This window comes from Petaurus breviceps, unplaced genomic scaffold, assembly GCF_028583685.1.
Source record: "Petaurus breviceps papuanus isolate PSGF00001 unplaced genomic scaffold, PetGlider_PUasm1.0 183, whole genome shotgun sequence".
Taxonomy (NCBI): Eukaryota; Metazoa; Chordata; class Mammalia; order Diprotodontia; family Petauridae; genus Petaurus; species Petaurus breviceps.
The window spans coordinates 19,323,618-19,375,993 of NW_027185791.1; the positions used below are offsets into that span (position 1 = coordinate 19,323,618).

Below are 52,376 nucleotides of genomic sequence, written 5' to 3' on the forward strand. Positions count from 1 at the left end.
CATATTATGTAACATATTCATTTTCAGTCTTCTGATCTTGTGATATATTATTGTGTTGATCAGAATTCTAAAATCTTTTCACATTTTCCTCTATAATATTGTTGTCATATATATTAGTTCAGCTCACTTCATTCTGAATCAGTTCATAGGGGTCTTATTATTTTCGGGAACTGTTTATTTCATCATTTCTTATCAAACAATAATATTCCATTATATCCGTACTCCATAATTTGTTGATTCCTTTTCCTATTGGAAAGCCCTCCTTTTATTTCTATTTTTGGGCTACTATGGAAAGAGCTACTCTACATATTTTTGTACATATTGGTCCTTTCCCTGTTTCTTTGATCATTTTGGGTTACAAGTCTGGTCATGGCATAGCTAGGTCAAAGGGTATACAAGTTTAGTAACTTTGGGAACGTGGTTCCAAATAGCTTTCCAGGAAGTAGAAATCAATTCATAGCTCCACCAATAGTGCACTGGTGTGCCTTTTGACTGAGGGATATAACCTATTCAACATTGGAGAGAAGCCTGGATCAGAAGTAGTCAAGTAGAAGATTAGACAGCAAAGACTACATTCCTTCAAGCAACAGCAAAACCCCAAGATACAACTGATACCTGCTTTGACCATTGTGTAGGACAAGGGACTCCACCTCAAGGACTCGTAGCCATTATTCAAGGATTGTTGAATCTTATTCAGAGATTGATAAATCAACGTTATGCAAAACACTTGAACAAATTCAACTACAAAGTTTTATCTAAGGAAATAAAGAACAATTTGTATAACTGGAGTACTCATGGCTGTCCCATGCCCATATAATAAAAATGATAATATTATCCAAGTTAATTTACATTATTAATACTGTAGCAAACAAATTATCAAAGTCATATTTTGTAAGACTCTATGAAATTATAACAAATTTCATTCAGAAAAATTTAAAAAATCTAGGATATCAAGGGAAATAATGAAAAGAAGTAGGGATGAAAGAAACTCTATAATGAAGCACCAATCTTGAAAACCACCTGGTATCAGTTTAAAATATATCAATCAGTGGAACAGAAAAGCAGAAACAATGGAACTCATTAACTCAGTGTTTGATAAACTGGAAAACATAAATTACTGTGGAAAGAAGTCTCTATCTGATAAAAACTAGAAAGAATTTGGCAAAAATTAGGTTTGCACCTTATACCATATTCTACAATACATTCTAAATGGATATGTGACTTTAGTATTAAAGATCAAACCAGGGGCAGCTAGGTGGTGCAGTGAATAGATCACAGACCCTGGAGTCAGGAGGACCTGAGTTCAAATCCAACCTCAACAACACCTGACACTTACTTGCTGTGTGGCTTTGGGCAAGTCACTTAATCCCACTTTCCTTGCCTTCTCCCTGAAAAAAAAACAATCAAACCATTAAAAAATTAGTAAATAAATCCAAATTGGTATTGCTGATCTAGTCCCCACTGATTGAATTCATAGTCCCTGTAATTCTTTTTGGTAAATTGCCTATACTGAATCCTAGCCAATCAATCAGTAGACATATATTAACTTACTATATTAATTTAATATGTTCCAGACACTATGTTAAGTTGTGGGGATACATATGTATGGAGAGGTCCCTGAAAACCGCAGCACTTACTAGAATTATTGTATTTTGTTTGTCTTCAAAGGCAAAGAAATATCACATGGTTTTGAAACTCTAGTGGGACTTGGAGAGCCCTTGGGGGAAAAAAAGAAAAGAATAAAAACTGAGAAGGAGCTGGAGAGATGACTCTCTTACCAACACATTAAAATTAGGAGAAGCAGCTAAAAATTGTAAGCACATGTGCTCTTGCTTTCTCTCTCTCCCTCTCTTCCCTCCCTACCTCTCTCCCCCTTTCTCTTTTGTTCCTCTCTTCCTCTGTCTCTGTCTCTCTATCTCTCTCTCTGTCTCTCTCCCTTCCCCCCTCCCCCTCTCTATCTCTCTCTCCACCCTCTTCTCTCCTCTCTCTCCTTATTCCCCTTGGTTTTTCCAATTCTTTTTCAAGGGCACTCCAAGTCCCACTCACATCCCTAAAATCTTGATAGTCCCTTCCCTCAGGAGATGAGCAAAAACTCAAAGTTCCAACAATCTGACTTTATTATACTGTGGAGAAGGTGTTATTTATTGAAAGGGAAAGACACAAAAACAGTCCCTCCCCTCAAAGTAAGGGACATACTCCATTATGTAAGCTCCATTCCTCCCTTCCCCTGTGAGAGATAGCAAAGGGTTAAGTTTCCATAGAACTGCTAAAATTACTGAAGTAAAAACTACTGATAAGAAATTGTGAGAAACAGTAGGGAGGTTTAAGTTTCCATAGAATTGCCAGACATTACTAAAGTAAGATAAAAGGAGTCAGCAGGCAGCAGGTGGACCTGATGAATCAGAAGGCAGAGAAAGGCCTTGAAGGACCTTCAGACTTGGATAAGAACTGATCTGGTTCGAGCTGGTAGAGGTCAATGACCCTATATTCCAAAATTACTACTGTACTTGCTTAATAAATCTCATGTATATTATCTGATACATCCCACACAAAATTAGAGCCTCATTAGCAGAACATGGGATGCATGACAACGGAAGGGGGTCATGCTTGTACCTATCTAGAAGAAATATGCAAAGGGTGTATGAGAAAATTGAAACCCTGAAAAGAATGAACCAATCCATTCTCTGAAGGGAGTGTCTGCACCTGACTAATGGTATAAAGCTTTCCTGGCTTTTGCATCCCCGCTCCCCCTTCCTAAAGAAAGGTAGAGTCCACTGGGCCAGGGGTGTTTAATTCCTCTGAACTTCTCCTCAATAAGTTTCTTTTGATATCCAAATTTTGGCATCACTTGTCTTTGTGTTTCTAACACCCCCATGCAACTCTACCCTTTACCCTTGTCCCAACTTCTGAATTCCATTCATATTGTTCTCAAGCTACCTTTCATTTTACATCTATTCTCTCCTCTTGGATATTTCTCTTTATCTCTTTTGTGTTTAATCTTGTGAACCTGAGCTCTGTAATGATTAAACTATATGTTAGCACTTCCCTTCTTCACAGGGAAGGGCAATGGAGTCACACAACAACCAGCCAATTAGAAGGATTTCTGAGGCTCAACGTTGCTTGACATACCAGAGATCCTTTGGGAAGTGAACTTTAGATGAACTTGGAGATGGCCACAGAGGTTGGACCAGCTTTGAAAGACTCAGGGTGGCCTTGACTTCCAAACACCTTGCTCCTTGGCTTATTTATCTAGCTACAGATGTCTTTTCCCTTAAGTCCCCTCCTCCAGAAAACTTCTAGAAATTATCTGCCCCATCCCCCTTTGAGCAGATGAAGAACTCTCTCTACCTCTCTGCCCCCTTATAAGATCTCTTCTCTCCTCCAAACCTTTCTCTCAGACAATAAATGCATTTAATTGGTATATCAGACTCTGTTTCATTTCAGGCCCCCTTTATGGGACTGGGAGTCATTTTTTAACAATCGTCTATTTACAAACTGTTCCTTCCAATAGAAAGTAAATTTCGTGGGAGCAGGGACTGTTTTGTTTTTTGTTTTGTATTCCCAGTAACAGTAACGATGCTTACAATGAAGCAGGTACATAATAAAAGTTTGCTGTCAAATTGAATCAGGCAATTGCTTTCTTGTGTGGTAAGCTCTCTCTTACCCTTAGTACTCTTGTGCATGCAGTCAGCCTAGTGTAATGGGAATGTAAATTTTAAAGATCTTCCCTGCCCCTAGGCTAAAGTGTACCTGGAGCCTGGGGTGGGAGGCTTGTTTTTCAGTAGATACTTCTTGATTGGCCAGTGGGTCCAGAAGGTTATTACATTCTCTGAGCCAAGAGAAGGCTATATAAGCCCTGATGTGTAGCTTTGTTTTGGGGCTCACTTTGAGAAGTGTTCTGTGATTTGATATGGATTTTGGGAAGCCGTTGTCCAGAGCCCCCCGGCTTTGAAAAACCCAGATGTTGAAACCCAGATGTTGATTTGGTATAGATGTAATGGTTGGACAGTTTGGAAAGCTGTCTACTTGATCTGTTTCAGTCTTGATGCTTCTGTCTGTATACTTTGAAGTTCGGGGTGCTGACCTTTTTCCCCTGAATGAGGTAAACGATATATGTTTGACTCATTAAAGTAAGTTTGTTAACCCATTTTGAGTTGCTTTCCTTTAACAAAGCAGATCCAAGAACCTGTACGGGCAGCCACCCTGAGGACACTTGGGGTGCTTGCTGCTACACCTAGAAAAGTCATTTGCCCTTTATTTTCTAAGCCCATTATGTTCTGGTTCAGCAGCTAATCAAAGAAACATGCAGTAAGAAAATTAACAGTCATAAAGTTCACACCCATGCTCTCAGTGGGGGGGTGGGGGTGTCACTGGCTTGGTTCAAACTCTTCAAGACTTGATTGTTAAAGTTTCTGTAGAAGCATTTACACCTCAGAAATCAGTAAAGATTACGAATCAAGGCTCAACTTATTTGTCTCTTGATTATCTAGGCTTTGAAGAGTGATAGAAACAACGTAAACTATGCAAATTAAAAATGGGTCTTGTGTGCATTTGTTCCCCAGAGACAGTTGTTAAACATCATCAGCCTATGCAAACCCTTTTATTCTGTATCATGGGCACTTCCAGAAGGAGGCTTACCAAATGTACATGACCCCAGAGCCACTGACCTGGCCCACGTTACAGAAAATTCTTAGATTTACAATCAGAAGGGATATTAGAGGCCATCTATTACAGTTCAGGAAGGAAGGAAGGAAGAGAGGGAAGAAGGAAGGAGACAAGTCTTTATTAAGTACCTATTATGTGCTGGGGTCCACACTAAGTATTTTACCTGTATTATCTCATTTGATCCTCACTACAAACCTGTGAGGTAGATGCTATTAACCCAATTTTACAGTCGGAACAACTGAGTTTAAATGATCTGTGCAGAGGCACAAAGCTAGTATGTGAAACCAGTTTTAAAGTCAAGTCTTTCTGACTCCAGCTTCAGTTCTCTATCCCCTGTGCTGCTTAATTGCCTCTAGAAGAAGCTAAATGATTAGGCCAAAGTCACATAGGTTGTAACTGGTACAATCAGGATTTGGACTCGGGCCCTCTGACTCCAGACAGAACTCACTGTTTCCTGAAAAGTCGCTTATTCTTTCATCTTACCCTTGCTTCTTACTGGTGGAGGATAGCAGGACTCCAGGAGATAGCGTGAATGCATATCCAGGGGGGTGGCAATGCACTGAGTAGAATGATTTTCTGATTAGGAATCTGTGGACTTGTGCCATGACCCAGAGATGCACCCTCCTCCACAAACATAATTTTGTGTACAGACACCATCAGAAGAGGGTGGCAACCACATCATCGTGTGTTAGGACACAAGGATGAGTTGATTTGTTTGTGTTCTTATTTGATTCAGTCTGCTTGCTTCAACCCTTTATTACTTCAATTGCTACCTGGTGATGGAGCCAAGTTTTTCTTAAGCCTGACTGGAAGGAAGTAGCAGTATCTATTGCAGGAGTGAGCACCACCCAAAGACTCAGGGTTTCCACAGGGTTTAGGATGGTTCCAAAAAACCATTTCAGTACTGAATGGAAGTTGGGACTGCACCCACTGGCATGCCCACTGCCGGGCCCACTGCCGTGTCCACTGACATGCCCACTGCCATGCCCACATAGGTCTACGGCACAAAATTCGATGTTTATTTATATGACATCATTTCACTATTCCGTCCAAGCTGCAGGGACCATCCTTCAACATCCTCTTCACCACCAACTGACATTAACAGAGCACCCACACACGTGGCTGACTCTGTGCTTGGCCTTTTACAAATACAAAACAAAGAAGACACAGAGAATAGCCTCCTGGATTCATATTTTATGTTTGATTATGATAATGATAATGATGACAGGAAGTGTGATATAGTGTGTAAAGGAAGACAAGGCAACGAGCCTTTGTTAAGTGCTTCATGCTTTCAAACACTGTGCTAATCATTGGGAAGACAAATAGCAGCAAAAAGAAAGAATCCTTGCCCTAAGGGAGCTTAAAACTCACAAAAGGGAGCTGGAAGAGGGAGGGGAAAGTATTCAGGGGCGAAGTATAGAAGTCCAGAAAGGCACAAGGCACAGAGTCCTGGGCTTGGAGTCAGGGAGACTCATCTTCAGGAGTTCAAATCCAGCCACAGACATTTACTCTGTTCAACCCTGGGCAAGACACTTAACCTTGTCTGCCTCAGTTTCCTCATCTGTAAAAATGAGCTGGAGAAGGAAATGGCAAACTACTCCAGTACCAAGTACTACTTTGTCAAGAAAACCCCAAATGGGGTCATGAGGAGTTGGACAAGACTAAAAATAACAAAACAACAACAAAAATCAAAGCCCAGGAAGTCAGAAGCACAGAGAGAAAGTTAGTTAGGAGCTTGAAAGATTCACCTCTGCTACATGATGGTTGCCTGAATCTGAACAAATTGTTTAATGTCTCAGTGCTCCAGGCATCAATCACGTAGGCCACAGGCAGCTGGAAACAAATTAAAATGGAACTGGGAAATATTTAATAAATTTATAAATAAAAGTATAAAAATAAATAAGTTTAATAAATAAAAATATAATAGAACATAGGTAATGTTAATATGTAGTTTTCAAAGTCAATATGCATCCCCCTGGGTTTTTATGTACAGTTTAGTGGTTACCCATATCCATTGGAGTTTGATACTTCTGCTCTAGACAGACTATTGCGGGAGTGAGCACCACCCAAAGACTCAGGGTTCCACAGAGTTTAGGATGGTTCCAAAAACCATTTCAGTACTGAACGGAAGTTGGGAGTTCGCCCACTGCTATGCCCTCATAGGTCTATGGGACAAAATTAAACGTTTGTTTATGTGATTGCTTTATTAATTGGGGTGAGGGAAGAACCCTACCCATATGTACTGATAATCATTAAATGTCATATTTTTTACCAAAGTCTGAATTAATTAAACAGACTGCTTTGCCTTGCTCCTGCGTCAGCAACTCCAGAGACCAGGTAAAGTTGAAAGTGGGATTTCCCCTTATCTTGGGACATACTCCTTATAGGAGGAGAACAGAGACATCCTGAGATCATAGATTCCAAATGGACCCAACAGCTTCTTTGTTCTCTGAGTAAACTCAGAGAATATCTCTTCCCCCAGACAGGGCTAACTTAAGAGCATTCTTACTTCTGCCAAGGATAAGACTTTGAACCTAAGACACTATCTTGAATAAGAAGACCTTTTCCTATCTAAATATTTTGTGGGGCATGTATTATGTTTTGACATGTTAATGATAAAAAAAAAAAACACAGACATTCTAGGTAGTAAATCGACACTTTGTCAACTCACTTATCTTACTTAGTAAGAAAATTCCTTGTCATCATCAATTTGACCATGAATTGGGCTGGCTCTAAAATGTATTTAAGCTTTCTCATTCCTTTGTTCAGGTAGTTAGACTTGGCTTCTAACTCCTTGTATGAGTTCTTTAGTTTTAAGGGAATAAATACTATAACTGTATTACCACTTAGTCTGTTGTCTCCCTTAACCAAACTTTTTAAAGGTTAACAGTCTATATGTTTTGTATTTAAGTACTTTTATGTATAGATGCCCCCCCCCCCCATGGGATTCAAGATCTTTGAGGTCAGAGACTACTTCTTTTTCCTTGTTTCCTCAGTGCCTAGGACACGTAGTGTCTAACATAGTAAGCACTTACTACGTAAGTGGCTGAAAGAATAAATCATAGAAAAATTACCATGTGAAAGAGAATGATAAAATGATGAGACAAAACTTTTGTCATGCAGCAAAAGCAGTGTCAGAGGGAAAACTATATTTGTGAAAGATATGTTAAGAAGCTAGTGAGAGGATTAATGCAATTTAAAATACCAAAAAAGGGAAAATAAAACAAAAGAGGAAAGTCTTGAACATTACAGAAGAATAAAATTGTTTAAAAAGAAAAAGGAAACTTCAATTCTGATAAAAAGTTCAATTTTATGACCATTATTTACCTTTCTAAAAGAAATTAAACAACCAAAAAAAATCATGGAGAAGAGACTAACAAAGATCTATTTAAACTATAAGTCAATAGCTTAAAAGTGTGGTCTGTGAACCCCTGAGAGTCCCTTTCATTCAGGATGAGGTCAAAACTTTTTATAATTATAGGAAATTTACACCTATTAAACTGCTCCTCGTTTTTCCAACTATGTTTCTCTGAAGCAGATTTTTTTCAACTAGAATAACATATCACAACAGTGTGAATGCAGAAACAGATAGGAGAAATGAACAGTCTTCTATTAAGCCAGGCTTTAAAAAGATTCGAAAAGAATTATCTTAAAACTTATCGGTCTTAATTTATACCATAGTAAATATTGATAAATACAATCCACAGAAACAACAGTTCCTTGGGGTCCTCAATGTTTTTAATAGTATAAGATATCTGAGTATAACTATATTCTTTATAAAAAGTATAAAGGTCCTGAGACCAAATCAATTATGTCCAGACAAGTAAAATACAGGATGAACTAGAGATAATCAAGAGAAAGAAGGCACTAGATTTAAGGGGCATCTGGAAGGATTTCCTGTAGAAAGTAGGATTTTTAATTGGGACTTCGAGGAAACCAGGGAGCGTAATAAGAGGAGTGAGCTCTAGAAATGGGGGGCTGTAAGTAAAAAGCCTGGGAGTCAGCATATGGTGTGTCATTTGTGAGGAAAAGCAAGAAGACCAGTGTCCCTGGCTCCAAGAGTAATCAGTGGTAAAGATAGTAGGGTGTAAGGTGTAAGAAGACTAGAAAGATTGGGGGAGATGGGTAAAGGAGGGAGGACAGGATATGAAAATCAATAATGCCCTTAACGTTCCAATATGTGCCCAGGTGGGGCAGGGAGTAGGGACAGGGGTAGGGGGTAAAGGGAATGCTACTTTTCCTCTGTCCCCATTTGCTGTTAAGTCATTTCACTTGTGTTTGACTTCATGCTCCCATTTGGGGTTTTCTTGGCAAAGATGATGTAGTGGTTTGCCATTCCCTTCTCCAGTTCATTTTACAGATAAGGAAAGTGGGGCAGAGTTTAGTGACTTGCCCAGGACCACACAGCTCTGTGAGGCTGGATTTGAACTGAGCTCTGTCCTGACTCCAGGCCCATGCTATAGACACTGTGCCACCACAGCTCTCCCTATCCCCCTGCCTTGCCTCATGATGTTCATTGACCCTAGAGGCATCATGGCCCCACCCCACCCTTGCAGACCAGGATCTCATTTCAAGGTGAACTCTATCCCACGCCAATCCCAGAGTCTAGCCTCATTGTATCAATGGTCAAATTGTCCTCTGACCCCCACCCACTGACCCTCTGCCTTCACTGTTTTAGCTCCACAAAAAACATTCCTAGTTATGGCCCTGCTTTCTTTCCTCTCTCTTTGTGCCCCTGCCCTGTGTAATTTTGGCCCCATAGATGTGATTAGTGTAGCAGTCATAGGTTTTATTTAGGATTTTGAAAGAAGCAATAGCCACGTGATCACATTTGGCTATCTGTAGTATGCATACTGGATTAGCACCTCCTACAGATTAAAAGGTCAATACAAACCCTTATCAAAACTCGTCAAGCGATAGCCAAGCCTGTGGCTTGTGCAGAAGTTGTGTAATTCAGATACTGATGTGGTCCAGGTTTTTACAGGCTTATCTTCTGTGTATGACAATGACTATAACAATGCAAAAGAAAACAGCATCGGGTGGAAGGTGGCGAAATTTCTGATTAATTACCATGACCAATCTCTGCCCACCAGCAAGATTGATGGGGTAACACACCTCCCACCTCTCAGTGGAGATGAGGAATATAGTGTATACTGTCAGACATACTTAACTGCTTTAATTTTTGATACAAGGGAAGGGAGTTAAGAAGGGAAAGTGGGTGCTTCCTGAGAGCAAACAACCTCAATAAAACTTTAAAAAATGATTTAAATTCAATTTTATTTTATTTTGAGATCCAAATTCTCTCCCTCCCTCCTCCTGGACCCCACCCAAGAGAAGGCAAGAAATACAATACCTATTATACTTATGAAGTTATGCAAAAGATATTTCCACATCAGCCATGTTCCAGGAGAAAAAAAAATATTTGAGTCCATCAGTCCTCTCTCTGGAGATGGATAGCATTTTCATCATGAGTCCTTTTGGAATTGAGTGGATCATTGGATTGAGCAGAGTTACAAAGTCTTTCACAGCTGATTATCTTTTCAATAAAACTTTTAAAATAAAATTTCTATTTATGTTTCCAAGATAACATTTATATTCCTCCAATTTCATAATGAACATTTCAATTTTCCAAGGGAATCATGAAACCTATAATCATGTTCACCTGATGATGTAAATACAGAATTTACACTAGGGACAAGGAAGAATAATAGTGGGGTACAATGGGGGCGGAGAAGTGTGAAAGCTATGAATAGCCCAATGTAGTGGCGGTGATCAGGGGACCCTTAATCAATTTGATGAGTCTCCCCATCAGTTGGATGAGATGGTTAGTCCTGAAAATTTTCTTGAAGGGCACCTCCCACAGATGGAAAAGGAGTGATGCCAGTTACTGCTTTGGTTTGAATTGTTTTTAACCAGCTCTCCTGTGTGACCTCCTTATTTTCTCTCTGACTGAGCAGAAAGAATGGAAGTCTTGATTGGTCAGAATTTTTTGAGGATCAGCTTTCAACGTTTATATCTGTCTTGTCCATGCCAGTTCATTTAATTAAACGTTAAAAATTCATTTGTCTCCTTTCTTGTCCAACCCAAAAGAACAGCAGAATTAGAAAGAATATGTCATGTAATATATATAATATAATATAATATATGTACATATATATTTATCTTCTACAATCCACTCACCACTTATTTGATAAAATTACTCTGCTGTTTTTAAAATTTCTTTCTAAAAAATGAATGCACATTTTTCTGCACTTTCCTCCTTCCCTTCCTTAATTGGGAAACTAAGAACCATAAACAAAACATCTGTGTTTATTGGGGGACGACTCTCGTTCTTGCGCTTGAATTACTTTCTTATATATCCTGGAAATGACGCTCCTTTGTCTGCAGAGATTCGTTTTCCACTTGACTGTTTCTCTTCTTATTTCCATTCCCATCTTCTCCAACAGATCACCCTCCCCCCCATCACCTCCACTCTATCATTTAGGTTCAGTCTCTACCTCTCTGCTTACTCTCTTCCCACTTCCTGAAGATGTGTTCATGTCTCCACCAACCTCCAAAAACCCTTCCTTGAGCATTCTGTCCCCACTGCTGTCTTATAGCTCTTCTGCCCTTTGTAGCTAAACTCCTTGAAAAGGCAGTCTATGAGAGGGGCCTTTCAGATATCTCAAATTGTTCAATAGACATCTTAAGCTGAACATAACCAAAACCAAATTATTATCTTTCTCCCAACTTCCAGAACTATTACTGTCCAGGATGACACCATCCTCCCAGTCCCTTCAGCTCACAATCTAAGCGTTATCCTTGACTCCTCACTGCCTCTCAACAAACCCCCTACACTGCCCCCCCCAATCTGTTACCAAAACCTGCAGATCTCATCTTTGCAACATCTCTCCCATATGTCCTCTTCCCTCCTCTGACCGTGCCACCACTCTGATTCAGGCCCTCATCATCTCACACCTGGATTATTGCACCCCCCCTATCCAATAATCTCCAGTGGTTCTCAATTGTCTCCAGGATCAAATAGAAAATCCTCTCTGGGCTACAGGCATTTTCTCTGACTTTCCCCTATGCCTGGAATGCTCTCCCTCTTCTTATCCACTTAATGGCTTCCCAACCTTCCTTTCCATCTCAGCTGAAGTCCCATCTTCCACAGGAAGACTTTCCCAAAGCCCCTTAATTCTAGTATCTTCCCTCTATTATTTCTTATTGTTATATAGTTTGTCTTTGTAGTCTCCCCCCTTCAACTAGGAGCTCCCTGAGGGTAAGGACTGTCTTTAGCCTCTTTTTTCATCCCCACCCCTGAGACAAAGCTTAGCATAAAGTAGGTGCTTAATAAATGTTTATTGACTGACTAATATTAACCACATTGGTTTTGTTTATCCCACTGTTACTTTTCTTGGCAGGGCAATTGGGGTTAAGTGACTTGCCCAAAGTCACAGGGCTAATAAGTGTTAAGTGTCTGAGGTTGGATTAGAACTCAGGACCTCCTGACTCCAGGGCTGGTGCTCTATTCACTGAGCCACCACTACCACCACTGTTCCTTTTCAAGGGAAAACTTTTAAAAATAGTTTTCAAGTAGAGTGAATTGCAGAAAGTTAAGAAGATAGTGACAGTAAATGAAAGCACCAAGTAAGTTTGACCTAGAGGTAGAGGAGACACACAGGAAGATAGTTTGAGGGGATGATGCGGTCCCCCGAGAGGAGGCTTTTGTTTAGTTGTTTCAGTCCCAAACTGGTCACAGGACTGAGGAGTGGGGGAGACTTAGCAAAGACACTAGAGTAGTTCATCATTTCCTTCTCCAGCTCATTTTGCAGATGAGAAAACTGAGGTAAAGGGGCTCAAGTGACTTGGACTTAAGGGTCTGAGGTCAAATTCGAACTCAGGAAGGTGAGTTTTTCTGACTCCAGAACCAGCACTCTATCTACTGTACCACCTAGCTGCCCTAAGGGAGCAAGTGAGACCTAAGTATGCATTAAGCAAAAGGGCAGAATCAATAGACTGGGAGAGGCTAAAGATTAAAAAGAACTGAGGATGATTGTGGAGAAAATCTGCTGCAGACAGGAAGAAATGGGATTCCAGGGTACACACAGTAGAGTTGGCTTGGGAAAGGAGAGGGACCTTCTCTTTATCAAAAGGAGAAGATAGTCAGGGATGATGTCATGGGGTGAGAGAGGAGAAGAGAAGAGAAGAGGGTACTCCTAGCAATGGTATCGATTTTCTCCATAAAGTATGAGGTGAGGCCTTCATCCTGGAGGGTAAGGACAGAGGGTGTTGTCTTTTTTTTCTTTCTTTACAACACATACTTTTCCATTTAATTGCATTATTTTCATTTTCTCTGTCACTTCCCTAAGTCTGGACAATCAACAAAACAACAGATCAAGTCCTGACTTGTACCATTTGTTGTTTTCTCTTTTTTGGTCTTTTTTGGTCATTTTAAAAATAATTTTATTTGTTTTTAGTTTTCAATATTCACTTCCATAAGATTTCGAGTTCCAGATTTTCTCCCACTGCCTCCACTAACCCCACCACAAGACAGCATACAATTTGATATAGGCTCTACATATACATTCAAACTGTGTGGGGTATGGGAACCCCAAAAATCACCTACCTCCAAGAACAGGAAGTTTTAGTCAGTTCTCCCGAGAAGAGGGCATCCCTTCCACTAGCACAAACCAGTGGAATGAAGCCAGAGCAAGGATTTATATCTTAACTCAATCAAGACATCTCCCACCGCTGTCCTTTCTTCCATTGGCTGGGAGGTGGGATTACAATCTGAACGTGAAATCTCCTCCAATGATGAGGAACAAAGAAGCCCGCCACTATAGCTCAGTGGTTGGGAGGCAAGCTTACAGTCTGGGCTCAAAAAAGAACAAAGAACAAGGAAATAGGGCATAGCCAATGCAATTGTTCCTATCCTCATTTGGCAAATGCCAAAGTGGAGGAATGATCAGTGGGAAAGAGGAAACAAAACAAAAAAAGAAAAACAGAGCAAGTAGTTTCCTTCAATCTGCATTCAGACTCTGCAGCTCTTTCTCTGAATGTGGATATCTCTTTCCATCATAAGTCTTTTGGAGTTGTCTTAAACCTTACATTGCTGAGAGGAGCCCCGTCTATCAAAGTCAGTCATCACACCTACGTCGTGTCTGTAATTGTGTACAGATTTCTCCTGGTTCTGGTCTTTTCACTCAGCATCAGTTTATATAAGTCTCTCCAGTTTATTATGAAGTCTGTCTACTCATTTCTAATATATATAGCACAATAGTATTCCATTACATTCATATACCACAACTTGTTCAGCCATTCCCCAATTGATGGGCATCCCCTTGATTTCCAATTCTTTGCCACCACAGAAAGAGCTGCTATAAATATTTTTGTATATACAGGTCCTCCTCCCACTTCTCCGATCTCTTTGGGATACAGCCCTAAAAGTGGTATTGCTGGATCAAAGGATAATTTATTTATAGCCCTTTGGGTATAGTTCCAGATTGCTCTCCAGAATGGTTGGATCAGGTCACAACTCCACCAATAGTGCATTAGTGTTCCAATTTTTCCGCATGCTCTCTAGCATTTCCTCTTTTGTCATCTTAGCCAATCTGGCCAGTGAGATGTGGTATCTCAGAGTTCTTTTGATTTGCATTTCTCTATTCAATAGTAATTTAGAGCATTTTTATATGCTTATAGATATCTTTAATTTCATCTTCTGAGAACTGCCTGTTCATATCCTTTGACCATTTATCAATTGGGGAGTGGCTCGTATTCTTGTAGATTTGACTCAATTCTTTGTATATTTTAGAAATGAGGCCTTTATCAGAGACACTGATTGTAAAAATTCTTTCCCAATTTTCCACTTCCCTCTTAATCTTGGTTACATTGGCTTTATTTGTACAGAAACTTTCCAATTTAATGTAGTCAAAATTATCCATTTTGCATTTTATAATGCTCTCTAACTCTTGTTTCATCATAAAATCTTCCCCTCTCCATAGATCTGACAGAAACTATCCCTTGCTCTCCCAGATTGCTTACAGTATCAGCCTTTATACCTAGATCATGCACCCATTTAGACTTAATTTTGGTATACAATGTTAGGTATTGGTCTATGCACAATTTCTGCAATACAATGTTCCAATTTTCCCAGCAGTTTTTGTCAAATAGTGCATTCTTATCCCAAAATTTTGGTTCTTTGAGTTTATCAAACAGTACATTGCTATAGTCTGCTATACTATAGTCTGCTGAGTCTCATGTGCCCAATCTAGTCCATTGATCCACTACTCTATTCCTTAGCCAGTACCAAGTAGTTTTGATGACCGCTGCTTTATAGTACAGATTAAAATCTGGTATGACTAGGCTACCTTCCCTGCCATTTCTTTTCATTAGTTCCCTTGATATTCTGGACTTTTTCTTCCAAATGAATTTTGCTACTATTTTTTCTAGTTCTGTGAAGTAATTTTTTCATAAATTGATTGGTAAGGCACTAAATATGTAATTTAGTTTAGGTAAAATTGTCATTTTTATTATATTAGCTCGACTCAGCCATGAGCAACTGATGTTTTTCCACTTAGTTTTTATTTGTGTGACTTTATTTGTGTGAAAAGTATTTTCTAATTGTGTTCATATAGGTCCTGGGTTTGTTTTGGCAGGTAGGTTCCCAAATATTTTATGATGTCTAGAGTAACTTTAAATTGAATTTCTCTTTCTATCTCTTGCTGTTGGATTGCATTAGAGATATACAGGAATGCCAAGGACTTATGTGGGTTTATTTAAATCCTGCAATTTTGCCAAATTTATTTATTATCTCAAGTAGATTTTTATTGATTCTGTAGGATTTTCTAAGTATATCATCATATCATCTGCAAAGAGTGATAGCTTAGTCTCTTCTTTGCCTAATTTGATTCCTTCAGTTTCTTTTTCTTCTCTTATTGCTACTGCTAACATTTCTAGTACCAGATTGAATAAGAGTGGTGATAGTGGACATACTTGTTTCACCCTGATCTTATTGGAAATGCTTCTGCTTATCCCCATTACATATAATACTTGCTGATGGTTTTAGATAGATATTACTTATTATTTAAGGAAGACTCCATTTATTCCTAAACTTTCTACTGTTTTTTAATAGAAATGGGTGTTGTATTTTGTCAAAAGCCTTTTCTGAATCTATTGAGATATGATTTCTGTTGGTTTTGTTGTTGATGTGAACAATTATACTGGTAGTTTTCCTAATATTGAACCACACATGCCTTACTGGAATAAATCGTACCTGATCAAAGTGTACTTTTCTCATGATAAGTTACTGTAGTCTTTTTGCTAATATTTTGTTTAGAAATTTTTTATCTATACTCATGAGGGAAATTGATCTATAATTTCTCTCTTTGTTTTGTTTCTTCCTGATTTAGGTATCAGTGCCATATTTGTGTCATAAAAAGGAATTTCTTAGAACTCCTTCTTCTCCAATTTTCCCAAATTGTTTGTAAAGTATTGGAATCAATGGTTCTTTAAATGTTTAGCAGAATTTACTAGTAAATTTGTCTGGCCCTGCAAATTTTTTCCTAGGGATTTCATTGATGGCTTGCCCAATTTCTTTTTCTGAGATGGGGTTATTTAAGTAGTTTACTTCCTCTTCAATTAATCTGGGCAATTTATGTTTTTTGTAAATATTCATCCATTTCACTAAGATTGCCAAATTTATGGGCATACAATTGGGCAAAATAATTCCTAATTATTGTTTCAACTTCCTCTTCATTGGAGGTAGATTCATTCTTTTCATTTTTGATACTCATAATTTGGTTTTTCTCTTTTTTTTATCATATTGACTAAAAGTCTATGCATTTTATTGTTTTTTTTTCATAAAACCAACTCAGTTTTATTTATTAATTCAATAGTTTTCTTAAATTCAATTTTATTAATATCTCCTTTGATTTTCATTATTTATAATTTAGTATTTAATTGGGGATTTTCAATTTGTTCTTTTACTTGCTTTTTCAGTTGCATGCCCAATTTATTGACCTCCATTTTCTCTATTTTATTTATGAATGCATTCAGGGATATAAAACTTCCCCTGAGAACTGGTTTTGCTGCATCCCACAAGTTTTGGTATGTTTTCTCATTGTTGTCATTCTCTTGAATGAAGTTACTGATTGTTTCTAAAATTTCTTGTTTGACCCACTCATTCTTTAGAATTAAGTTATTTAGTTTCCAATTAGTTTTTAGTATATCCTTCCATGGCCCTTTATTACATATGACTTTTATTGCATCATGATCTGAGAAGGATGTATTTAATATTTCTGCTTTTCTACACTGAATTATGAGGTTTTTCTGCCCTAGTACATGGTCAATTTTTGTGTATGTGCTATATACCACTGAGAAGAAGGTATATTCCTTTTTATCCCCATTCAATTTTCTCCAGAGGTCTACCATATCTATCTTCTCTAAGATTCTATTTACTTCCTTAATTTCTTTCTTGTTTATTTTGAGTTTAGATTTATCAAGTTCAGAGAGGGGGAGATTGAGGTCCCCCACTAGTATAATTTTGCTGTCTATTTCTTCCTCTAACTCCCTTAACTTCTCTAGGAATTTGGATGCTGTACCACTTGGTGCATAAATGTTTAGTAATGATATTGCTTCATTTTCAATTGTGCCTTTTAGCAGGATATAGTTTCCTTTGTTATCTCATTTAATTAGATCTATTTTTGTTTTTGCTTTGTCTAAGATAAGGATTGCTGCCCCTGCTTTTTTTCACTTTAGCTGAGGCAAAATATATTTTGCTCTAGCCTTTTACCTTTACCCTGTGTGTATCCTCCTGTTTCAAATGTGTTTCTGGTAAGCAGTATATCATAGGATTATGGTTTTAATCCATTCTGCTATCCACCTCTGTTTTATGGGAGAGTTCATCCAATTCACACTCACAGTTATTATTACTATCTATGTCTTTCCCTCCACCCTATTCCCTCCCCTGTTTGTGCTTTTATTGTTCCCCTTCTCCCTTCCCCTCCTTAAGAGTTTTCCTTTTCACTGCTGCCTCCCTCCTTATTCCTTCCTTATCAGCCCCATTCCCTTTTCCTGCCATTCCCTCTTACTACTTCTTCCCTCCCTTCTAACCACTCCCTCCTTTTTTAAGTCCTTTCCTCCTCTTACTGGTATGATAGATTTTAATACTTACATTATTTCTTCCTTGAACTAAGATTGATGAGAATAGATTTCATGCAATGCTCCTCTCTCTCCCCTCTTTCCCTCTATTATGATAGGTTTTATGTCTCTTCTCAATAGTCCTATACTTAACTGATTATATTATTCCCTCCTTACACCAGAACCAATAAGAGCAAAGCTCATATAAAGTTCATCTCCCTCCCTTCTTTCCCTCTACTATAATATGTAGTCATGCCCCTTTGTGTGGCATAATTTATCCTTTTCTGCTTTGTTCTCTCCTCTTCTTCCATTGTGGTCCCTTTGCACCCCTTAATAAGATTTTTTATCATCATTTTGTTTAATTTATACCTACACCCTCTATTTATCTATAACTCTTTTAAATGTCGCTATATAATTCTCAATATTAACAGGTATCAGCTTCTCATATAGGTATATAAACAGTTTGCTCTTATTAACCAACAAGTTATGTGTGTGTGTTTGTGTGTGTGTGTGTGTGTGTGTGTGCATTTTCCCCCTATTTACCTTTCTATGTCTATCTTGGGTCTTGTAATTGGAGATTGAATTTTCCATTGAGCTCTGGCTTTGTCATCAGGAAGGTCTGGAAAGCCCTCACATCCTTGAATGACCCTCTCTTTGCCTGAAAGATTATGTTGTTTTGCTGGATAGTTGATCCTTGGTTGTAACCCATGCTCTTTTGACTTTTGAAATATCACATTCCAGTCCCTCTGATCTTTCAGTGTAGAAGCTGCCAGATCTTGTGTGATCCTGAATGTAGTTCCATGATATCTGAATTGATTCTTTCTGGCTGATTATAGTATTTTCTCCTTTACCTGATGGTTCTGGAATTTGGCTGCAACCTTTTGCAGAGTTTTTAATTTGGGATCTCTTTCAGAAGCTGCCTGGTGGATTGTTTTAATATCTATTTTACCCTCTGATTCTAGGATCTCAAGGCAGTTTTCCTTGATGAGCTCTTGGAAGATGTTGTCAAGGCTAATTTTTTCATCATGATTTTCCAGTAGACCAATAATTCTCAGATCATCTCTCCTGAATCTGTTTTGCAGGTCAGTTATTTTTCCATTGAGATATTTTGCCTCTTTTTCTAATTTTTCATTCTTGATGTTTTGTTTGACTGATTCTTGGTGCCTCATAGTATCATTAGCTTCAATTTGGTTGATTCTGATTTTTAGTGATTACTTTCCTCAGTTTTTGAAGCTCCTTTTTAATATGTTCAGATTTCATTATTAGGGATTTATTTTCTCCAGTTAGATTTTGATCCTCTTTTCCCATTTCATACATTTTTCTTTTTAAGAAGCTGCTTTCTTCATTGAAATGTTTTTTTCTATTTTCATAATTTTGATTTTAAAAGAATTAGTCAATTTAACTTCTACCTCTTTTTTAAGTCCTTCTTGAGCCCTTCTAAGAACACTTTTTGGGCTTGAGACCAGTTCATATTCACTCTTGAGGCTTCATCTGTGGGTGTGGAGTCAGTGCTGTCTGCTTCAGAATTTGGTTCCTCCAGTGTGCAATAATAGGATACTAGAGTCTTTGCCTTTGCAGTCTGTCTTTTACTCATTTTGAGGCAGGACCTTAGCCACACCCTTCCTCTAGGACTCCCAAGCCTTCACTATTTTAAAATTTTGCTCTGGAGCAATAATTTCTGTATTTTCAGAGTTGGAGAGGGAGATTGGAGCAGCCAGGGTTCACTCTGTCATCCTGATCCCTGGAAGTTCATGTATATTCTTTGTAAATTTCCAGGCTGTGAGTTGATAGTCCTGTGAGTAGCTGCTGACACTGCCTTGGGTCCTGCATTTGTCTCTTACCCAGCTCCAACAGATCCCAGGCCTGTCGTGACAGGCCTGGGAATCTCCCTTACGATCAATGGATCAACTTGCCACCATGCTATCCAAATCCACATCTGCCTCCCCAAACAGTTTTTCAAAATTGTTTTTTCTTCTCTTCTTTCCTTATGTTTCCACTGCCCCCTTATTTTTATTCAGTGCCCCCAATTGTACCCAAAGCTGTTACCACCACCCCGTCATTCCCCCAGGGGGCTATGTATTGACCACTTTGGGAAACTATGGACTCTAGAATATATGATTAGATCAGAGAGATTACTTTGGCATCTGTACAAAGGATAGATTGGTCAAGAGAGACACTGGAAATGGGGAGGAAAATTGGGAACTTAAATAGGATTGGCAATGTGGTAGCAGCAAGAGTGATTAAGATATTAAGGTAGATATTGTTTGACTAATATGGAAATATGTTTATATGATTGTAAACATATAACCCATATCAAACTGTTTATCATTTTAGGGAGGAGAGAAAGGAGAAAAGGAAAAAAATTTAAATAAAAAAGGAATGTTAAAAATGGTCTTTATGTGTTATTGGAAAAAAATAACATTATTTAAAGGACAAAAAGTAAAATAAAAGTGCTGAGTCACACATTACCAGAAGCAATAACAAAAATAGCAAAAAATAAGTAGATGTGTAAAGGTAGATTCAATAAGACTTGGCAAATAAATGGATGAGAAAGATCAAGAAGAGAAAAGAGCCTTTAAAGGTGCCTTTAAGGCTCTAGGTCTGGGTAGGTGGAAAGATAGTGGTGTTATCAACAAGGATAAAGGTTAAGTTTTTAAAAAGACAAATACACAAGAACATTGTATTCAGAACTGGAAGGGGAGGAGCATTAATTAAGCACCAACTATGTGCTTTACACTGCTTCTCATCATAGCACCTATGCCAGAAAACACTTATCTGGCTCTGACCAACTTCAGGTAAGCTGGCCTTCATTTGTCAGCCTTATTTCACTTAGGGCCTCTATTTGGATGTGATACCTGATGAGTTCTCTTGCAACAATAGCTGTTTGTCTTTCAGGTCTACTGGATTTTGTGTTGTCCATGAGCCATGCACACGTTCAATGTACTAATGGTAAATGGAATCATCTTCACAAAAAATTTCATGTATTTTTCTGTGTTTTGACCACAAGGTGGGATCCCTTCCTACTGAGGTAAGCAGGTTGGGGTTGAGTGGAGCAGAGAATTTTTAGGGAATCTTTTCCAGCCCCTTCCTCACACCAGGAGGTGAGAAGTGTGGTCCTTTAAAAAAAGCTGCATAGATTTTGCAATTAGATCTAATCTAGTCAGTGAGCTCATATGCCTCCCAAAAAGAGTGAATGACAGACTCCTAGCAATGCGACTGCCACTTTCAGGGAAATAGCAAGCCAACACCATCAGTGCATAGGCTCCTACAATAGTGGACCTTGATGAAGTCAAAGAAACATTAATTTTTTAAAATTTTTTGAAATTTATTTATTTATTTTTAGTTTTCAACATTCACTTCCATAAGATTTTGAATTTCAAATTTTCTCCCCATCTCCACTAACCCCTCCCTAAGACAGCATGCAATCAGATATAGTTTCTACATATACATTCACATTAAACATATTTTCACATTAGTCATGTTGTAAAGAAGAATTAGAGCCAATGAGAGGAACTACTAGAAAGAAGAAATGAGAGATAAAAAGAGAGAGAGAGAGAGAGAGATAGTAAATACTATGCTTCAATCTGCATCCAGAAACCATAGCTCTGGTTGCAGACAGCATTTTCCATCATGAATCTTTTAGAGTTGTCTTAGATCCTGGCATTGCTAAGAAGATGTAATTCTGTCAGATTTAGTAAGCACACAATGTTGCCGTCACTGTATATAATATTCTCCTGGTTCTAGTCACTTCACTCAGCATCTGTTCATCTAAGTCTTCCCAGGTTTTTCTGAAGTCTGCCTGCTTATCATTAAAGAAAATTTCTATGAAGGTCTGGAAAACCTCATCATCAATGTGCCAGAAGAGGCAACCTATCAACTGTGAGACATGAAAGATGATGGCCAAGGACCACCCACCTTGGTGTACCCACATCAAAGAAGACACTGTGGTCCATGAGCAAAGCAGAGTCACAGTAGCACAAAGGAAATATGAGATGCACAACTCTAGAGACATTTCCATCTCAAATATGCAAACAGAATATTTAAACCCAATCCATGGGAAAGCCTATTGGACTGATCAGCCACAGCGGAACACACTGTACTTTGACCCCAACATCGTTATGTCATTGGTCCTCTTCAAGTACAGAGGATGAACAGTAACTGTGCTGGACACTGTGTTAACTACTTCATAAATATTAACACATTTGATCCTCACATCAAACTTGTGAGATAGCTGCTAGGATTATACCTATTTTACAGTTGAGGAAACTGAGGCAGGCAACATGTCCAAGGTCACACGGTTTCAAGAATTAAAAGAAAAAGAATTGGAAACTTGGGAGTGAGGGTGGGGTAGTCCCATACTGGTAACCAATTTGGGAATGATTAAACAAGTTATGATGTATGTATGTGATAAAATACTATTGTGCTAGAAGATACAATGAAGGCAATCATTTCAGAGAGTACAATGGCAGAATAAGGACCAAATTTATTAAACAACAGTAACAAAATTGTAATGGCAAACAACTTAGAGAGTCTTAGTAACTCTGATTAACACTGTCATCAAGCCCAGTTCCTGAACCCTCATGATGAAATATACTATGTTTGTCCAGATAGAGAAGTGATCAACTGTGAGTGCAGACTGAAACAATTTTTGTGGACATGGCTAATACAGTAACATGTTTTAACATGTTTTACTTGATGTAAAGCCAATCATGACCAGCTTTCCAGAGGACTTCTCTGTGAACAGCTTTCAAAATTCTGATTGCATAGTATAGTGAACCCTCTATTTCTTCAATAACAAATCAGGGCAAAACATTCACAGAAAATCAGTGTTACAATTTATCACAGAAAATCAAAATACAATATTCACCATATCACAACTCAACAATTTATCACTAAAATGGCCACATAGTTTTCAGCAAAGTGGTCACATAGTTTTGAACAAAATACAATCATTTAGTAACTCAATCATTTAATCATTCAATCATCCTTAATTCAATCAGTCTTAAGGAGAAGAGCCTCATTAATCCTTAACTCACTCATCCTGCCTCCTTAAGGGATGCAAAATATGTCAAATTCTCTACCCATGGGGTACAAATAAATTACAATATCAGTCACTACTCAGTACTCTCTTAAGAGGTAGTGGAAAATACACAGGCCTAGGTCATAAGTAACTTACGATTTTATCAGGCACTACTCAGTACCCACAGAGAGGTCTTTTCATCTTGACTTGGTGCAGGCTTTCAGCAACTCTTCCAGGGTCCCAGCTCCCACCCAAACCTGACCAACTGCCACCTGAGTTCAAAGGCAGACAGCTCCCAGCTCCTTGTCCAGCTCTTCATGCAGTTCCCACTCCATATTGAAGCTCACAGTGTCCAATCCACTTCAAGTCCTTCACAGTTTCTGTTTCTGGGAAAACAAAGCTTAACAAAACCACAGACAGACAAAGTACTAACACCACAGTCATGCTTCGTCTGGCAGCTCCAACTGGTCCTTGGAAATCCACCACAGCCTCAGCAGCTCAGGCTGGCCCTCAGAAATCCTCAGCACCATAAGCTCCGTTCTCGAAATCAAAATCACTTTCTCCACGGAAGTTCCAGTCCAGCAGCAGCAGCTCAGCCTCAGAGGCTTGCTGAGAGAAATTCTCTCTCTCTCTCTCTCTCTCTCTCTCTCTCTCTCTCTCTCTCTCTGTCTCTCTCTCTCTCTCTCTCTCTCTGTCTCTCTCTGTCTCTGTCTCTCTCTCTCCCTCCCTCTCTCTTTGTCTCTCCGTCTCTGTCTCTCTCTCTGTCTCTCCCCCCCAGCAGCTGCTCTGCCTCCATGAAGCTTATCCCAAGAAGTTCTGACTGTCCAGCTTGTGCTCTTCCTTATATAAGGCATTAGCCCCTCCCTGTTCAGCCCCTTCCTGCTATGTCAGCAACAGGGGTTCATGCCTTCTTTTTCTTTAACAGAAGCTTAATTTGAAACTAGGTGCTAAGTACCTCTCAGCTTAGCAATACAAAGGGGTCTTCAGATTCCATTACTATCACAGTTGACTCTTCATATTTGCTATGAATTGTGTTTTTCTTGTTTTCTCAGTGGATAAGAGAGTAGGAAGTGGAAGAGAGAAGAGCAGAAAAGAAAAGAAAGTTGAATTTTTAAAAAGGAAATTGTTCATACAAAATTGATATATAATATATGTTTTTGTAGAGAGGAATAATCATAACTCACATTTATCTAGCACTTAAACCTTTACAAAGTGCTTTGTAAATATTATTTAATTCTATCCTCACAACAACCCTGCCAGGTAGATGTTATTATTATTCCCATTTTACAGATGAGGAAATTGAGGTATAAAGGAACTAAATAACTTCAGGGTCACACAACTGTAAGTGTCTGAGGCAGGATTTGAATCCAGGTCTTCCTGGCTCCTGGTCCAGAACTCTATCCACTGTAGCATATAAGACCTCAAGCCTTAGCTCCATGTATATTCCATGAAAGTCATAGAGGGGAAAAAAATCTACCATCAGTCCCATAGTATTGAATACTCCCATGTTCCACCATTGTCCTCTCTCCTTTTCATCTCACAGGCCATAAACACATACCCATTACAACAATGACTCCATCCATTTTCATAGCCCTAAATAAGCCTTTGGCTCCTCCAGCACCCCAGCTGCTTCTTGGTGCTTCCAAATGCTTCCCAAAGCATTGTTGTCCCTCCTTCCCCCTTTGCATCACCCTTACAATGGAAGGATATGGGGAAGAAACTTTCTATGGAAGACACAAATAAACATTTGTGTCTATCCTCACTGCTCAGGTCTACAGTTTCCCTTCTCCTGAGGCTAATTTTCTCCTGGTGATGTCCTTTTACATGGCTGCAAATCATGGGACACCACAAAAGCAAAATAATCATAGGTGCAGGTCACCCAAAAAAGCAATGGTCTGTATGACATACAGCATTTTAGCAATACGATTTTCATGTAAAAATCAGAATAAGGGACATCATTGAGTCAATAAGTTAAAAATCAAGCATTTATTAAGCACCTCCTATGTTCCAGGAACAGAAAATCAAAAGACAACAAAAAAATAGTCATAGCAACTTCCATCCTACTGAAGAAAACAACATGTACCTGTTAAGTAGAATACAAAATTTAAATTTCCCACCCATGTGACTTTAGGCAGCCCTGAAAAGAACAGCTGTGATACTGCAGACATATAGGGAAAGGGAAATCTTGATTGCTTGAGATATTTCTAGGAAGAATCAGAGAAAGGACTTAATTTCACTTCTGAATAAGAATGTCCCTAAATTCTTACATGTCTTAGCATCTAAACCGGGAGTAGAGAACCTGTGGCCTCGAGGCAGCATGTGACCCACTAGGTCCTCAAGTGCAGCCCTTTAACTGAATCAGGTTCCCCATCCCTGATCTAAACTAATTTTACCCTTTTACTGCTTGTTTATCTGTAGTGTTTTCTTGCATTCTGCAGTTATCTTTTCTGTAATAAGTATTTTGTGGGAAGAAAGTCAAGGTGGCGGAGATGAAATCTGCCACCTTCCAGGTCTGAAACAGGCCTGTTACCCCAGCCCCCTGGAAGGACCAAGAATCTGCAAATATGGTCAGTGAAGTTGGATCATAGAGTACATGGAGGGAGTCGAGGAAGAAGGATCCATTTTATGAGGAGTATTAAATGTAATGACCCTGGAGGTGACGGGAAGCCACTGAAGCTCAGAGTAGGAGGATAGTAATGGTCAGTCCTATGCTTTAGAAAAAAAAACAAAAACCCACCTCAGCAGCTGAAAGGAGAATGGATTGAAATGCAGAGAAGTGAGGCAGTTGAAGGTTACTGCAGGGCAGCTACTGGTGCAGTGGATAGAGAACCCTCCCTCCAGTCAGGAGAACTGAGTTCAAACTCGTCCTCAGACACTTGACACTTACTAGTTGTGTGACCTTGGGCAAGTCACTTAACTCTGATTGCCATTCAAAAAGAAAAAAATTGTCATTGCAATAGACCAGAGAAGAGGACATGAGGGCCTGAAGCAGGTTTGTGACTATATTGATGGGAAGAAGTGTTGTGATGGTAGAAACACGATTAGGGTCAGTGTTAGAGAATAGGAAGCATTTTAAGAATATCTAATGGGAATGTGAAGACTGTGCAGTTAACTCTACCACAGACTATCCATTTGTCTTTTTCAGACAATAGTCAACAAGCACTGGAAAGACAAAGAAAGGCAAAAGACAGTCCCTGATCTCAAGAAGTTCAGCACCTAATGGGGGCCAGGGAGAGATAACATGCAAATCACTATGTACAAAGAAGATGCAGTAGGATAAAGTGGAGATATCAGCAGAGGGAAAGCACTAGCATTGAGGGGTACAATGAAAGGTTTCTGGGAGAAGGTGGGGATTTTAGTTGGGGATTGGAAGAAAGCCAGACAATCTAGGAGGTAGAGATGAGAAAGAGAATTGCAGGTGTGGTGGAGAGTCAGTGAAAATGCTTGGAGTTGGGGCTGCTAGGTGGCACAATGAATAAAGCACCGACCCTGGAGTCAGGAGGACCTGAGTTCAAATCCAACCTCAGACACTTAACACAAAACTAGCCGTGTGACCTTAGGCAAGTCGCTTAACCCCAATTGCCCTACCTTCCCCCCTCCAAAAAGCAAAAAAAAAAAAAAATGCTTGGAGTCAGGAGGAATATCTTTTGTGAGCAACTGCAGAAAGACCAGTGTCCCTGGGTCCCAAGTTATATCAGGGAGGGGAGGTAGGGGGAGTATGGGATAAAAGACTGGAAAGACAAGAAAGGGTAAGATCTCAAAGAACTTTAAAGGCTGAACAAAGGATTTTGTATTTGATCCTGCAGTGATAGATAAGCACTGGAATTCATTGAGAAGGAGACATGGTGACATTGGGCAGGGACCCAAGGACATGGTGACATCTGTGCTTTAAAAGTAAAATAACTTTGACAGTTGAATGGAGAATGGACTGATCTGTAACTATTTCAATGTGAATAACCATGAATTGCTGGTGTTAAATCTATCTATCTGCCATCCACCCCTCAGTCAGCCAGTAGAGGTCATAAAAGTTTCTTTCTAAGAAATCTGTATTAAGCATAGAGTTTGTGTCCTTCCAGTCAGACTTGCTCTTGGAAAGAAAGCTTACTGGCCTGGTGTCTCTTCCTCTCCTTCCTTCCTGATAGATTTTTTTTTGGAATCTCCACAATGAAGTGAGGAGTGGTAATTAGTTTGAGATTCTACTCTTAAGTTTTCTGACCTGCTGCTGTTTCATGAAATACCTACAGGGCATTGTTGCCATTATTAAATGGGACCACCGTCATTGAATTTCCAGAATAATTTGGCTTCTGCCCTATGTCTATCCAATTCCCAATCTCCAGGTATTTGGGGAGGTATTTGGATTTGGGGAGTCTTTCTTTTTAATCTGATCAGTCAGGAGTTCCTTAATTTGTCTCCTGAAATTATAGGCGTCTCTTCCCAATATACACACAGCTGACATGACAGAAGCAGCTCCAGGAAGTCTCTGGCAAAGACTGGAGACAAAGGAGGGGGCAGGGTCTGGAGGGCAGTAGGGCTGTATGCCTTGGCTGTGGGTCACAAAAGTTGCAGCTATGGGGCCATTGTGGAGGGGAGGTAACTAGGATGGCAGGGGTATTAGGTTTGCTTTTTAAAAAATTAATTAAATTATGTTTAGTTTTCAACATTCACTTTCATAATATTTTGAGTTTTATATTTTCTCCCCTTCCTTCCCCTAACCCCATCCCAAGATGATACACAATCTTATATAGGTTCCATATATAGATTCATGTTAAATATATTTTCACATTAGTCATGTCGTAAAGAATTAGAATCAATGGGAGGAACCAAGAGAAAGAGGAAACAAAACAGAGAGAGACAGAGACAGAGAGCAAATAGTATGCTTCATTTTACATTCAGATTCCATAGTTCTTTTTCTGGATGTGGACAGCATTTTTCATCATGAGTCTTTTGGAGTTTTCTTGGATCCTTGCATTGCTGAAAAGAGATAAGTCTATCAAAGGTTGTCATCACACAATGTTGCTGTTACTGTGTACAGTGTTCTCCTGGTTCTGCTCACTTCACTTATCATCAGTCATTTAAGTCTTTCCAGGTTTTTCTGAAGTCCTCCTGCTCATCATTTCTTATAGCACAATAGCATTCCATTACATTCATATAACACAACTTATTCAGCCATTCCCGAATTAATGAGCATCCTCTTAATTTCCAGTTCTTGAGTACCACAAATAGAGCTGCTCTCAGTTTGCTTTTTGATGGCGATTTTTAGAGAACTGTCAAGGATTTTTTTTAAACAAGTGATTTCCTTTTTTTTAAGTGTAAGCTCTTTTTGTTGGGGGTTGTTTATGACTATCTGTTTGGGTCTTTGTAATTGCCTTTTAACTTTTCCTTTAGCTTTTGCTAATTTCAGTACTTTTGAGGGCACAGAAATAATTTTGGTGCACTAACTTCTTAAATTATTTCCCAGAGAGTATTCCAGGTCTTACCTGTTTATCCTCAATATTAAGTTTTTTAAAGTGTTTTTTTTACTTGCTGGAGATATAAAAAGCTTATCCAGAGTAGGTCATCTTCATAGCTGGTGCTGGCATGAAAATATTTTTATGCAATATATATGTTGCTGAATTTTATTAATGTGCTATGTGTTTATAAGAAAGTTTTGAACACTTTGTGTATGCATCACTGTGTAATATATGTTGATATCTGAATAAGTTACTGAGAATGTTTTCATGCTTTTGAGTTCATGTGCTGCTTTAAGCTTTTGCAATGTGCCTTGTTTTAGTTGCATAGAGCCTTGTTTTCTGTTAACAGTGAATTTATTGCTTGCATCAATATTTCAACATTGATTTCACACATGGTGCAATCTCCTTAAAAAGATGGGAGCTGAAACAGTTCAACTGTGTGTGTTTGGTATGAAAGAAGTTTAGAGGTCTCCTAGTATTTGGGAGAGTCAGTCAGCAGGGATTTATTATGGGCTTCCTAGTTGACGGGAGCTGTCCAGTACTAAGGATACAAAGAAAGCCCCTGCTCTCAAGGCAGATACAATCTAATGAGTGAGATACATGTAAACAACTAGGGAGATACAGATGTATTTGATGAAGGGATATGAAAGGGGAAGCCTCTGGCATCTAGAAGTCTTCCTGCATGTACAAAGTGGATTTTGAACTGAGTGTAGAAGGAAGCCAGAGAAAATAAATGTTGGATGTGATGGAACAGAGCATTTCAAGTGTGAGAGATAAGCAACTGTAAGTATGGCCAGTGTACAAAGAAGTACAAGGAAGGGAGTTGAGTATATCTGGAAAGGGAGGAGGGAGCCAGTTCATGAGGAGGATTAAATGCAATGTTCCTTGAGGTGATAGGAAGCCACTGGAGCTCACTGAGCAGGAAGATGATATGATCAGACCTATTCTTTAGCAAAGAACCGAAAACCTGCCTTGGCAGCTGGAAGGAGGGTGAATTGGAGTAGAGAGAGATGAGGCAGGAAGACAAGTTAAAAGATTGTTGCAATAGATCCGAGGAGACATGATGAGGGCCTGAACTAGGGTTGTGGCTCATTGAGTGGGGAGAAGGGGTTCAAATCTGGCGTCAGATACATACTAGTTGTGTGACCTTGGGCAAGTCACTTCACCCTGTTTGCCTCAGTTTCCTCATCTGTAAACCGAGTTGGAGAAGGAAATGGCAAACCACTCTAGTATCTCTGCCAAGAAAACCCTAAATGGGGTCATGAAGAGTCAGACATGATTAAAATATGACTGAACAACCATGATGCAGATTAAGCTGTTAAAGCTTAAAGTTACACTAAGACTTTTGATACAAGAGGTATAACAGTCTGCCATCTAAGAAGGAGCCACTCACACAAAAATGAGAACAAAAAAGTAGGTTTTCTCCTGGTGTCACAATGAAGTCTGAAAATATCATGCTGCCTGTGGTTAAGATGGAGGCCATATTCTATGTAATGATCTGATTCCACAGAAACCCAAGGCTGGCATTTTCTCTACTCAAGGATTATCGTGCCCCAGGATAGCAGCACTGAGAGGGTTCAGTCGGACAGACAGGATCTAGCCCAAAACAATGGAAGGTTCATGAGTCAGAGAAGGTGACAAGGTTGACTGAGAGCTTAAGAAAGAAAGCCTCAGTGGTAGTAAATAACCACACCTAGACATCAGCTGGGGCAAATGCGGCAAAACTTTGGCTGTGTGTTTGAAGAAAATGGGTCAATACAAGAATATTATGTTAACTTTGTGTCTGATACTGTGACATGAGAGTGAAAAGGCCAGCTGAGTCAGTATTCAGGGTAAAGTGATATCCGCTGCCATTGATGCTGACAGGTGTTATAGGGGCTGACAAAGCTGCTGTTGTTGACCCTTCATTTTCAAAGAGGACCAATGACATCAGAGGGTGATAAATGGACTTGCTAGTGAAGATGACTACAAAGTTTAGGAAAAGGCTAGCTACATGTGTCTTATGCATCCAGTCACCTCTATACAGACAGAAAACATTACTAACAATGCCTGTAGTGAGACAGATACTCCAGAAATTAGGGCAGACATGGGAAACCTGTGGCCTTGAGGTCACATGTGGCTCTCTGGGTCCTCAAGTGCAGCTCAATTTATTCTGTGAAGTTTGGATTCAGTCAAAGGGCCACACTTACGGACTTAGAGGGTCACTTGTGACCTCAAACTCATAGGTTCCTCATTCCTGGGGAGTCAGTTTACTATAATGAATTCCTAGGTGGCACAGTGAATAGAACACCAGTCCTGGAGTCAAGAGGACCTGAGTCTAAATCCAGCCTCAGACTCTTAACACTAGTGACCTTGGGCATGTCACTTAACCCCAATTGCCCTGCCTTTCCCCTTCCAAAAAGCAAAAAAAAAAAAAAAAGAATTCAGCTTCAGTTGTTTTCAGAACCTTCTCTCAAGTGTGAGCCATGAAGGCAAACCATGGAAACCACACCTCCATAGAGCTGCAGGCATAGGCTCAAAGAGCTTTTGGTGAACAGGGAAAAGTGAATAGACCTATTATTTTTGGAAAGTTTGAGACCCTAGAGAATGCAGGCCATGAATACCTAATACAACAGTACTTCCAACAGGTAATAGTCCTTAACTCAATCATCCTTAAGGAGCAAGCCTCCTTAAGGGACACAACCTACAAAGGTCAAAGTTCTTCACCCCCAGGTCACATTGTCTTAATCTCTCAGTCAAAAAGTTTTCTTTCTTCTTGATTGGAGATTAGTTTCTAATCATCCTTAAGAGGTTCAAGGTACAGAGTACAGAGTTCTCCCACCCCTGGGACACAGTAAATCATGTTCTTCTCAGTTAACACCAAGTACCCAAGTGTAGCATCAAAGCAATATTTACAGTGCCCAAGATCACAATAAAGACCATGACTATAATTATCACCTGATGTTCAAACCCTTTAGCAAATTCCCTCCATCACAGGTTCCATGTGATTACATTCACTCTATTAGGGGGAAGAATTTACTTTCAAACTCCACCCTAGGTCTATTAAGAGGCAAGGAAGATCTTCAAATTCCCATTCTTATTACACCAAGGAAAATCTTTTCATCTTGACTCAAGGCTGGCTGTCAGATTCCATGGTTCCTCTTCCATGGGTTCAGCTCCTCCCTGAATCTACCCAATTGTCACCTGGATTCACAGGTAAGTAGATCTCAGCTCCTTGTCCAGTTCCCATTCCATATTGAAGCGCGCAGTGTCCAGTCCACCTCACATTCTTTGCAGTTTCTGTTTCTGGAAAGACAAAGCTTAACAGAGCCAAAAACAACTCCATACACATTGCTAGCACCATCATCAATTCACTTTCTGCGTGTGAAATCAATACAGACCCACAAACAACGTCTGACAGGTCAACACTAATTGTCAGTGTAGTCCCAGGACCTCCAAAACCCTCCTCCAGGACTTCTGTAAACAGACAACAAGAAAATCCTCTTCCAGGGCTTCCAGGAAGGTCCCAGGGCTTCTGTACAAAGCATCACAAACAAACATCGACACAGAGCAGACAAACAGAGTGCTGGGATAGCACAAGTTTTCTCCTTCTCAGTTCTGCCACCACAAGGGTTCCCCTCTCAGTTCTGGTCATTAGCTCCTCCCTGTTCTGCCCCTTCCTGTTGCATCAGCAAATTCCTCCCACTAAGGGTTCCCAAGTTCTATTTCTTAACAAAGACTTGATATAATCATGGGGAAGGCTCAAAAAAAACTTGAACTGAAACAAAGTGCAAATAATTAAATAGCTGAAACAAGGTGCTAAGTACTTCTTTGGTTGTCATTACACCAACTCAAGGCCTTTGAGTAAAATGACAACTTTTACAGAGTTGGAACGAATCTTAGATGGCCACATACTTCATATTTATTTACTACTTTCAAAGGTTGCCAAAGTTCTTTTAAAAAGCTTCTTGCATTCAGTTAATTAGTAAAAATGAAGTATCTACTATGTGTCAGGCTAAGTGATGGGGATTTGAATAAGAAAAAAGACAGGCCCTGCCTTCAAGGAGCTTACAATCTTAATCAGGGAAGAAAAACTAAAAATAAGTATATAAAGGGTTGGGAAGAGTACCACAGAAGGTATGCAATTTAGGAGCATGGTAGAAAAGTCAGAAGCCCCAGAGTAGTGCACCCAAGTGAGCCATGAGGGTATAACGTTAACTCCTCTGATCTTTACCACTCTATGAGAGGGAGCAAGGTGGTACAATAAATAGAACACTGGGCCTGGAGTCAAGACAACCTGATTTATAATCCAGCCTAAAACACTAGCTGTGTGACCCCAGGCAAGTCACCTAACCCTGTTTGCTTCAGTTTCTTATCTGTAAAATGAACTGGAGAAGGAAATGGCAAACAACTCCAGTATCTTTTCCAAGAAAACCCCACTTAGGGTCACATAGAATAGGACTGGACTGAAATTACTCAACAGCACCCTGTGAGATAGGTGCTATTATCCCCATTTTACAGAGGGAAGGTAAGGACAAAAGAGGCTAAGAAAATGACTTGATGAGGGTCACCTCACTAATGAAGTATCCATCATAGAATCTGAACTTGTCTTCTTAACCTCAGGCCCAACAGTTTGTCACTATACCAAGATAAGTAATAGCAGTTAGGGGGATCAGGATCATTCCTCCATAAGGAGGGGAAGGGCAAACAAAGCATCATAAGCTTTAGGGCTCAAAGAGTCCTTAGGAATGATCAGCTCCAATGTGTTTTACAGATGAGGAATCTCATTGGGCTCAGCAGAGCCGCTGCCCAAAGTGACTTGTGTGATAGGACAGGCCTTGGGTGAGAGAAGGCTCCATGTGGGATCAGAGGCACTGGGCCCTTCAGGGCAGCCTCTGCTGTGCACTAAGGACACTGACTGGTCAAGTGACTAAAGCTCTGGGCTTCAGGTCTCCTCATCTGGAATGTGATGAAGGGACTGGACTAGACGACTTCTGAGGTCCTGAGCTCTAAGCCTGTGATCCTAGGACTTCCAACTAATTGTCTCTGCTTCTGTCTCAGAATGGGCATAAATACTGTGGGGGAACTGGATAATTCAGGATTTAGAGTCTCAGTGACCTGGGTTCTCATCATGGTTCTGCCATGTATGAAGTAGAGAGGTGGTACTGTGATAAGAGGGTTAGGACTGGACTCAGGAAGACCTGAGTTCAAATTTTGTCTCAGGCACTTACTAGCTATGTGACCCTAGAATTGTCAGGTCAAGGAGAAAATACTGTAAGCAACCAGAAAGAAATAATTTAAATATCATGGAACCATAGTCAGGATTATGCAGCATCTTGCAGCTTCTACTTTAAAAGACTGGAGGGCTTGAAACAGGATATTCTGTTAAGCAAAGGAGCTTGGATTACAACTACCCAATAAAACTGAACATAATCTTTCAGAGGAAGAAATGGAAGGGGGGTCTTCCAAACCTTCCTGATAAAAAGACCAGAGCACAACAGAAAATTTTATCTTCAAAATCAAGACTCAAGAGAGGCATAAAAAGGTAAATGAAAGAAAAACAGTAAGAACATGCTATTCAATAAGATGAAATGGTTTACCTACCTACAGAGGAAGATGATACTTACACCTCTTGAGAAATATATCTTTATTATGGCATTTTAAAAGGGCTATATAGAGAGAAGGGACGAGTATAAGATGACATTGGTGTGATGATAAAAGTCTATTTCAGTAGTGAAAAAGCATTGGACTTGGAAAAGAGGAAAGGAAGAGGCTGAAAAGGGTAAATTATATAACGTGAAGATGAGCAAAGACCTCAGGGCAGGAGATAAGCATTATCTGAACCTTTTTACTCTCATTGGATTTGCCTCAAAGAAGGAATAACATACTCAGTTAGCTATAGAAATCGAACTTACCCTATGGGAAGTAGGAAGGGGAAGGGGAAAGAAAAGGAAGGGGCAGGGGATAGAAGGGAGGAAAGATTGAAAGATTCCTTGGTCAAAAGGAAATCTGTAGTGAGGAGTCAATAGGCGAAAGGAGAGAAAAAAGCATAAATGGTATAAAATAGGATGGAGAGAAAAACACAGATCTTAATCATATCTATAAATAAGAATGAGATAAATTCTCCCATAAAATGGAGGCTGGTAGCAGAGTGGATTAAAAACCCTAATCTCACACCTTTATCTTATATTTCTGCTGATCATATAGTCCTCATGTTTCTCTGAGAGTGCCTTAGGGTCGATGGTCAATTTGTTTTGCTTTTAAAAGTGCTGAGCACATAATTCAGCACAGAGAAGACTAAAATAAATACTTGGATGTGCTTTCAGAAAGAATGAACTAATGCACACTGAACATATGGCAAGGGTTCAGACTTCTGATGCTGTGCAATTGTACAACATAGTACACTTATCCCTTCCACATTGAGGAGCTTGGGGGTGCAGCACCCTCAAGGTGTGGAAAATCTCCATAAATTTTTTGGCCCTCCCTTTGTAGTAGAGAAAAACTCTGAACTTTGTTTTCTTTTATGGAGCGTGTACCTTACTGTAAAATTGGGTTTATTTGGCCATAGGCTATATTACATGTCACTATACACACATTTTATCCTTCTCTGAGTTTCTAAACTTTTTTTATGTCACCTGCTGGTTTTTGTGGGTGGGCTGCAGCATCTGCAAAAATACCCCCAAATTCCCATTTAATTTCTTATGCCCATCCAAGATATAGCAGAACCAAGATGGGGAAAATTCCAATGTGGAAGGGATGAGTGCAAGTGTGTAGATGGGAAGTTCTCAGGCTAGCAACTGCCATGAGATTGAGTATGCATTTAGGTGACTCGATTATAAAACTAAAGGTATTTCATTATGTTCAACTCTTCTTTGCTGCAGTTTTACTGGGCCCTTTGCTTTGTCCGTTGACTATTCTCCCTCTTCACATTTTCTTCATAGTAACATAAATTGGAAATGAGACACAAAACAAGAGGTGACCAAGGTGGCATTTAATGCAGAGCTTATGCTCTAAGTTGCAAGTGAGAGCAGTTAACATTTCTGCCCAGATTGGGGGTGCGGTGCGGAGACACCTGAGAGCCGTAACTGTGAGAAATTATAAGAAAATGGAAAACCCTGTAGGTTCTGTCTGCCTTAGAAGTGTCCTTGTCCCCCTGTGGTCACCCTGGGAGAACTGACCCAGGGACCCTAAAAGCCCTGTCTCTGTAGGGGATGTTTCTCATCCTTTCCTTTGTCTGACTGTCTCCTAGGCCTGTCCAAACTTTAATCCGGAGTGTTTTTTTTTTTCAGGCCATTGCACTGATGCCTGGTGAAGTGGAAGAGGGGCAAATGGACCTGGAACTCAGCCCTCAGAGCCTGCTCTTCCATTTTCTCCTCTGATGCTGTTCCCAGTGCTGATGCTGGGCTAATCTTAGTCTCCAGTGCAAATACTCTGTTCTGATTTATACCTCAGAGCCCCCACTTCCACCTGTATCCTGTGGGAGAAGGCTCAAGATCCTCAGAACTTACTTTTCATTAAAATGTAAGTGATTCACTTCTGTTCTTTCCTGTAGTCAAATAACCTCATACTAGTTACATGGAAATATTTCTCATGAGATCTATGTGAACAGGAAAGTTGTTCTGGAGTGAAAAAGACTAGGGACACTTTTAAACCTCTATCAAAAGAAGAAATGGGAGCAGTTAGGAGGTGGAGTAGATAGAGTACCAGTCCTGGAGTCAGGAAGACCTGAGTTCAATTTTGGACTCAGACACTTGCTGTGTGAGCTTAGGCAAGTCATTTAACCCTGATTAACTGAGGGGGGGAGGGGAAGGAGAAAAGTAAATAAGCAGGCTAATCCCCAAGGCTTACAAAAGAAAGGAACTGATGTGGGGTACTTGGGATCTATGCTTGTAATATTAGTTTGTAACATCAGTTTGTAAAATCACACTCCCCACCCCCCCCCACCCCCAGCTTCAGAGCATTAACTCTACCCAGCAACAACTCATGAATTGTTTATCTCAGCTTGGAACAATAACAAGCTATGCCTATGAATCCTTCACAAAAGTATCTATAAACATTCCAGCTTAGGCAACTATTATCTCCCCCTTGTATAGAGTCCCACTGCCCCCATGAATCCTTCAATGCCCCATCTCTAGGTTAACTCCTCAGTAATTGTCCACATACTGAGTCTCTGTTAGCCTTGGTTCCCAGACATCAATCCTGTCAAACATGACACTGATGGGTGGCAGACTGGGCACTTCTCTGTCAGCCCTTGACCGCTAACCGACTTAGTGACGTTTCAAGCCTAAAACCACACCTCCAGGTAGCCCCCCCTTGGGCTATTTACCAGTGAATTATGGGCAATATGCCTAAGCAGTTGACATTAAAAGTGCATGTTCCTTTAAACACTGGCCCCACCTTAACTCCTCCCTAATCCCACCCTCTTTTCACCTGGTCAGCATAATTGACATCCAATGAATAGCCTTAACTCCTTAAAAGCTGTGCCTGTGTCTTCCTTAAGCTTGCAGGACCCCTAAGGACCCTTGTCCACTGTAAAGCATACAATAAACTTTTACAACTCTGACTCCAAGTTGGCTTGGGTTGAATTCTTTCCGGACTGAACCGAAGGCTTTCTGGTCTTAGATAAAGATCAGAGTTCCTGCTGAACCTATTGCCTTCCCTCATCAGAACCAGGATCATTTTGGAGTCAACTCAGACCCTGGAAATATCTGCCAGACTTGATGGTGGCAGGAGACCTTGCCCCTCTGGTTCCTGACCCTCACTCTCTGTACCTTCTCTCCCTAAACTCTGAATTCATTTTCCATTCCTCACTCCAGAGTCCTTATATTCACCACCTGGCTGATGAGAGAGGAAAATCAACATAGTTTTACATTAGAGTAATAAAAAGACATATATTTCTTATGTCCCCAGCTTAATAACTGAATGCTTTCTTCCATAAAACATTTTTTCATACATAAGCAATAAAACAATCTGGGTTCCTATATCTATTACATCCTAATACTAAGAGTAATGAAATCTCATTTTATGCCTCTGGACCTCAGGCTTAAATCTGTAATACTTGATCTATCTATCTTAGAGGCCTCAGTAAGGATTAGGTGGTACTCAGCAAACCTTAGAGCTATACGTAAATGTAAGCTGACATTATTACTAGAGCACTGTATTTCAGCTACATTGGGAGTAGTCTGTTTCTTCTTTGATCTTTACCCCAGTATTGCATACCAGGTTTCTCTTTGCTTTTTTTGTGGATCCTGTGAGCTCACAATTATCCCTTTTGCCTTACACTCTCTACTTCAGATGCCATGAGGGAAAGTTAAAAAAAAAAGTTGGAGAGTTAACATTAAAGGATATTTGTCACACTTTGCTAATGTATATGTGTCATTTCCAGGAACATGGTGATGACTTTTTATTTAAATGAAGAATCTTATAAAGATGGAAATATTCTTGTAAGAGATACAAGTACTTGACTCTAAACTTTAACAGTATGGTTGAGCTTTTAAAGAAATCTGAACACAACAGCAATAAAATGAATGAAATATCAACTGGAGAAAATATTGGTGGCAAACAGGGCAGCCATAAACTTGACATCTAGAATATATAAGGAAATATTTTTGAATAAAATATCAGCCAGTAGATTTTGTGAAGCAGTAATTATAATAGTTATAATAATGATAGCATTTAGATGGGTTTGCTAAGCACTTTACAAATGTATCATTTGATCATCAATCCTGGGAATTAGATGCTATTATTATCCCCATTTTCCAGATGAAGAAACTGAGGCAGAGGTTAAGGAACTTGCCCGGGGTCACACAATTAGTAAGCACCTGAGACAGGATTTGAACTCAAAATCTTCCTGACCAGAACTCTGTCCACTACCTAGTCACCTACCTACCTCTTAAATGCAAGGTTTTATCTTGAAATTCCTTGCTGCATAATGTATGCTTTGTTTGAATTTAACCTGGAATCCTCATGTTATTGTTTACTAACTTCATGGATTTTTAGTTTTCAACACTCACTTCCATAAGCTTTTGAGTTTCAAATCTTCTCCCCCTCCTTTTGTTCCCACTTCCCCAAGATGGCGCACAGTCTGATATAGACTCTACACATACATTCAGATTAAACACATTTTCACATTAGTCATCTTGTAAAGAAGAATTAGAACTAATGGAAGGAAGCACAAGAAAAAAGAAACAAAATGAAGCAAAAAAAAAAAGAGCACATAGTATGCATCAAATTCCATTCAAACTTCATAATGCTTTCTCTGGGTATTGACAGCATTTTCCATCATGAATCTTTTGGAGTTGTCTTAGATCCTTGTGTTGCTGAAAAGAGCTAAAAGTCTATCAAAGTTAGTCGTTGCACAATGTTGCTGTTACTGTGTATAATATTGTCCTGGTTCTGCTCACTTCACACAGCATCAGTTCATATAAGTCTTTCCAGGTTTTCTAAAGTTGGCTTGCTCATCATTTCTTAGAGTACAATAGTATTCTATTACATTCATATACCATAACTTGTTCAACCATTCCCCCATCGAGTGGCATCCCCTCAATTTCCAATTCTTGGCCACCACAAGATGAGTTGCTATAAACATTTTTGTACATGTGGGTTCTTTCTCCCATTTTCACTATCTCTTTGGGATACAGACCTAGAAATGGTATTGCTGGGTCAAAGGGTATGCACAGTTTTATAGCTGGTTGGGAATAGTTCAAACTGCTCTCCAGAATGGTTGGATCAGTTCACAACTCCACCAAAAATGCATTAGTGTTCCAGTTTTCCCACATCTTCTCCAATATTTATCATTTTCCAGTTTTGTCATTTGAGTCACTCTGAGGGGTGTGGTGTGGTACCTCAGAATTATTTCGATTTTCATTTCTTTAATCAATAGTGATTGAGAGCATTTTTTTCATATGACTATAGATAACTTTAATTTCTTCATCTGAAAACTGCCTGTTCATATCCTTTGACCACTTATCAACTGGGGAATGACTTGTATTCTTACAAGTTTGATTCAGTTCTCTATATATTTTAGAAATGAGGCCATTATCAGAGACACTGACTATAAAAATGATTTCCCAGCTTTCTGCTTCCTTTCTAATATTTGTTGCAGTAGTTTTGTTTGTGTAAAGATTTTTCAATTTAATGTAATCAAAATCAACAATTTTGTATTTCATAATGTTTTCTATCACTTGTCTGGATGTAAATTTTTCACTTCTTCATAAATCTGACAGGTAAACTATTCCTTGCTCTCCTAGCTTACTTATAGTATCAGCCCTTATGTACCCATTTTAACCTTATCTTGGTATGAAGTGTAAGATGTTGGTCTGTGACTAGTTTCTGTAGTACTATTCTCCAGTTTTCACAGCAATTTTTGTTAAATAATGTGACTTTTTATCCCAGAATCTGGGGTCTTTGGGTTTATCAAACAGTATATTACTATGGTCATTGACTGTTGGGTCTTGTGTACCTAACCTATTCCTCTGATCTACCACTCTGTTTCTTAGCCACTATCAAATAGTTTGATAATTTCTGCTTTATAATACTATTTAAGATCTAGTGGAGCTAGGCCACCTTCCCTTACATTTCTTCTCATTAATTCCTTGGACATTCTGGACCTTTTTTTCTTCCAGGAAAATTTTGTTATTATTTTTTCTAGTTCTATAAAACAATTTTTTGTAAGTTGTACTGATATGGAACTTCATAAATAAACTTAGGAGGAATTGTCGCTTTTATTATATTAGCTCAGCCTACCCGTGAGCAACTATTTTCCCAATTATTTGGATCTGACTTTATTTATGTGGAAAGTGTTTCATAATTGTGTTAATATAGTGCCTTGGTTGGGTTTGGTAGATAGACTTCTAAATATTTAATAATATCTGCAGTAACTTTAAATGGAATTTCACTTTCTATCTCTTGCTCTTGGGCTTTATTAATAATAGTTTAAAATATCCATGATTTATGTGGGTTTATTTTATATCCTTCAACTTTGCTAAAGTTTTCATTGTTTCAAGTAATTTTTAACTTAGTGATCTAGGATTCTCTATTTATACCTTCACATGTTCTGCAAAGACAGCTTTGTTTCTTCTGTGCCTCTTCCAATTTCTTCAATTTCTTTTTCTTCTCTTACTGTTAAAGCTAACATTCTAGCAAAAGAAAACTGCAATTAATGGTCATTCTTGTTTCACCCTTGATCTTATTGTAAATACTTCTGCCTTATTCTCCTGGCATGTAATGCTTTCTAATGGTTTTATATAGATTCTACTTATGATTTTAAGGAAGACTTCATTTATTCCTATGCTTTCTAGTATTTTTTTTTTAATAGAAATTGGTGTTCTTCTTTGTCAAAAGCTTTTTCTGCATCTATTAAGATAATTCTTTGAATTCTGTTAGTTTTGTAATTGATATGGTCAATCATGCTTATAGTTTTCCTAATATTGAACCAGCCCTGCATTCCTCGTATGAATCCTACCTGGTTATAGTGTATTATCCTCAAAATAAGTTCCTGTAATAACTTTGCTAATATATTTTTTTAATTTTTGCATCTATATTCATTAGGGAAATTGATCTATAATTTTCTTTTTCAGGCTCTTCCTGGTTGAGGTATCAGCACCATATTTGTACCATAAAAAGAATTTGTTAGGACTCCTTCTTTATCTATTTTCCCAAATAGTTTATATAGTATTAGAATCAATTGTTTTTTAAATATTTGACAAAATTCACTTTTAAATCCATCTGGCCCTGGAGATTATTTCTTAAGGAGTTCATTGATGATTTGTTTAATTTCTTTTTCTGAAATGGCATTATTTATGTATTTCATTTCCTCTTCTGTTAATTTGGGCAATTTATATTTTTGTAAATATTCATCCATTTCACTAAGACTTTAAAATTTATTGGCATACAGTTGGGCACAATAAATGTTAATTGTTGTTTTAGTTTCCTCTTTATTGGTGGTGAATTCACTTTTTTTCATTTTTTTATACTGATCATTTGGTTTTGTTCTGTTTTTGTTGTTTATTTTTTTTTGTCTTTTGGAGGGCAATTGGGGTTAAGTAACTTGCCCAAGGTTACGTGGCTAGTGTTTTTGTGTTAAGTGTCTGAGGCCAGACCGAACTCAGGTCCTCCTGACTCCAGGGTTGACAATTTACTCACTGTGCCACCTAGCCATCCCCAGTTTGGTTCTTTTTTATATCAAATTAACCAAAGATTTGACTATTTTATTGGTTTTCATAAAACCAAGACTTAGTTTTGTTCATTAGTTTTCTTATTTTCAATTTTATTAATCTTTCCATTGTTTTTCAGAATTTTTTAATTGGTATTTACCTGGGGATTTTTAATTTCTTCTTTTTCTAGCTTTTTAAATTGCATGCCCAATTCATTGATCTCATCTTTCTCTATTTTATTCATATAAGCATTTAGAGATATAAACCTTCCCCTAAGAATAACTTTTGCTTCATCCCATGAGTTTTGAGACTCTAAATTCTGAATTATCTTGTTCCCCCACAATATTTTTGTCCATTCTCAGACAGAAGCAGAGACAATTAGTTGGAAGTCCTAGGATCACAGGGTTAGATCTCAGGACCTCAGAAGTCATCTAGTCCAGTCTCTTTATCACATTCCAGATGAGGAGACCTGAAGCCCAGAGCTTTAGTCGCTTGACCAGCCAGTGTCCTTAGTGCACAGCAGAGGCTGCCCTGAAGGGCTCAGTGCCTCTGATCCCACATGGAGCCTTCTCTCACCCAAGGCCTGTCCTGTCACAAAAGTCACTTTGGGCAGTGGCTCTGCTGAGCCCAATGAGATTCCTCATCTGTAAAACAAACACATTGGAGCTGATCATTCCTAGGACTCTTTGAGCTCTAAAGCCGATGATGCTTTGTTTGCTTTTCCCCTCCTCATGGAGGAATGCTCTCTATCCCTCCAAGTACTATCGCTTAGCTTGGTATGGTGACTGACTGTTGGGCCTGAAGTTGAGAAGACCCAAACTCACATCCTACACTGGATCCTTTATTAGCGAGGTGATCCTAGTCAAGGCATTTTCGTAACCTTTCTTGGCTTCAGCTTCCATCTGTAAAATGGGGATAATAGCACCTATCTCACAGGGTGTCATGTTCTTGAGTCATTTCAGTCCAGTCATACTCTCCATGACCCCATTTCGGGTTTCCTTGGCAAAGATACTAAGGTTGTTTATTGATTATTAGGTTGTTTGCCATTTCCTTCTCTAGTTCGTTTTACAGATGAAGAAACTGAGACAAACAGGGTTAAGAGACTTGCCTAGGGTTGAGGCTGGATTAGAATGCAGGTCCAGGGCTCTATTTAGAGCACCAGCTAGCTGCACCTCATGCAATGACAAGGATCCAATGACTTAACATTATGTCCTCATGGCTCACCTGGGTGCCCTACGCTGGGGCTGATGACTTCTCTCCCAGGCTTCCAAGTCGAACACCTTCCCTGGCCCTCTCCCCAACCCTTTTTCTTCTTGTTTTTAGTTTGTCTTCCCTAATTAAGGTTGTAAGCTCCTTGAAGGCAGAGACTGTCTTTTCTCCTATCTATATCCCCATCACTTAGCCTGACACATAGCAGATACTTCATGTTTACTGATTAACCAAATGCAAGAAACTCTTCAATAGAACTTTGGCAACCTTTGAAAGTAGTACATAAATTTTAAGTATGTGGCCGTCTAAGATTCATTCCAACTCTTAAAAAGTTGTCATTTTACTTAAAGACCTTAAGTTGGTGATAGAAAAGATTAAAAAATAATCATGTTTAATAGCAGCTTTCTTTATACTATTATGGTTAGGTATTCTGAAAAAACTCTTTGACCTTAAAGATGGTTCCTGTCAGCTCTCTGTCCACTTAGGTCTATACATCAGTTTCTACATTTAGATCAGAAACATATTGTGAGTCAGAGAACAAACCGGTACCTTGATTACCAATGGATCCTGAAAATTGGCACATAATTTCCCATCTTTTGCATTTCAAGGGACGGAAGTAATGTCAAAGCCACATTGAGAGCTGAATTTCACTTCAGTCAGTATGTTGTAATGAGGTAGGGAACAAAATGCTAGATTCCATCCCAGAAACCATCTGTAGCCACTGACTGACCCCCGGCCTAGGACCAAAACCTAGAAACCTAACTTTTTCCTCTCTTGCTACAAAATTTGACATATTGAAGGAAATCGGCTCTCCCAAATTTTATATAACAAATCAAGGTTTATTTAAAAAGGTAAAGCTCTTTATGCATACAATTTTGAAATGAAAATTTATAAGTTTTTTAATTAAGCAATATTACAAGCTATTTATAACAAAGTAGTGTTTACATGTCACCAATATAAAAATGTCAGAAGAAACTCAAATTACAGCTTGGATCCTCGGAGATTCAAGTGTTTCATCCCAAATGACACAGGCCAGGTGGCATCCTTCTGTGAAGCAGTTCTCCTGAATCACATCAGACTTCAGGATAGCTGGCATCTGTCGCTATTCCACAGTGGTTATTCTTGTCCCTGGCCATTAGAATGTACCCACTGTTGCCCCAATCTTCACCCATGCTGAAAAGAAAGTTAAGTATTAAGCTTCAGAGCACCATCCAAAAACACATTTCTACTTCAGGGCACAAAGCACCCTGACACATAATGTGACTGAATTCAGGAAATGAGTTGGACCTTTCAGAAAGCAATGAAAACACTTGCTGCTGATAGCTTTGTTATGTGTAGGTGATTAGTTGTGGCCAACTCTTCATGACCCCATTTTTAGGTTTTCTTGGCAAAGACCTGGATGGGTTTGTCATTTCCTTCTCTCACTCAGTTCCCAGATGAGGAAACTGAGGGAAACAGGGTTAAGTGACTTGCCCAGGGTGACACAGCTAGGAAGTGTCTGAGATCCTACTTGAACACAGGTCCTCCTGACTCTAGAGCCAGCACTCTCTTTCTACAGGGCCACCCAGCTGCCCTATTCCTGATAACCATTCACTCAATAGTAAGCACTTTCAGATTTTCCAAGTGCTTTTCCCACAGTACTTTGTGAGTCAGTCTGACAATAACTGTATTAGAACAGTCTGACAAACTGGGCAACAGGAAACCTTTTGTCCTATCAAGTCATCAGTGGTCATGGAAACTGGGAGGAACCACTGGGGAACTCTAAGTCTACTCTGGAAGGGCCCCTTCCACCCACGCCCATCCCTTCTCCATTTCACAGGATCCTAGGAATTCTACCCTTCTTCCTCCTTCCTCTTCCCTCAAAATGAATTAACCAGAAACTGGCAAGAAGCAGGTCAGGGACATTTCAGGCAAGACGCTGGGTTACCTGTTCTTGACAATCCAGTATTTCTCTCCACTTTCTTCATCTACGCCATAGCCCACAACCAGCATGCCATGATCTAGAAATTCACTATCGCAATTTGGTTCATAATAAACACCTAGAATATTTAAGTGAAATATGAACTTGAAAAATACTGACTAGAGAATGACAAGAACATGGTTAAGAAGATGGTTACAGAAATAACGAAGGACAAATGCTTACCACCACGATAGAACTGAAAGGATGAATGTGACGCATCAACAGCAACAGAGACGGGACCCGCGATTGCCACGGCCTCTGTGAGAGCACTTTCCTCCCCTGATGGAATCTCCACATATCTAGTGACATTAGCACCAGAGTTTTCTGGCTCATACCGACAGTTGCCTTCCTTTTAAAATGAAACAGATAAAAGGTTTGGTTTACGATTATCAGTGGCGTTGTCTGGATGAATTTAAAATTGATGGTGACAAAATTAATAAATCTCTGGGCAATGTTCTCCCATCAATTTATTAGATGAACAGCTCAAGAGTAGAACTGGAGGTGGGTGAGGAAAGGACTATTTGAAAGTCACATTGAAAGAAGGCAGCAGAGTGTAAACCAGAGGGCTGGTAAGAGTCCTACACATCACTCCTACGTCAACATGTATCCTGCATGGCTTCTAATGTATGGTTCCAAGGACTCCATTTCTACTTGAATTTGATACCACTGGTGTAAGCCAACCAATTCACTAACAATCTAAGAGTCTATTAGTTGCTGCATACCTGAAAGAGACCAAGGTTCAAATCTAGCTCTTCGCTTACAAGCATTGTGATCATGAGATTAAAGAGGACAGGTTATCAGAAAATCAGGACAATAGCTCCCCAGACAGGGCTGTTTGAAGATCAAATGAAATTAAGTGAATGACATGCTTTTTAAACTTTCAGGATGATATAAATATCAGCAGCTATTTTGCAATATTACAATCAAGTATTATTGAATTCCCTGTTCCTAAGGGAATTGTGGAAGCTAGGGGTCAAGATGGCATCAGGGTGAGGTACAAAGGCCAGAATGGTTTTAGGGTTAGAGAACCTCAGTTTCATTCCAGTCTTTGCTACTTATTACTATGTTTGTGATCTTGAACAAGTCATTGTAAAATAAGGACATCTGACCAAATGATCTATAAAGTATCTGAGACAACACAGTTTACATACTTCCTAAGATCTTCTCTTAGTAGGTGATTATACATAGTGAAGGCAACTAATTTTAAGTATTAATGTATTTTGGATTCAGTTATAGATTTTGTTCACTTAGGAAGTTGGGGATTTAAATCTTCAGTCTTTGCAGGCTTCCTCAACTCCCTTCACCCAAACTGAGACTCTCCTTTGAAATACAACTAAACAAAAATGATGGGGAATGCAATATTTACCTTTCCTTCATAGGGATAGGATTCCTCTGTATCAATGCCTTCATTTTTCATCACATATTCAAAGGCATTAGTCATGAAACCACCTCTACAGCCTATGTTGCCTTCATCCAAAGAACAGTCAACTAAATTCTGTTCACTAAGGGAAACAAGTTTGCCCATCTTACGGAACCACTGGCCTTCCAGGGCACCAGTTGCACTAAATGCCCAGCAAGAAAGACAGTTACCCTGAAAAAGTCAAAAGGAAGCACTGGTTAGTTTACAAGAAAATCTTAGTCATCTTTGTAAGACAAATGCAAATACTTTTAAATATGGAAGGGAACTCAATCACAGAGCTAAGATAAAGTCCCATTATTTATAAGACTGTTTTAGCAATCATAAACTTCACTGAGTTTTATTGTGTTATCTATGGATCAAGCTTAAGCAACTTTAATACCTGATTCTTAACAGGAGTTACATAGCCTTCTTCTCTCCAGTCTACAGATTGAGGGACCGTTACAAAGAGAGGTTTGTGAAACAGAGTTCCTTTGGTTTTCCCTTGAAATCTCTTTGGACTAAAGCCATTCATCACTTGTCTGAATTCCTCGTTGGTCTAAAATGAAAAGAAAGGTGATTTATAGTATTTTGGGAGCAAAAGATAACAGACTACTCAGTATTAACACCAGATTGTGACAGCACACCCACCATATCTCCAAACTTGTTCATTTCCATCCGGAAGCTCTGTTTGCCAGCCCTGTACTCCACATTGTGCATTTCAATCTTTCTCAGATTCTTCTCCCATGTTGCTCTCCTCCAGGTATCTTCATTCTGGAAGCAAGTACAAAGTGTAAGGTTCAATAAGCTTCTCCTTATATTATTACACATTCAAGTGAAACTATGATCAGAACAAATTCATTGGCAATAACTCAGCACCCAATTGGGATGGAGACCACATCCAATGATTGCCATCTCAGAAGGGTTTCCAAGCTCTGATGCTACAGACATCCCCACCCTCTGAACTTCTGTGGGAAAAGCAGCAATCTTGAGCAAATGAAGTCCTTGTCTGGATAACTGCTGGCTTCTGGGGAATGGCCACTTCATTAGTCCAACTTGGATATGCTGTACTCAACACAATTGGAGAAAAAAGTAGCTTAAAGCTTACCCCTCCATAGGTCCTTCTGTGCTGTGACTTCCATTGGTCCCATTTAGCATCTAAAGTAGGGTCAAGTTGTGGAGTGGCAGCTGCTATTCCCAAGCATAGGCAAGCTAAACACAGGTAGAAATTCATGTTCCAAACCTTTAGGGGAAAAAAGGAAGAAAGAGATACAAAATGTGTAAGACTAAAAGTCAAGTCAACCCAAAATTTCAAGCTTTTGTTTTTTGGGGAAATAAACACAATCTTCCCAGTGGAAAAACAAAATTCATTTCACCAAATGCTCATACATTATCTAGTGATGTGCTAAGCATTGTGTGTGTGGGGGGTGGAGTGAGAGTACATGTAAGAGGTAATGCTGATTCAGACATAGGTAGCCCAGTGGATGGAGTGCTGGAGCTTGGGTAGGGGAAACTTGAGTTCAAATCCTGCTATGGTGCTGAAGGCAAGTCTCTCAAACACCCTAGTCCTCAGTTTCTGTATCTATAACAGCACCAACCTCAGACGGTTGTTGTGAGGAGAAAGTGAAATATTTGTAAAGCACTTTGTAAACCTTGAAGCACTAGCTGTTTTTCTTTATTTTTTCCAATTTATTTATTTATGTTTAGTTTTCAACATTCATTTCCACAAAATTTTGAGTTATAAATTTTTCTCCCCATCTTTCCCCTACCCCCACCCCAAAATAGTGAATCTACTGAGGACCCCCTCCCCCAATCTGCTCTCTCTTATGTCCTTCCCCATACCCCTTCTAACTTTCTGCTAGGGCAAGAGGGATTTCTATACGCAGTGCCTGTATATCTTATTTCCCAGCATCATGTAAAAAACAGTTTTTTAAAAAACATTTCTTTTTAAAACTTTGAGTTCCAGATTCTCTCCCTTCTTCCCTCCTCACCCACCCCCACTGGGAAGATAAGCAATTCAATATAGGTTTTACATCTGTAGTTACACAAAATATTTCCATAGTAGATATATTGCAAAAGACTAACTATAATTCCGTCCATCTTCCAGTCTGTGCCACCTTCTATCATCCCCCTTTTTATCCCCTACCCTTTTTTTTTTTTGCTTTTTGGAGGGCAATTGGGGTTAAGTGACTTGCCCCAGGTCACACGGCTCATGGTTTTTTTGTGTGTTAAGTGTCTGAGGCCAGATTTGAACTCAGATCCTCTTGACTCCAGTGCCCATGCTCCATTCACTGTGCCACCCTGATATCCCATACCATTCTATCTTCCTGTAGGGTAAGGTACCCAATTGAGTGTGTATGTTATTCCCTCTTTAAGCCAAATTCAATGAGAGTAAAGTTGACCCATTCCTTTTCACCTTCCTCTCTTCCCCTCCATTGTAACAGTTTTCTCTTGCCTCTTTTATATGAGATAATTTACCTCATTCTATCTCTTCCTTTCTCCTCCCAATAAATTCCTCTCTCATCTCTTAATTTTATTTTTTAGATATCACCCTTCATATTTAACTCATCCTGTGACCTCTGTCTATGTATACATGTAGATACACATGCACACACTCACATATATATTTATACACACATACACCCTCCTGTACATACATATATATGTACATATACTTATATACACATATATATTTCCTTCAACTATCCTCATACCAAGAAAAGTCTCATGAGTTACAATTATCATTTTTCCAAGTAGGAATGTAAATAGTTCAACTTTAATAAGTTCCTTATGGTTTCTTTTTCCTGTTTACCTTCTCATGCTTCTCTTGTTTCCTATATTCAAATGTCAAATTTTCTGTACAGCTCTGGTTTTTTCATCAAGAATGCTTGAAAGTCCGGGGCAGCCAGGTAGCACAGCGAGTAAGAGCACCGGCCCCAGAGTCGTCAGGATGATCTGGGATCGAATCCAGGCTCAGACACTTAGCACCCACCCAGAAACACTTGATCATGTAACCTTGAGCAAGTTACTTAACCCCAATTGCTTAAAAAAAATGCTTGAAAGTCCTCTGTTTCATTGAATGGTCATATTATCCCCTGACTTTCTTTTGACTCTTTATAACCTCAGTGCTTAGAGCACAATGCCTGGCACATAATAGGGACTAAATAACTGTAATTTCTTAAAGTCATTGTAACATTTCTAAGCCTCTCTCTAAACCTAATCACCAAATGCATCCTTTCAGAATTCAGTTTCCTAGGAGCACAATCCAGCAACATACTAGCCCAGAAGAGAGCTAGGTTTGACATCAAGGTGACTGAGTTCAGCACTGACCTCTGCTCTTACTACCATGTGGGCATATATGGGCCTGTCACTTCACCCCAGGCCTCAGTTGCCCTAAGGTCCCTTCCAACTCTACATCCATGCTCCTCTGGACTCTAAAGGTAAGGCTTTACAATTGGCTGTTTTGGGAGGCAGTGAGAGAAGAGGAAAGCCTTTCCTGTCTTTCCTACAGCCCAGAGAGATGGCCATGTCCAGACTTTCAGATCCTATTAGTTTTAGATCTAAAGGCCCTGCTAACCAAAATCCATCTTTTACAAATACAAGGATAAGGAAGCAGGTCACACAAACTCTGGGCATCTAAAACTCCTGCATCCAAAAACAACTTCTTGCCTGCATCCCTCCTAACAATTTCGACCCTTCCTAGCAGGGAAAGGAGGCCAGGTGGAGGCGCCCATGTGAGCCAGGACCTCCAATGACACCTGCCAGGCTGAAGGGACTTGGCCAGAGGCCACTGTCTACCCCTCCCAGCACTCTCCCCATCCCCCAGCTCTGGGGCACCACTTGTGAGGGGTTTGCAGGGCATTAGAAGGGATCTTTCAAGTGGGTCCCAGGAGGGCCTCTCTTCCTCCTCCTCTAGAGTAGAATGTACACAAAGACACACACACAAGTGCATTTACATGTTCCAAGCCTCCAACTCCCACCCAGGGGGTGTCTGCAGAGTTTGCCGGCAGAGGAAATCCAGAAGGGCTCCAGGTCATCCGGGATGAATAAGCCCAGGACTAGGAGGGAGAGCAGTCCCAGATCAGATCTGGGAAGGAAGTTACAGTTCATCGCAGGGCTGGTCACTCCTCATCCCCAAATCCATTCAAAGGGTGACCCTCCTCCCCTTATCATCTCCTTTCCCACTAAGTGAGGGCCCAAAGCACACCCCAGACTGCAGAAGCAGCAGGCTAGCTCCCTGAACTTCAGTAATAGTTATGGCAATTAAAATTAAGGCAAGCATTCCTTTAACACTTTTTGAGATGTGCAGGGGGCTTTCCGGATGCTTCCCCCCATCTGAGCTCCCTAACAACCTCCCTGCAAAGAAGATACTACTAATTCGTCCTGGTTTTACATTGCTTCAGCTGGTTTCACATTTCCCTAATGTCAACTACCCCCATCCCTACTTCAGAAAGAACTAACACACACACACACAAACACACACACACACACACATGCACACACTCACACACACACCCCAGGTCAAGCTCTCCTCACCCAGTCTCGAGCGACAGCAGCAAGAGCGACCACAAACTCTTGCCAGGCCCGGGTTCTGTCCTCTTCTTCTCCTCCCCATCCCAGGGGGCCCCCACAGCCTAAGGACTTTGCCCCTTTCTGAACCCCTCCCTGGGACCTGGGAGCTGCAGCTCACCCGGCCCTCACCTGAGAGTCTCAGCAGTGGCAGGACCTGAGGAGAAGTGGTCCTCCAAAGATACTTGAGGTTCCTGGCAGAAGATTGCCTAGCTCTGGGTCTGCTGGCTCCTCTTTTATGCCACTGTCCCAGGATAAGCCTGCCTGGTCCCACCTCCGATCCTACCCACTGGCTATGCAGGCATGAAGGGGTGGGACCACTAGAGGGGCAGAGACCCCTTGGGGGATGATGCTACTGTGTCTCAACCTTTCAGATTTTGTTGTTGCCTTAGGGATGGGGACTCAAAGGGGATAGGGGAGGGGAAGAGAGGGCTTTGGTGACCCCAGAGGCTGTATAATTATACTTTGTAGAAGGTGAAAAGGCTGGGGGTTTCTCCTAAAGGGCCTCTGCTTACCTGAGGGTTAGAGTTGGGAAGTGGGTGGGAGGAAGGAATAGCCTTGTCACCCTGCAGGACTGAACACAGTGGCTTGGCACAGGTGCCCTGGATAAACCACTTGAATATTCACTGATTCATTGATTCCAACATTTAGAGAGTAATCATAGAGTTAGAGCTGGAAGGGATCCTCCAACCCTGTATTCTATCTATGAAGAAACCGAGGCTTAGGATCTAAGTGACTTGGCCAAGGTCAAACAGCAAATGGCAGCAGTTTGATTCAAACCCAGGCCCTCTCACTCCAAATCCTGAGATTTTCTGAATGAAGACTCTAAGCCAGGAGATTTACAAGACAGGGATCTGAGTCCCCAGGGAGCTTAACTGTGGAGGGGGATGATGGCTATGGACAGACAAATGTAAGATGCTCTAATCAGTGAGACATGCTCCAGAGAAGTGTAACCAAATTGACGCCTTTGTGAAGTTGGGGTTTGGATGTGAGGCTGGTTAGAGGCCGGCTTCCTTATAGAGATGGCATTGGAATTGAGTCCAGCAGGAGAGATGGGGCTTCAACTGGCCATGTGGTGGGGACAGCATTCTAGGCATAAGAAAATGTGGGTTAGAGCTTGGAGGTGGGAAAGCCACACTTTTGTCCTGGCAGCTGTCTTCTCCAGGAGATCTCTCTTCTCTCACCGATCTTCACTTGCTCCCTGTCTATTGGCTGCTTCCCCTAGTGACCACAAAAGTGCCTGTGTCTCCCTTAGCCTCAAAACACCTACACACGATTCCTGCTAGCTCATTCCCTATCTCTTCTCCCTTTTGTGGCTAAATCCTGGAGAAGGCCTTCTACAGCTGGTGCCTCCATTTCCTTTCTTCTCAATCAGTTCTTACCTCCTCGCAGCCTGGCACTGGACCTCATCATGCCACTGAAACTGTTCTCTCCATAGTTGCCAGTGATCTCTTAATCTTGCCAAATCTGTCAGCTTTTCCTCAATCATTATCCTTCTTGACCTCCCTATGCAGCCTTGGACACTGTCGCTCTCCCTCTTCTCCTTGACACTTCCCAGGGTTTCATGCCACACTGCTCTCTTGTGGTCCTCCTCACTCTCACACTTCTCCTTGTCAGTCTCCTTTGTCTGATCTCCCTACACTCATTACCCTGTGAGGGTCATCCAAGACTCTGTCCTAGCTCCTCATTTTGTCTCTTTATTGTTTGATTTGCTGATCTCCTCAGCTCCCATGCTTTCAGTCATTATCTCTATGTAGCTGTCTCTCAGATCAACTTGTCCAGCCCCAACCTCTCTCTTGGCTTTCAGTCTTGCATCTTCCACTGCCTTTTAGACTCTTGAACTGGATCCCATAGA

The 52,376-nt window shown here is 39.9% G+C and overlaps 1 protein-coding gene and 1 long non-coding RNA gene across 5 annotated transcripts; one reads left to right on the top strand and one right to left on the bottom strand.

Annotated features, from left to right (window-relative positions):
- The first annotated feature begins 18,762 nt into the window (after window positions 1–18,762).
- Window positions 18,763–35,737, top strand: LOC138160999 (uncharacterized). The gene is made up of 3 exons (XR_011168240.1): window positions 18,763–18,866; window positions 20,680–20,812; window positions 35,523–35,737. It is a non-coding gene; the product is annotated as an uncharacterized lncRNA (long non-coding RNA).
- A 7,932-nt stretch (window positions 35,738–43,669) lies between these two features.
- Window positions 43,670–47,190, bottom strand: LOC138161000 (procathepsin L-like). Of its 4 annotated transcripts, none has more exons than XM_069087757.1 (7): window positions 47,061–47,190; window positions 46,648–46,726; window positions 46,356–46,444; window positions 45,923–46,147; window positions 44,740–44,905; window positions 44,524–44,635; window positions 43,670–43,769 (listed from the first exon to the last, which is right to left on the bottom strand). In XM_069087757.1, the coding sequence occupies exons 1-7, from the start codon at window positions 47,184–47,186 to the stop codon at window positions 43,670–43,672; spliced, it is 897 nt and encodes a 298-aa protein (XP_068943858.1). In that variant the 5' UTR covers window positions 47,187–47,190. The 4 variants fall into 4 exon arrangements, with proteins under 4 accessions (XP_068943858.1, XP_068943857.1, XP_068943859.1 ...); XM_069087756.1 differs by having other exon boundaries at window positions 46,356–46,511; window positions 46,604–46,726; XM_069087758.1 differs by lacking the exon at window positions 46,648–46,726 and having other exon boundaries at window positions 46,356–46,511.
- Between the last annotated feature and the right edge of the window lie 5,186 nt (window positions 47,191–52,376).

Excerpts from the sequence above, each read along its gene's own strand:
- LOC138161000 (XM_069087756.1), bottom strand. The coding sequence starts at position 47,186 with ATGAATTTCTACCTGTGTTTAGCTTGCCTATGCTTGGGAATAGCAGCT. Across the intron at positions 44,906-45,922 it reads CCTATCCCTATGAAGGAAAG|GAAGGCAACTGTCGGTATGA; the intron begins GTAAATATTGCA and ends TCATTTTAAAAG. Across the intron at positions 44,636-44,739 it reads CTTTCAGTTCTATCGTGGTG|GTGTTTATTATGAACCAAAT; the intron begins GTAAGCATTTGT and ends TAAATATTCTAG.